General features: G+C 35.5%; 2 protein-coding genes, 3 long non-coding RNA genes and 1 other non-coding gene across 12 annotated transcripts; 4 read left to right on the forward strand and 2 right to left on the reverse strand.

Moving 5' to 3' along the window:
- Window positions 1-6,382: 6,382 nt before the first annotated feature.
- Window positions 6,383-6,489, reverse strand: LOC147928309 (small nucleolar RNA R71). Its single transcript, XR_015581127.1, has one exon. It is a non-coding gene; the product is annotated as a small nucleolar RNA R71 (small nucleolar RNA).
- Window positions 6,490-10,604: 4,115 nt separating this feature from the next.
- Window positions 10,605-14,078, forward strand: LOC104743729 (wall-associated receptor kinase-like 10). The gene is made up of 3 exons (XM_010464777.2): window positions 10,605-11,539; window positions 11,628-11,762; window positions 12,830-14,078. The coding sequence occupies exons 1-3, from the start codon at window positions 10,660-10,662 to the stop codon at window positions 13,921-13,923; spliced, it is 2,109 nt and encodes a 702-aa protein (XP_010463079.2). The 5' UTR covers window positions 10,605-10,659; the 3' UTR covers window positions 13,924-14,078.
- Window positions 14,079-20,750: 6,672 nt separating this feature from the next.
- On the forward strand, window positions 20,751-21,838 carry LOC104741856 (uncharacterized). Its single transcript, XR_760385.3, has 3 exons — window positions 20,751-21,064; window positions 21,327-21,431; window positions 21,603-21,838. It is a non-coding gene; the product is annotated as an uncharacterized LOC104741856 (long non-coding RNA).
- Window positions 21,839-42,455: 20,617 nt separating this feature from the next.
- Window positions 42,456-43,809, forward strand: LOC147928310 (uncharacterized). Of its 3 annotated transcripts, none has more exons than XR_015580776.1 (3): window positions 42,456-42,790; window positions 42,857-43,140; window positions 43,465-43,809. It is a non-coding gene; the product is annotated as an uncharacterized LOC147928310 (long non-coding RNA). The 3 variants fall into 3 exon arrangements; XR_015580778.1 differs by having other exon boundaries at window positions 42,465-42,790; window positions 43,073-43,140; XR_015580777.1 differs by having other exon boundaries at window positions 42,476-42,790; window positions 43,016-43,140.
- A 2,786-nt stretch (window positions 43,810-46,595) lies between these two features.
- Window positions 46,596-47,900, forward strand: LOC147928311 (uncharacterized). Its single transcript, XM_087486089.1, has 2 exons — window positions 46,596-47,266; window positions 47,564-47,900. The coding sequence occupies exons 1-2, from the start codon at window positions 46,596-46,598 to the stop codon at window positions 47,898-47,900; spliced, it is 1,008 nt and encodes a 335-aa protein (XP_087342215.1).
- A 1,974-nt stretch (window positions 47,901-49,874) lies between these two features.
- Window positions 49,875-54,823, reverse strand: LOC104741858 (uncharacterized). Of its 5 annotated transcripts, none has more exons than XR_760391.3 (10): window positions 54,672-54,823; window positions 54,517-54,566; window positions 54,360-54,418; window positions 54,194-54,275; window positions 53,503-53,706; window positions 53,309-53,366; window positions 53,104-53,166; window positions 52,485-52,532; window positions 51,639-52,029; window positions 49,875-51,521 (listed from the first exon to the last, which is right to left on the reverse strand). It is a non-coding gene; the product is annotated as an uncharacterized LOC104741858 (long non-coding RNA). The 5 variants fall into 5 exon arrangements; XR_760390.3 differs by having other exon boundaries at window positions 50,883-51,521; window positions 51,639-52,040; XR_015580779.1 differs by having other exon boundaries at window positions 51,304-51,521; window positions 51,639-52,066.
- Between the last annotated feature and the right edge of the window lie 6,972 nt (window positions 54,824-61,795).

Consider the following 61,795-nt stretch of genomic DNA (forward strand, 5'->3'; position numbering starts at 1 on the left):
GCAATCTCTACTTTACCAAAAAGAAAAAGTTGTTCTTAATCCTCTAAGATAAGTTCTCTTTATGAAATCGAATATGTTTTAAGATATCAACTTCTTGAAACAACCTTCCACTCATAAATCTGTATGAATATTCGCCAAAAAGCCTAGTGCTTTTTCTATCAGAGGTGTGCATGAGCTCATTCGACCGTCCTCATCACGAAATGTCATGGAGTATGTCCAGTCCAGCAAATTTTCATCATGCCAAGTCCCAGCCACTGAAGAAGAAAAATTCATCTCAGTCAATATTCTTGAGAATTTACTCCGGCTCTAGCAACAACAAGGATACACTCATCTCCATTTTGGGATCGTACTAATCGGTCTAACCTTACACGCTACCAGTTTTAGCGCACATAGCTTTGGTAGATTCAAGACTCAAATCATACCAACAAGCTTGCATCAGAACGGTTCAGACAACATTAAATGCATGAACTATTTTTTTTTCAACAACGCATGAACTGTTTCTATAACACTATTTCCAAATTTTAATGTTTCTCTACAAAATCCAAATCTACTGAAGATGATTAACTACAACTCGTTGGTGCACCAATGCAAGAAAAAAGTGTTGTAGCAACCTTACACCATCAAATTTTCTACAGAATCCAAGATCATGCTCTTGATCTTGTTTTACCCTCATCTGATGAAGCTCTGTATCTCGAAATTACAACTGCGTCTCAATCACCTAACTCCATTCAGATTCCTCAAAACATTTCTCATGAAGAACTACGAATGTGTCGTTGGTTACCATAATCATGGGTTACAAGCTACGAAAAAATGCATCAGGCGACTCAAACTTCTGTCCAGTCATCTGGAGTTAGCTTTCATTTCTAAAATGATGGTACAACTGAAATCAAGTTCGAGAAATTAAGATCATCATCATCATTCTGAAGGCAATTGTTCACCCAATTTGCCATCCAAATTGATGAACACAAATTTCATGGTCCAAAAAAGCGGCAGATTCCTCAACCACTCTCTTTTGGTCAAGACAGAACAATTGTTTATCCTTTTATGGATGAGAATGGCCATCAATATTTTGAGGTGTGTTCATGTATTGCATGTACTGTAACAGACTATGAATCTAACGATGAGACATATCAAAGAAGGCGAAAGAAGGAAGATCCTCTTTACAAAATATATCTCAGGGAGATCCCACTGTCGGCCCACTTGATGATGGAAAATATGACTTTCTTGTCCAATATTCAGAACGAATGATATGTATATATTTTACGCTCTTTTATCATTCATTTTTCATTCATTTTGCTATCTGAACTCATTGTTTTGCATTGTTTTTAGTCTCTTTTGTATAATATGCATATTTAGGTAGTCTTTGCATTGGTCTTGCATGCATCTTGCATATTGGAGTTATTTCAGGTGTTTAGGAGATGTGAAAACCATCAAAAGCAAACAGGGATCAGGAAAGCAGTCCAACAACTCGACTTGCAGTCATGGATGACCAGCAACTCGATCTGCGTTACCCAGCGACCCGACTTAGAAGTCCCTCCACCTAATTGATCGAGTCAAATGAAAATCCTCCGTTGGGATTCAGCTTCCGATGTCATCATCAAAGTTGTAGGAAATGAAGTTATCTTTCTAATGCTGGTTGTTCCAAGCCAATCAGAGACGTCCCAAGAGGTGATTCCTGAGCACACTCAAGACGTAATTCGATCAAGACGTCCCAAACACAATTGATCGAATGGGAGAAAGACAACCAGCAGAAGAACAAGTTTTGCGACTCGATCGAGCATCCAAGGTGGTCATAGATATTGCCGACTCGATCGGACGTCGTAGACGCATCTCGACCGACGCATCCAAGAGGCGTTCATGAACTGCTTATTTATCTTGTCGTTTTATGTTTTAGGGCTTCCTATGTTTTGTTATAAATAGACTTTTAAGCCTTTACTCAAAGGAGATTGCTTTTATCCTAGGGTTTATCTGTAGCCACCAAAAATATTTCTGATTTTGTAATCAAAATTTATCTTAATCTATTTAGTTTTTGCATTTGATTTCTTCTACAAAGTTGTTTATCTCATCTTTATCTATCTAATCATGCTTGTTTTAATGATGTATGGGTTTTTGATGATGACTGTTCTTGAGTAGTGAATTAGGGTTCTTGAGGATGGGATAGATTAGATGGAAAATCTTAGTATATAGGGTTTTTAAGCTTGGATTTATATGTTTCCCTTTTGGACTAGAATTTGATTTGCTAGTTTCTCTCTGATCAATTGGAAATAAGTCTTAGACATTTCAGCACCTACCAAGTGTTTGATGAAATGTCTGCACAAGCTAGTTCCAAAAACTTACATTCCTAGCATAAGAGATTAGATGTCTAGGGTGTCTGTTGACGTGAATGTACTTGTTTGTAATGCTTGCTTGATCATGTTTCTCTAGTGAGAGTTAGGTTTGGAAGTGATTGAGTCTGAGTAGCTTCTGTCAAGATATTGGATTAGATAAGCTATGATGTTCATTGTCTAGGGATAGCTTGATTGTGGTATGTTAAACACTCTATAGACTAAGTAACTCTGCCTACATCAAGTACCTCCATCCTTAGGACCTTTATCATCTAACTGTTTCTGCATCTTTAAGCTTGTCCATTATTATGTTGTAATAGCTTGCTTGTTAGTCTCTGCATGCTTAGCTCATTTATGCTCTCTCCTGTTACTGCATGTTAGCTTCTTGTTTTGCAAACTAGTTATATTCCTGCATCTTGTTCACTCTATGTTGTTAGATAAACACTCTCTTTGAATTTGCTAGACTTTTGTTATATTGATTGCATCTTGAGTGATTAGCAAAATTCCCATTTAGATTGACACCTTCGATATTACAACTGCATAAGGTTAATTGAGACCTACTAGGATAGAGTAAAAGCCTAGTATCAACGACATGACAAACCCAAACAAATCATGATGGTACATTTTAAAGATTTCCCTCCGCTAGAAGACTTCATCAAAGACAATATAGCATATAACCAGAAGATACTCTCAAGAGCTGTCAACTCTGCTGGTCTTGACCAGCTAAGTCAAGGAGAAAAAGTACTCAACTGGCAAACATAGAATGCCCTTGCCAATACATACTATTGATAACTCTAAATCATGAAGATGATCAGTTAACAGATGGCTACAGTAAATGAATGACCATTCTTCATCAATAAATGATGCATATGTCACAACAAATGGTGGTCAATATATCTCGATTCAGAAGCAAAGAAGCTGAGACAGTTAGTGATAACTCTCTAATTTACATGTTTTAGACACCCTTTTTGTCCATATTCTGCATTATATATACCCTAACATTAGCATTTTTAGGTCATTAATTGTAGGAATTTGCATTTAGGCCATTTAGGGTGCTGCATTCTTGCATTTGTGCATTTTGGATGAAAAGAGGTGCTTTAGAGCCTAAAATGAGAGAAAACAAGGTCAAACCCGAGCATGTACCCGAAGGAGCTATTGTGCAAGAAGAACAGTCCAAACCTCAACCCGATCAAAGAGGATCTAAGAGCAGGAAGAACAACCCGAAGACCTACCCGACTTGATCCTCGTGCACCGCATCGAGCAGACCCTCGGGCAGGACTGAGCAACTAGGTTAAAAGGGTTTTCATATATAAATCTCTCTCTTCTTCCTCTCGCCCTAGCACGCCGCATACACTCAGAATAGAGAGCGAGAGCTTCTGAGAGAGAGACTGAGTTATCAAACACTTTTTCCACTTTGTTAAGATTCGTTTTTGTTTATTTTGCTATTCTTTTTAGATTTCAATTTTGTACTCTACTACTCTTATCCTATTTTTAATACAATGCATTTTCATTCATTTGTGTTTTTGTGCTTTCGACTATGAGATATGAGTAGTGAAATAAAGTTTCTAGGGATGTGATAGACAAATATGAGTTCTTGATCGGTTAGGATGTCTTAGCTTGATTGTTTATTTAATATAAATTCCTTTCTAGATTGATGTTCTTAATGCTATTTTCAGACCGAGAGGTTGAGGATAAATCTAGGGTGTTTTGCCATCGAGAGATGTTGTTGAAATACTTGAATCAATTAATGCTAGAGATTTACTCACTTAGCCTAAGAGGTTAGATGTGTAATTAGTTTATTGACTATAATGAATTGGTTTGTAATGCCTGCTTGGTCATGTTTCTCCAACAAGAGTTGGGTAGGTGATAACTCTCTAATTTACATGTTTTAAGCATCTTTATTTGTCCATATTTTGCATTATATATACCCTAACCTTAGCATTTTTAGGTCATTTACTGTAAGAATTCGCTTTTAGGCTATTTCGGGTGTTGCATTCTTGCATTTGCACATTTTGGATAAAAATAGGTGCTTTAGAGCCTAAAATGGGGAGAAACAAGGCCAAATCCGAGCATGTACCCGAAGGAGCTATTGAGCAGGAAGAACAGTCCGAACCTCAACCCGATCGAAGAGGATCCAAGAACAGGAAGAACAACCCGAAGACCTATCCTAGGAGTAACCCGACCTCATCCTCGTGCACCTCATCGAGTAGACCCTCGGGCAGGACTTGGAAGCAAGGTTAAAAGGGTTTCCATATATAAACCCCCTCTTCTTCCTCTCGCCTTAGCACACCGCAGACACTCAGAACAGAGAGCGAGAACTTCTGAACGAGAGACTGAGCAACTAAAACTCTTTTTCCACTTTGTTAGGATTTATTTTACATTTCTTTTGCTATCCTTTTAGATTCGACTTTGTACTCTTTTACTTCTATCTTATTTTCAATACAATGCAATTTTCGTTTGTCTTTGTTTTTTATGTTTTCTGCAATGAGATCTGAGTAGTGAAACAAAGTTTCTAGGGATGACATAGACAATTATGTGTTCTTGATCGGTTAGGATGTCTTAGCTTGGTTGTTTATGTTATATAAGTTCATTTCTAGATTGGTGTTCTTAATGCTATCAATAGACCGAGAGGTTGAGATTAGATCTCGGGTGTTTTGCTATCGAGAGATGTAGTTGAAATGCTTGAATCAATCAATGCTAGAGATTTACTCACTTAGCCTAAGAGATTAGATGTGTAAGGAGTTTATTGACAATAATGAATCGGTTTGTATTGCCTGCTTGGTCATATTTCTCCAACGAGAGTTGGGTAAGGGAGTGATCAAGGTTGATTGTTTCTATCACGAGAGTGTTTTAACAAGATTTTAGAGATTCATTGTCTAGGGAATATTTTCTTGAGGCATGTAGGACATCCATACTGGTCAGAAACATTTAGGAGTCGATTACCCAATCCTTAAGAGCTTTCGCATCTTGATTGTTTACGTTTTTATTCGTAACTCGATCCCTTACCCGGACTGGTACTCGATCACCAGTTTCGTGTATACCTTCGAGCTGTTCATCCTTCTTCTTGTTTACCTGATCACTTCACCCGATCCTGTACTCGAATGCTTCCATCGAGTACTTAGGTCGTGTGGTTCTTGTTTTTTTAATTTCTTTTAACTGTTTTAGGATTGTTAGATCAAACCCATTTATTGCTTTGCTTGACTTGCATAGTTCTGATCATATCTCATCTGCTAGCAGAACAACCATTTGGATTGATAACCCTTTTTACTACAACTGCATAGGGAATTGATACCCTGGGTGAAAAACCTGTTATCAATTTGGCGTTGTTGCCATTTGGTTGACTTTAATTTGCTACGTTAAGATTTCAGCACTTGCTAGATCAAGTTCTATTATCTACTTTGGTTCGGAGCTGACTTGTTTACTTTTGTGTTTGATTGTTTTGCATTTCAGGAACAACCCGAGTACCCATCCGACCCGTCACTCGATCACTTGGATCGGGTTGACCTTCGTGTACTCACTGGGTCAACTGATTGTGCATGCAAACACGATCCAAGGGTAGCCAATACTTGAGTCCTTTCATCGAAAACATCGACAGACCAAAGTTACTCCGTCAACAACAAGTACATCAACCACAAACACCAACAATTGAGGAGATCATGAATAATCAGAATGGTCCACCAACTACTCAAGATAGGACCAACATAGGAGCAGAAGATGCTCCATCTATTCACACTCAGAGACATGGCATTGTGCCACCTGCTGTTCAAAACAACAACTTTGAGATAAAGAGTAGTCTCATCCAGATGATACAAAGCAACAAGTTTCATGGATTGCCAATGGAGGACCCATTGGACCATATGGATGAGTTTGATAGGCTCTGTAGCCTCACCAAGATAAACGGAGTTACTGAAGATGGATTCAAACTCTTGCTTTTCCCATTTTCTTTGGGGGATAAAGCACACATCTGGGAGAAATCACTCCCCAAGCAGTCCATCAGCACTTGGGAAGCATGCAAGAATGCGTTTTTAGCCAAATTCTTCTCCAACTCCAGAACCGCAAGGCTGTGAAATGACATATCCAGCTTTGTTTAGAAAATCAATGAGACGTTCAACAAAGCTTGGGAACGTTTCAAGGGATACACAAGCAGATGCCCTCATCATGGATTCAGCAATGCTTCATTGCTAAGTACTTTGTACCGAGGTGTAGTCCCTAAGATAAGGATGTTGCTAGACACCGCTAGTAATGGTAACTTCCTCAACACGGATGTTGATGAAGGTTGTGGGATCTAGTGGAGAACTTGGTTGAATCTGATGGACATTACAATGAGAAGTATGATCGCACTATGCGCTCTACTAGAGAGGATGATGCCAAGTACAAGAGAGACATGAAAGCCCTCAATGACAAGCTTGATAAGCTCCTCAACCAGCAACAACATGTACATGCCATCTCAGAGGAAGAACAGTTTCAACAACAAGATGGGGAGAGTGCTCAGCTAGAGGATGTGAACTACATCAACAACCAAGGAGGTTACAACAAAGAGTACAACAACTACAAACCAAACCCGAATCTGTCATATTGTAACCCGAATGTTGCAAATCCTCAAGACCAAATCTACCCATCCGCAGTCCAAGGGAACCAAGGCCAGCAAAAGCCTTTTGTCCAATACAATCAAGGCTACGCTCCTAAGCAGCAGTATTCTGACAATTACAACTAACCGATTGCACCACCTTGATTCCTACCACAGCAAGGCCCGCAGAACCAATCTCACGAAGCTGACCTACACGGACTAATTCAGCAGATGATACAAAATCAAGCATCGCCTGCTATGGACAATGCAAAACGGTTCACAGAGATGAGCAACAAGATCGACTCTGGGTATAATGACTTGAACGCCAAGTATGACTCCCTCAACACTAAGCTGAGATACCTAGAAGGCCACCACAACACCCAACCACCTCCGAAAATCAACCAGCTTCCGGGTAAAGCTGTTCAGAACCCAAAAGATTATGCCATTGCCCAAGCCATTTTTTTTATGATGATTTTGAGGACTACCTCATTGAGGAAAGTGATGTTCAAGATGAGGAGGATATGGATCACTATGGGATGAATGAGTATCAATACTACATATCCGAATATGAACCCGATCCGTCACCCGAGGAGGCTGATCGAGTTGATGATCAAGCACCGGCTCAAGAATCGCTAACCAATGCATCACTCAAAGCTGAACCCAATGGTGTACCCAAGGATGGTGATTGGATGATCCATCGACGTTCAGATGACAGATCAACCTCAACTGCCTGAAGCTGAGGAAGGAGAATTAGAGGAAAGGTTCAGAGCTGCTCTTGACATCCAATTAGAGGAGCTTGCAGAGCGTATGGCTAAGCGAAAAGCCCCACCTCCTAAGCTTTCGAGAGAAAATCATCAAGGAAACAGCTCAGCTGGAGATTGAGGTTAAGGAAGCTGTTAAGGAGATTGGGAATGCAATTCTGAGGAGTGGAGTGTGTTTAGATCCTAAACTACGAATTGAGGAAAAACTGGAGGATCCTGGCTCTTTCACTTTGCCATGTTCAATAGGCCTTAGGATTTTCAACAACTGCTTATGCGATTTGGGAGCTTCAGTCAGCATCATGCCACTATCAGTTGCCAACATGATGGGGTTCAACAGTTTTAAACCGAGTAGTTTGTACTTGGTTCTAGCTGATAAAACAATCAGACACCCCATTGGTATCCTGGAAAACTTGCCTCTCAGGATTGGATGAGTGGAAGTTCCTACTGATTTCATGATCCTTGATATGGATAAGGAACCAGACGATCCACTGATCCTAGGAAGACCATACTTGGCAACAGTAGGAGCAGTGATTGATGTGAAACAAGGGAAGATCAGAATTGAGCATGAAGAGCACTTCAAAATGGAATTTGGCATCAAGAAAGGAATTAAAAGGCCAACCATTGATGGTCAAGTCTTTTCCACCAAGACAAAGCAAAGAAGATTCAAGCAGCACAAGGAAGTCAACACTACATTTGCTGTGGAACCTGGACAAGAGCTGGAAAATTCATTAAATCAGTTTGCTACAGTGGAGATGATTCTAGAACCTCTCCCTCCTAAAACCCATGCTTGAAGAGCATGAAGAGTCAAACTTAGTGACTTAAAACAAGCTCACTTGGGAGGAAGTCCCAAAGGTATTCTTTATTTTCTTTTGGTTTGGTTTTATTCATTTTGTCTTATTTTCTACTTTTACATATATATAAAAAAAGGAGAAAAAGGAAAAAGGGAATTTTTGGGAACCCGAGGCTCAACCCGAACCCGTACCCGACGCGCCTGCTCGTGTTCCCACTCGGGTGGTGAGTGGAGTCCGAATTCCACAAAACCCTAGCCCACTCTCGGTGAAACCCTAGCGGCAGCCCTTCCTATTTAAGAAGACCAACCCCTTCCTTCCCAAGACAAAAAAAAATCAATAAGTGCTTTTAAACTTCCTTCTTCTTATTTCTTCTCTCTCTCTCAAACTCAAAGTGCTTTAAGATTTTCGGGAACTAACCCTATTGATCTCGAGTTTAGCTTTTTTTTCTTTTCAAGGATTTACCAATGGCACCAAAGATGAAGACCCCCGAGTGCTTTTAACCGCATCCTCCTACTTCCTTGCTAGAAGACTAACAAGATTTAAGTTTGGGGGTCTGATAACTCTCTAACTTATATGTTTTAATCATCCTTTTTTGTTCATATTTTGCATTATATATACCCTAACCTTAGCATTTTTAGGTCATTAACAGTAGGAATTCGCTTTTAGGCCATTTCGGGTGTTGCATTCTTGTATTTGCACATTTTGGATGAAAATAGGTGCTTTAGAGCCTAAAATGGGGAGAAACAAGGCCAAATCCGAGCATGTACCCGAAGGAGCTATTGAGCAGGAAGAACAGTCCGAACCTCAACCCGATTGAAGAGGATCCAAGAACAGGAAGAACAACCCGAAGACCTATCCGAGGAGTAACCCGACCTCATCCTCGTGCACCTCATCGAGCAGACCCTCGGGCAGGACTGGGAATCTAGGTTAAAAGGGTTTTCATATATAAACCCCCCTCTTCTTCCTCTCTCCCTAGCACGCCGTAGACACTCAGAACAGAGAGCGAGAGCTTGTGAACGAGAGACTGAGCGACTCAAACTCTTTTTCCACTTTGTTAGGATTTATTTTACATTTCTTTTGCTATCCTTTTAGATTTGACTTTGTACTCTTTTACTTCTATCCTATTTTCAATACAATGCAATTTTCGTTTGTCTTTGTTTTTATGTTTTCTGCAATGAGATCTGAGTAGTGAAACAAAGTTTCTAGGGACGGGATAGACAATTATGTGTTCTTGATCGGTTAGGATGTCTTAGCTTGGTTGTTTATCTTATATAAGTTCTTTTCTAGATTGGTGTTCTTAATGCTATCAATAGACCGAGAGATTGAGATTAGATCTAGGGTGTTTTGCTATCGAGAGATGTAGTTGAAATGCTTGAATCAATCAATGCTAGAGATTTACTCACTTAACCTAAGAGATTAGATGTGTAAAAAGTTTATTGACAATAATGAATCGGTTTGTATTGCCTAACGAGAGTTGGATAGGGGAGTGATCAACAAAGGGTCTATCAACATAAACTACGCAATATATACTACAAAGTACAGACTACAAACAATAAAAAGAGATATTAACTGAGTATGAAAGCATAGTTCTCTAATAAGTAACCATTACAACGTTATTAGTTTGATTAACAACGAAAGTAAGGAGAACTAATAAAGCGATGGATTAAGAAGAGATCGTTGGTTTTAATATAGATTTTGGCATTTAATGTTAAAAGTAAAAACAAATTATTTTCTAGATCATAACTTTTCGTGTTTATTAGTTGAGCGTATAAGCACATTGATGTCTGTAATTTATTCTCACTAGTTCCATTGACTTACAGTCTTACACCAAGTCCAGGGAATCAATTTAACAAGACACGTGATTCAGAGTAAATGATAAGAGACTTTTGAAATCTGCTGCACCTAAACATAACACACACTGTAATTAAGGACATGTTTCTTTCTAGGTCGTCGTAGCAATTTAAAACGCAAACGTGTGAAAAAAGTAAACCATGACATTAGGTTTTGAGGATGCTATCACCATACTCCCCGTAGTGTATTGTGTGGTATGTCGGGGGGAGGTTTGGGCCAATTTTCCACATATATTAAATTTCTATTTCATGGGATGATCTCACTGAAAAATCACCATATATTTAAGAAGAGTTGTAGAGAGTGGACAAGTGAAAACAAAATTACAAAGAAAACAAAAACCAAAAAAAAAAAAAGATAAAAAGTAAATGAAGTGTGTTCACTGGATTCGTTTGTGTGTTCTACTACTTGTCTTGAATACTAGTTCAGAAGAGCTCACCATTTCGAGCTCTTGTCCCACTCATTGTGGAAAGGTCTCGATACCGTACCCTTTTGGGATCGGAAAGGATTGCTACCTCAACCCCTCGTACGAAGTCCAATGCAACCAGTCTACCTCCGTCCCGTATCTGCCTAGTATAAAGAAAGAAGTGGTGCAAATCGACCATCCGAGACCAGTAAATATTTACGGGTCGTCCTTTCCGCATGGAACACTCCGCATCAAAACGGAAATAACTTCTGTGGGGTGTTCTGGGGCGAATGGACAAAACTTGAAAGAGCTTCTGAATTTCACGGGAACCCCCTTTTCCATCAGCGAAAATAACACACTCGTGTCTTTTGGGTGCAACAGCAAGGCTACACTAACGAATATTGATCCCAGAATTGTTGGATGCGTCTCCATTTGTGATATAGATCATGACCTAATACTACAAATTTACTCAAAAACAAGCTGCTCTGGCTATAGATGCTGCAATGCAAGTACACCTGCAGACGTCGGTCGAGTAATTGGCGTGAAAATAGAGAGCAACGACGGTAACGAAACAAGACAAGAGTGCAGTGTAGCGTTCTTAACCGATGAATATGGCCAACCCTCACTGTGGCCCAACAGAACTGATGCGAAAAAGCTTCACGCTGGGAAATATGCTACAATTGAGCTAAAGTGGCAAGTTATTACGTCTAATCTTTCGTTTGAAGAATCCTTGGGGTGCCGCCAAAACCGTTACGACTTTTACTCTAACCCTTGCTACTGCGAGTGGGTAGCCAGTGATAAGCTGCTCTACGTAGGATGTGCTTGTATGAATGGTTACGAGGGTAATCCTTACCTTCTAAACGACTGCAAAGTTAAATTAAAAGCATATCATATTATTTATTAATTTCATGAATTTTCATTTTCATCTAGATGTTGATGAGTGTAAACAGCTCAAAGATGATGGACGTCCCGGCCTTTGTACTAAAAGCGGCGAAATTTGTCAGAACATTCCGGGTGCCTATCGATGTGTGCCCAAGAAGAGTAAAACATTAGCAATCTATATAGGTAAATCTAGTAACTTTATTTAAATTTTTCTCCTTAAATAAAGATCACTTTTTAAAAAAATTTGTTGTCACATCTTCACTTCTAAAACTAATAATTTTACTATTCAGCAAATATAAATTTTGTTCAACTTACTTTTCATGAAAAAAGAATTAGTTACACTTCTGCCTCATGTTTTCCAACCTTTTTTACTTCAACGTATAGTTTATAATTTTTTTCATTGTTCCCATAGAACAAACTGCATTTTCTGCTTTCACCTTTAAATTCTAAACCCTCAAAACAAATCAAATTCAATTTCTAACATTTTAAAAATATTTTCTTTAATATATCTTAATCTTTTCCATGAGAAACTAGCCAAAGTTTTTTTATAAATTTTATTGCCCAATAACTGTAGAAAAGGTTTTAAACATCTTGAACGCTTGACTATTTTTGTTAAGTTAATATTTACAGATTCCCTGCTAAGTTACTAAGTTTTATATAATAAGATAGTTAATGATGATTGACTAATTTGTTAACCAAAAAAGAAGGGAAGATCATACACTTAACCGTAGATTAAATTTAAATTAAAAAAAAAACTAGTACTGGAAAAAATAAAAAATTCAACACATTACGATATGATACTACAACTGAAAATTAAAATGTAAAATATTATATATATATATAGATATTGGGATACATTACACAATATGACACTGTATCTTGGTTTAAAAGAGTAAAACATGACTTGATCATTGTAAAATGCTCTGATTTAAAAGAAATTTGTACATTGTTTCTTGACTGGGTGATAGTTGGTTTAAATAAAAACATGTTTTAAAAATAAGTTTTGTTGGGTTAAAGTAGTGAATTTCATAAATTAATAACATTGTAATTTATTGATGATGTGGGAGTGAATGTACGTATTCGTTTGTTTGTTTTTTTTTTTTTTTTTTTCTGGTTAAGAAACAAAACTGTTTTCCGAAATTAGTTTTTGGTAACATATATCTTCATTAAAATTTTATCTTGAATAATTAATACATTTCATTTAATCACTAAAACTGTAAGACAATTGACGAAATTGATAACACTTGCAGGGGTCAGCATAGGTTTGACAGTGTTAGTGGTGGGCGTTGGAATATGGCTATACATCGTTATTAAGAAGTATAGAAAGACCAACCGCATGAAAAAGTTCTTTAAGCGAAATGGAGGTCTTCTGTTGCAGCAACAATTGGCCTCAAGAGAAGGCTACGTAGAGAAAGCAATTGTATTCAGCTCTAAAGAATTGGAGAAAGCTACAGAGAACTTCAGTTTAGACAGAGTGCTTGGTCATGGTGGGCAAGGAACAGTGTTCAAAGGGATGCTTGCTGATGGTAGGATCGTAGCGGTAAAGAAATCTAAGCTCGTGGATCAAGATAAGCTCGAAGAGTTCATAAACGAAGTTTGCTTACTCTCTCAGATCAACCACCGCAACATCGTGAATATATTAGGATGCTGTCTTGAAACAGAGGTGCCCCTGCTTGTTTACGAGTTCATTCCCAACGGAAACCTTTTCCAACTTCTTCATGAAGAGGATGATCACGCATTAATCACGTGGGAGTTACGTGTGCGAATTGCCATAGACACCGCGGGAGCTCTCTCCTACCTTCACTCGGCTGCGGCATCTCCGATTTATCACAGAGACATAAAATCTGCAAACATACTGTTAGATGAGAATTACCGAGCCAAGGTTTCGGATTTTGGAACTTCACGGTCTATAAGCGTTGATCAAACTCACCTGACAACTGCGGTTATAGGTACTCCAGGATATGTTGATCCCGAGTACTATCAATCCAGCCAGTTTACGGACAAGAGCGACGTCTACAGTTTTGGAGTTGTGCTTGTTGAGCTCATCACTGGCGAAAAACCTGTTTCTTTCCAGCGGTTTGGGGAAAACAGAACATTGGCCGCTTACTTCAATCTTGCCGTAAGAGAGAATAGAGTTTTCGACATTATAGATTCTCGAATAAGAAATGACTGTAAGCTGGGACAAGTCATGGTTATCGCAAACCTCGCAAAAAGGTGTCTGAATCTTAGCGGAAGGAAGAGACCAACCATGACTGACGTTTGGTTGCAATTAAAGAGTTCCAGACATGGAGATCTACAAACAGAGGTTGAGGTTAACACTAGCGATGATGATGATGACAATTAGCGTAGTGATCACTTTCCATTGTAATAAATTTCGGTAAGTAAAACATATTGTGTAGTTTTGACGTGGCATCATCTACACAAACTACTTATGCGATGCAGCTTATATTGAATTTTGTATACTCTTATGATTATGATGACTGTGCTTAAAGTTTGCAACTTTTCTTCCCCCATAGCCATTATATTCTATTTATCATTTTAAGATTCAGGAAACTGAAAAGGTCTACCTTTCAAAATTATTTCATTTGGCCAGTAGATGATTGAAAACCAAGAGCTATTGATATGTATGGAAACTGAGATACAAAACTGAGTCACAAACTAAGACATGGATTCTTCAAAATAAAACTTTTTTATTAGACAATCTGTTTAGTAAACTTACAAGTTTCACCCAATCAATTATCTAATCTATCATGTTTATGGATCTATACACAATCCAAGAACCTCTCAAGACAAACCCCTTAGTCCCCTTAAGAGTTATGATTTCCTACAAGAAACCACATAACTTTAATGTCTAAGAATTCTATTGCTCTTTTTGTGCTACCCTCTACAAAAGCTTAGCCCCCTATTTATACACAATAGGTCGTGGCCATACGTACAAGCCTAAATTCCTATTCTAATCCTAATAGGAATTGCCAGATCTCTTTGCAAATTTCCTTTTCTCTTATGGAATAGGAAAGTCTTATTCATATTTTCTTTTCTACTAAACAGGAAACTCTTCATGATTCTAGACTCTTCTCCAAGCTTCTAGTCTTCATAACCTTCATGGTTTGAATAATAACCGCCTTAGCTGATTTCCTTATTTCAGCTCCACGTTATCTGCTACATTGAACTACTTCTTGTAGTACTCTGAACTAGTGCAGCGACTGCAGTAACATCTTCATCTTCATCTTTGCCTTTTATAAATGTCGGGTCAGAAGAGAGATTTCAAGAAATGGTTAGCGGGGATTCGACTTCCCCTGGGGGTAGGGTACTACGAAAGTCTTCATCGACGTTGCTTTTTGACCGGAAGGCCAAGAGCACCTATATTCCTATATAAAAATATAAAAAGTGGCGGATGAAAAAATCCACAGCTCCGTGTTTCAGAATACGGTTAACCAACATGTTAACTAATCGATTACGATAGCCTAGTATACTGCGATGTGTGATTTGATCGAAATTTTTTTTTTACAGATTAAGGGTCTTAGGAATAAAAATTTGGATATTCGTAGACGAAGAATAAAAAAACTTTCTTTATATTTTTTCTTTTTCTTTTCATCTTGTTGTAAAAATCAGTTAAGAATACATCAATAATGATGACATATTGTGTGTGTTTACATCATCTGATCAGTTCCAGTTTATTGCAAATTAAATCTTGACTTTGGCATTGTTCTTCTTCTTTTAACAAGGAAGGTATATATCTCGAGTTTCACATACTCATGATGTTATCAAGTAAAGTGCCTTTATTTGTCTCACTGAAACATGATGTTATGATAGGGATATTTATAGAAACAGGCATTTGTTAAGCAAAATGTTAGAGATTAGGAACTTCTGACCATGCTTACAAGATTAGGCCTTTTAAATACTTGGTTTTGAAGATTTTGCCCTTGCTTATGTTTGACAAGAATAAAACTTGAACTTAGCTTCGACCAATGTAGCTCATATCTAACAACATCATTTATAAGGGATTGTGTAAAAAAATTGTTGTTTACAAAAATGGCAAGAGTTTTGAATCTGTAAAACTGGTTTTAAAGAAAAATTCATCGTTTAAAGTTCATAAAATTCCAACGCATAGCTTCATTCAATGAATCACCATCAAAAATCACAAGCACTGCAGACCAAGAATTCGATGCTGCATCATATGCACAAGCCTTACTACCTTATGCACTTGACGATTATATGGATTATGTTATCCACTTTGATCACTTCACATGCACCTGACATCGAATGCAATGGATTATAAAGTGAGTTACAAAAATCTGAAACATAATCACACCTCCAAAGTATATAACATGATTCAATCTAGAAATTAAATTGCACAATTGCAAGGGAAAATTAATGAGCGAAGAAGGGTTCTTAGAAGAATGGAATCAAAGAACTCAAAACCATTATGGAAAGAATAGGAACTAAACCCTAAGGACTACACCAAAGGCAACCCAAATGGAGAAACTAAAACACCCTTAAACTTCATATTGAAGGGAAATATGCAACCAACATTGAATAATGAACATATAATGAGTTAGTAAAACTAAACTCTAAAGCCAATTACAAGTATCAATCTAAGGGAACACATTAAGGTGTACTGGAGAAACTAAACTAAACCCTAAAGCCAATTCAGGTGTCAACCCAAGGGAATCACATTAAGCGTACTGAAAAAAGAAAACTAAACCTTAAAGCCAATTACAAGTGTCAACCCAAAGGAAATTCATTAACACGCTATGTAGAAAGAAATCTTAACCTAAGGACCAGAAGATGAGGGAGCCCAATGGATAAGGTAAAAGACAAGCCAATGAGATATAAGATTCATTACCAAGAAGAAGTACCTATAACTCCAAAATCAGCTTCACTAACTGCGTAAGCAGTGAATTTAGCAAACTTCATCTCTTAAAGTTCAAAGATTTCTACAAGGAGCATGACCAATAGTCCGGACTAAAGGTCCTAATTTCATAAGAAATTCTAGAATAAAATGCCTTATCCTGTAATTAATCATATTATGATATTGATAAGGAAATTTTGCATCCTAACACACTTTTTAAACATTTAATAGCCCAATAGCACATTTTTTGTCCACAATACACTTTTTGCCTCACTTTTGCACTGTTCACTTAATTTCTATACAATTTTACCCCTCATCTAGTTCTAAATAGATTCTACTTTCTAACTAAAATTGTTTCAATAAAAGAATCTCCTCTTTCCAATAGTAACTAAAAATAATTGATCTTGCCGCTTTATTCCTTTCATGTGTCTAGTTCTCCAAATAAGATGTGGGCATCCATATATAAAGGTTTTCTTTTGTGTGGATAAGGGAGACAGGAAGGAATAGAGTTTTGTTTAGCCGAACATGGCGGCTATGGTATTTATTCTCCTTTTATGTTTTTTGGTTTTTTTCCGTGGATTGCATTATTTGTTTTGTTTCTTTTCTGTGGATTGCAATTCTGTGATTTATAAACCAACAACTGTTTTTGGTTACAAGTTGGACATTGTATTTTCCTATGCGGTGAGTGGACTTGTTTTGAGGATGGCGTTTGGAGGTTTAAGGTGGATAAGTTTCTCGTTTCGAGGGTCGTACCCCTCTCCAAAACTATTACGTTAGCTGAACTTGAGGATGCTGTAATACTCGATTTCGGCGTTGTTTCGAAGAAGGCTTGTTTCAGCTTTTGTCCTCCTAACAGCATGCTTTTCACGACGGGTGAGAGATCTCCTCCTGTACTGGTTACTACCGATGTTGGCTTAGACTACTTCAAGCAATTGTTTCGGGAGAACAGTCATCTAAATATGTTTGTCAACTTCAAAGAATCTAAAAACAGAGTTAGAAACACAGATGATTTAAATACAGGGGATAGAGATTCTGATGTTTCTGGTCGTGGCAATCCTCTCTCCGGTAATTCGTCTGATTGTAGTTTTGGAACAAGCGATGATGAGTTGGCACCATTAATTGATGCGCTCTTGATAGCCAACTGGATGATGTCGTCGTCGCTGGTCTTTCTGAAATGGAGAAAATTTTTAAGATTGGAGCAATGTTTTGAAACCCAACCCGGAAAACAAACCAAACAACCTTCCGGGTCACCGGGTTGACCCGGTCCAACCGCGGATCAATAATTTACTGAATTTTACAATATATAAAATATTATGCATATATATGTTACATTGGTTTTACGAATATCCAAACAAAATTTTGCATATCTTTTGAACAATAATTATAATTTTTCATTCTTTATCATTTTAAATGCAAATAAAAATATAGTATGACTAATAAAAAGATATTTTCAGGCGAATAATTTTTTTTCAAAATAAATGTGACCGAACAAAAAAAAAGAAACCACTCTTAAAAATAATATTTTGTCCCATATGGAAAAGGTTAGAGAAGGAAGTACTCAATTTCTTCTTTATATAAATAATATTTTGTCCCTACATTAATTTCTCTATACTTACTTGTTCAAGTTATCAAAAACGAAGGTGAGTGCGGGACCATGGTTTAGATAAGCCATTAGATATGTGCTTTGTGTGATTTTTTTTGACTGATTGCTTGTGTGATTTTTGTGAGTGGTTTTCGTTGTGGTTGTGGCCTATTGAGGTCAGTTTTGGCATCACGTACATTGTAGGGACGGTTGGAGCCACGAGAAGTCTAGAGAGATCATGTTCGGCAATGTTCCGCGTGATTGCATTGATCGGTGCCAGGACGGTGCCGGTTAATGCAGCTAGGGATTTGGTGGAGACGCGAGGTTGCATCGATCGTTACAAGGGATGCGTCGGTCAATGCAAAGATGTTGCATCAATCAATGCAAGGTGTGCGTCGGTCGACGCAAAGGTTCAACGTTGATCGTGATGAGGAGTGTCAGTCGACACTAATGTTAGTTGTCTGGTTTTCTTGTATTTGTGCATTGCTTGTGTTTGTCTTTTTTCTGGTGTGTATAGCCCAATAGATGAAAAGATCGCAACCTTGAATATTTCTGGTAATACTCACGCATCTCGTTGTTTTTGTGGTGCAAGTAAAACAAAAGTGAAACGTGGATTATGGCGATGATGAGGTTGATAATCTAGGGACTCGGTTGTTGTGTTGTGGTTATGTTATTATTGTTTGAACCTGGTTAGAAGCTTACTAGGACTCGGTTGTTGTGTTGTGGTTATGTTATTATAGTTTTAAAAAAACGGGTTGGGTTATTTCACTCTCCCATAATATTGCATCATTGCATTCACATTTACCGCAAGTGCAAACAGGGATATCAATATAGTTTTTATATTCCTCCATAATGTCAGCAACGCAGTGTAATAGGTGGTGACATCCATAGGACCTTGTTGTAAAGTACTTAACCATTGTTCTATTTTAATGACCCTAGGCCATCTTGCCTAAAACGGGACATATGATCAATCTGAATCGTAGAAGCAATAACCATATAAAGTAAACTCTGACCTTTTAGCTTCGAAACAGAGCTTATTAACCATGTAATCACCATATCATTGCAACATGACCAAGAACCTGCATCTGATGATCATCAGGAGGTTGAGGTATGGTATAATAAATAAAACCGAGCTTGTTTCTCACATTAAGAGCCATGTGTACAAAACGACGCCGCCAAGAATGGAACTCCGAGTCAGTATTGAGCCGATTTGAAAGCAAAACCATCCTTGCGTGGTTTGATGAGTGAAGAAAATAAGGACTCTCGTATTGATCAGCCGGTCAACGAGACTCCAATGTTGAATTAGGTATCACCGAGTAATTTGATGAAATCTAAGCCATATCTCAGGTTAAAATCAGAATTGATAGTGAAAGATTGAGCTAGGATAACACAAATCAAAGAGAACCATCACCAATGGAGGTCAACAAAAAGAAGAAACAAAGAACAAGAAGAGCACAAACTCGAATGAAAGAAGCTCAATCACACTGATGTAAAAGCTGGAAAATGAAATCAAAGATCAGCAGAGTGATAGAGGCACTCATAGCTGAAGAATTGAGCTAACAAACAAGCTTAAAGACGAAATTGAATGTGAATCAATGGTGGAAGCAAGCTTCATCTCTAAGCTCTCATACCATATCAAGATTACAGTTGAGATAGACAAAACAAAAAACTAATTTTCATTAATTAGCTAAAGATTACATAGTTTGTTTATATACAATCGTATAAACCTCTGAACCAAACATCTAATATCTAAACCAACAACTATACCGGTTATAACAACCCGATTATCTAAGTAATAACATCCTAATAGAGGTTAACACTAGCAATGATGATGATGAAGATTAGCGTAGTGATCACTTTCCATTGTAATAAATTTGGGTAAGTAAAACATACAATATTGTGTAGTTTTGACGTGACATCATGTACACATACTACTTATGCGATGCGGCTTATATTGTATATTGTATAAATCTTATGATTTTTTTTTTTTGGTTGGCCAAAACTCTTATTATTATGATGACTATACTTAATGTTTGCAACTTGTCAGATAATGATCCTCGCTGAGTTTGGAGATCTTTGTCTTTTGGTGTTTTGTCTTTTCCCTTCAACGTCTTCTCGGCGATCTTCCGTTCATGGAAGATTAATCACTTGAAGTTAAACTCCCTAGAAGGAGGTTCCAATGCGTCTCCCAAGACATCTCCTGATCCGTAGATTTGCCCTATAGTAAACGTGTTCCAGTTGATGTCATCGTTGTAGGGTCCACCAAAATAGACATGGAACCTAATCATAGATGACGTGAGGGACGGGGCGTTACAAAAATATAACCCACAATCGGTGAAATTTTTTTGAAGACTGCACAATATCCGAAGCAGAAGACTCCACTGGACCGGATATAACAAGTTTGACCTCGAGCAGAATATGGTAATGATCTTGGATTTTGTTCAAAGTCCTAATTTGCATAGAGGATAACCGCCTCGAAAATAGTGGGATACATGTCAAGGCATAAAAATGCATAAACCCCAAAATCTAAAAATTGTGATGATGAGACATTAAAAAATTAAGGAATATGAATTAAACGTACACGTCTGCATTTAAAGCTTAGATCATCTTTATTGGGACTTCTTAGTCCAACTTCTTAGATTTTGTGTAGTTAAAATTAAATCAAAAATAGGAATATTGCTAAGATGAACTTCTTAACTAAGAGGTTTAAGAGTCCGTAAGAGGCAGTGACGTGTTCGATATCTATTGGGTGAGAAAAAAATTATTTGTTTTGCTTCTTTCTCTTCCTCCTCTCTCTCTTATGCGGCGCTTTCTCTCTTTCTCAACTCTCTGTATCGACTCTTTCTTATTGAGAATCTGAGTAGAATCAAGCTGCTTTAGCCAGATTCTTATAAACCCTAATCCAATTCCCTAATTCTCCGTTTCTCCCTCAATGTTCTGTTTTGCGGTTAAAAACGCATCTTTACTGAGAACTCGAATTGGCTCCTTTTCAATCCAACCAAATTCGGTCCAACCTCCTTGATTTGTCTGCTCAGTCCAGTTTCTTGAACGGTTTAATCTTTATCCTTGTTTTCTGCTTCTATTGGTTAAATTTAGAGTTTTGATTGCTTAGTTTATGTCATTGAGCAAAAGGGTCATTGAGTAATCTCGAGAATTGGTAAATTTAGATTGGATTTAATATGAATTTGAGGGTTTTTTATAATTTGGAATGTTATGGTTGGTGAAATTTAAAGACATGTATGCTAATGTTTAGAGAGAGTTTGTTTTTCTTGTCCTGTAACTTCAATTTGATTGTGGTTGTCTTCAATTTTAGCTTTCGTAGTGAATGTGATATAGCCATTCACTAACTAATGAAGCAAAGAGATTGTTGTTGTCTTGCATCTGTGACCCATATCTCGTTGTCTTCTTCGAACCAAAGGTACTTCCCTTACTTACACATCATGATGTTTTTGTTTTGCCTCTGCAAATTCATCTGCTCACATTTGATAGCTTTGAGTTTAACTTTGACTTCTCTGTGAAAGCTTTGTGTTGAGTAAATTGGCAAAACAGAGTTAGTAAAGATTTTGAGTTCTTCTTCTTTCATTTGCAGGCTGCATATTGTAAGCGTGAAGAAAGGAAACTTGAGGCAGCTTGAAGGAGACAAGACACAAAATCTTTGTTTCTGAATGTGTTTATCAACACTTAAACACCAAATTTTTGTCCTGAATGTGATTTGATTTGAATGACACAAAATCTCTGTCCTGAATGTGATTTGAATGATAGTTTTGAATCTCTTTGCTTATAGTCATGAATCTCTATTGTTTGTCAATGAATCTATGTTTTGCATTTGACAAGTTTTTGATGTGAATATGAGCTCTTCAAAAAGAATTCTTAAGAACCCCTCATATGTTCTACCATTGGAGAAAGATTTCTTAATAACCTCCCCATTGGTTTTTAAACATTGACAAATCCAAAATATAATAAAAAAAAAATTGGTTTCATTGGTTCTTAGTAGTTTACCGATAAAGATGGTCTTAGGTCTTCCAAACTAAACAACTCACAGGACTTGGATCGAAAATGCTGGGCCCAGAACCCTCTCTGACGTCCTTATATTTTTTTGTTAAAAGCCCATTTCCAGAAGACGAACACGTGTCACCTGCGATACCAAAGCGATCGAGTTTAATAATACCGAAGCAATCCAGTTCGCCGAGCTCCACAAGAGCTTAGAGCTCTGGAAAACTATGAAATCCCTAAGAGCTCGGGAGATCGAGGTGAATGACGAAGGAGCCTGCAGAATCAAAACGGACACAGTAATGGAGAATCATAAAATTAAATGGCCTCACTAATTCCTTGTTTTTGTATGAATAAAAGATCTTGTACACGGTGTACAGTACACCTAGAAAATACATACAAGTTCACAATTACATTCTTGCACTACTATATATACTTGTTATTTTCCACTATTTTTGAGGGGTCAAACCGCACATTCTTTTACTAAACTACTTGATTTATGGCATATTGTAAAACTGTGTATGTTACTTGTTGTGTTGTTTTGAAAGAGAAATATAAATCCAAACATGTTTAAAAAGAAAATTCATAAAAAGTTAACCTTCAAATATTTTTTGTTACATTTGTTTTTGTTATATATTTTTTAAATTGGTAACGAATTTTTTTTTGGTTGAGTGTGATTTACGCAATTAATTACAATTTGTGAGGTGAATTTATTTTTGATCATTTTGACCAGCCTTACATACGGAGACTAAGTTTAAATTGGTTTATTTTTTGTTAAATTTAGCTAACACCACAAAAAAAAAACCATATGAACGGTTGTCGTAAAAAAAAAAACAATATAAGGTATTCACCTTTTTGCTTTTAGACTCATATTCATCCAAAAATATTTTAGTTCAAAAAATGAACGGTCTCTTAGTTTTTATTTTCGTTTTTGCTACGTCTTTTGTGTTAAATGAAGCGAAAGATTGCAACCACAATATGTTAGAAATTCAAAACAAACTCGGTCCTGGTCGTATTTTAAAAGTTAGCTGCAATGACTCACCTAGTCGTACGTTTCACTGGTTAAAATTCAATGAGAAATACTTATTCCCAGCAGCGGGAAATGGAGTTCGCATATGGTATTGTACGTTAATTCACTGGCCTACAAAGGAAAAGTATAGTTATGAACTAACGGCAGAATTAGGACCAAAAGACCCTCCATGTAAACTTGGATTCCGCTCATGGATTGCCAAAGTTGATGGGATTTACTATGAGAAAAATAAAAGTAAACCACAGATACGTTTAAAGGGATGGACTAAAGATGGCGAGTATCCAAAAAATTAATTGCTTTTCCTTTGTTAACATGAACTACTTATTTTAAAATTTGATTTTTTGCTTATTTTTAGCTAAGTTACTATTCTCGTTTGGTATTAAAATATATTGCAAATTACCATGAAAAATTATAAGTTTATTTGATATATAATATATATATTATATGTAACTAAATAATGATTCGTCTGATGTGCGGGTTTAAAGTTTTGTAAATAAATTTAAATTTAATAAAATTATATTAAAATTTATTGTACATTATTTATATTTTATAAATATTCTTTTTGCTATAATACACTGATTTATATCTATATACAAATCTTTTATGTATACCATTAAAAGTGTATTTTTTTTACACCTATATATAATGTATGTTACAAATATATTATTTACCAACACCTAAAAAATATCTATATGACAAATTAAACCAACTAGAATATGTCTATTTACTTTTATTTTTGGACGGTTTCTTTAATCACTAAAATTGTTGGCTCAAAAAACATTTTGAATAAAACATAAATTACATCACAATAGTATATGACTAATCATGGAGAGAACCTCGGTTCTGTCATTCTCCCTTATAGAGAGAACCTTACGTCCAACCTCCTCCACCATGGAGAGAACCTTCGCTCTGCCTTCTTCCTTTGGGGAGATAACCTTGCGTCTAACCTCCCCCACATTCCTCTCTTGCGGAGATAACCTTGCGTCCAACCTCCTCCACCATAAAGAGAACCTCGGCTCTGTCCTCCTTCTGTATGGAGAGAACATGTTCACATCTTTTACCTATTTCAAAGTGGCTTGCTCCGGTAACCAATGAAACTAAAAACCATTTTCCAATATCACAAAATCTTTTGATAGTAACTAATGTTAAATTTCCCAATGTATTCATGGAAGTTTCTTTGACACACCATGATGTAGCCTCTGTCTCCAAGCTCCTATAGATCTATCAACAATGATTTATGTTTTTCCAATTTATTTATGTTTGTTGTAGGCTTGTGTTTGATTAGCCTATTTTATCTAACCATTAGGTTGATGACCTTCTCCTCTTTATCTCTTTTTGAGAGTGAGCGAATGGTAACAATTATGTTTGCACAAAAAAAAGTCTATGACCAACCAATCAAAGTTGAGAAATTAGAAGAAAATTAATTTGACATAATAAATAAAATAATAAAAAATTATAAGCATGGTAATATATGAATCTCAAATAATTCGAAGATAAATATATAAATTAAATAAAACAATCTAAAACTACTGCAAGAAATTTTAAAATACAGTATTAGAAAAAGAAGATGTTGGATTGTTTCTACCGAAGCCGGTTTTCACACATGGACAGCTTTATGTTGTCTTCTCTCGAGTCAAAACCAGAAAAGACTTGAAAGTGTTAATTACAAATAAAGATGAAAAATGCCAGAATAAAACACTTAAATGTTGTTTTCAAAGAGGTATTTGAGACTGTATAATTATGGTTTGTAATTGGATAATTGTTTTGGATATTTAAAATGAACTTTATTTTCTCTCTTAAAATAAAGTAATTTTAAAGATCTTTAACACTACCTCTATTTTATAGTCAGATATAGACTTTCATATTGGAGTAAACTATTTTCTAATTTTGACTTATTCTATTTTAATTATAAAATAATAGATAAATACATTGTAAATGGTCTAAGTACATATTATTAAAAAATTTCACATGATTATATTTTATTCAGTTACAACAATGTTATTTGAAAACATATAATTGTTAGTTGTATCATAAAGTGTATATATTAATTATAAACTCTTAGATACATTTTAATTATAGTTTTACATCATATCTATTGATTACAAACTTTACCTTTAATCTGTAATTATATATAATAATAAATATTAAAAATATTTAATATTCAGACAAAAGGTGAGACACTAAAACGATTAAGACTCAATGTTTAATCGTGACTGTTTGTATTCTTACTAATCTGGAATCCCCTTTTCGTTTTCGATAACATAGAAGAATCAGGAAAAACCCTAATTTGAGAAAATCATGAGATTCGGTAAAATTGCTGATCTTCTTCCCGGAAGAACTAATTGGCGTATACATGCCAAGGTCTTACATTCTTGGAGTATCAACGAGTTCTTCACAAAAAAAGTACTGCTTCTTGTGGATATAGAGATTAGCGTCGTTAATTGAACATCATTTTTACTTAAATTTCAATTTTTAACAGCTATTATACATACGACTTCTTACACAATTGTTATTAAACTGTGAATGACAACACAATCAAAGCTACTTTTTTACCAAACACACTCACTAAACTCCGAAAATATATCGACGATGGTGACTGGTATGTTATTAGAAATTTCAAAGTAATCAATCATACCCTAAATGAGAGGAATACTCATCATCCTTATCAAATAAAATTCACGGACGATACCACTATGACGCTGGTCCAACAATGGAGTCCAAAGAATTACTTTCGATTCGAGGATTTGGATGATATATATCGTGGAAGAATTAATCATCCCATCTCTTTCGGTAAGTGTTTCATTAATTACTTTAATATTGATATGGTACAATCCGTGAATATAGTTAATTCTAATTTTGTGTTCGGGAATCTAGAATCTATATAGGATTTGTTGTAACTTTGTGTATTGGTCCCTCCCTTAGAAAAGTATGTATAAAACGTTTAGCAAATATAGATTTGCAACATTTTGGAAAGCTAAATTCTGTCTTTTTCTCAAATTAGATGTATGTGGGTGTATAGTAAATGTCGAAGATAAAGAAGAGATGAGAGTGCCAATAATAGTACTGAAGTTGTCTCACGTTGTTGAATGGCAGGTAAAAGACTTTTACTCTACCTTTAGGACAGTTACGTTTATAGGTGACTCTGTTAAGAATTTTTATTAATTTGATAAACATGTAGGAATGAAACTGTGAAGTGTCGTCTCAAAGATAGCTACGCTTCTGAATTCATGTCTAAATGGCAATCAAGTGGGTGCCATCTCATATACAAATCCGAACATGTGTTCTGTGTAATACGGTTTGTGAAGGTCGGAGAATATGAAGACATGTAACATAAAATAGTTATGATATAAACATCATAAGGTAACCAATATATTCACTTTAAACTGCAAATGTTTATAGGTGCACCATGTATCGAAAACACATTGGCCTCTTCGAAGATCTTTATAAAATCAGAGTTCGAAGGACTGGAGCATCACCAGTATGTAAGATTTGATTATGTAAAAATAACTTTATACACTTTATATATGATTATGTATGATGTTAAAATAATTTTGTTTCATACACTTTATATATTTTCAGGACTGAGTTTGCCTGAGGTTATTACATAAACCATGTGATGGAGGATGAAGGTGAGAGATCGGGGACTCAGTCATAAAGAATGGACTCAGAAATGAAGATACGGTGGCTTAATGAACTTTTTGTATATGCAGACTTTAGAATAGATTTGAATGTTTGTAGTACCAAATACAATGGTCTAAACGAAAGTACATTTATGGGTTGCTTAAAATATTATTTTAATGATCTAAACGAAATTACATATTATTTTGTCCGAAATTAGTATATCAAGGTAATTAAAATTGACCGTAACAATTGTATTTGGCTCATTTAAAAATTTGTTACAGTCAGTTGGGGCTTAAATTTGAAAATGGACTTTAACATTTCAATTAAACTTTGAAAATGGACTTTAAAATTTCAATTTATGTTTCGAAATGTAGAGTAATACTATAAACATTTTATTAGCTATTCATTTTATTATTATAAAAAGTGAAAAAAAAAATATGAAACTTTCCCAAAATAAATATTTTTTGTCTGAACATATGAACTACTATAAAAATAAAAAAGATTAAACATGTTTTAAAAATATAATAAAAATTTGACTCAACATTTTAAGGAACAAAATTAGTTTTTTATTTATTTCTATTCAGTTCCTGCCCGCACATTGGAATTAATCAGTTCCTGCCCATACAGTTAACTGTTCTCTATTTAAGATTCAGATATATACTTTCACATTGGATAAAATCATTTTCTAATTTAGTCTTATTTCTATATTATAAAAGAAGAAATAGAGAAATATATTGTAGATGGTCTAAGACCATCTCCAATGTATATCTCTATTTTTTTCTCTAAAATAGAGTAACTCTAAAATAGAGCATTGTTGGAGCAAATGTTGCTCTATAATAGAGTTTTGACTCTAAAATAGAATGGGATTGGAGATGTCCTAAGAACATATTATTTAAAATTCTCACATGGTTATATTTTATTTAGTTTTAACAATTTCGTTTGGAAATATATAATTGTTAGCTGTATCATAAAGTGTAAATATTAACTATAAACTCCAAACACATTTAATTATAATTTTACATCATATCTATTAACTACAAACTTTGCCTTTAATATGTAATTATATATATAATAATAATTATTAAAAAATATTTAATAGTGTAACACCCGCAAACCAATTTGAGCGTTTTGGGTGAGGGTGTCGATCGACACCACTGATTTTCTGGTTCGACCAAATTGAGTTTTTAATCGATTTGGTTCGGGTTGGTTTTAGGAAACCATTGAACCGGGGTATTTAAGTGGGTTTCGACGCAAGAAGGGTTTTGGGAAGTTTATTTTGTCGCCTCTTTGTTGTTTTTGAGAGAAAAGAGAGAAAAGCATTGTTCTTGAGCTTTTGAGAGAGATTGGTGAGTTTCCTTGCTGTTCTTGAGAGATTCAAGGCTGGGAAGGAGTTAGAAGCTTGCTAGGAGGGTTGGATGCGTTGCTGTTGGTCTGAATCTTCCTGAAAAGAGGTGAGTGCATGACCATGGCTAATCTAAGCACTTGATTCCCTTGTTCTTGCTTGTTTGTTGTTGTTTTGTGTGTTTTCTTGTTGGGAATTGGATTATACAGGTTCCTAATGCTGTTTCCGGCATGGGTTTTGAGTATTGGATGGTTTGGAGGAGATAGGGAAGCGAGATTCGACTCTCGGCTTCGTGCGGATCGCAGTTGCAGATGGAGTGTCGATCGACACCAGCAAAATGGGCATCGATCGACACTGTGGGGTAGTGTCGGTCGACACTAGGCTGGTGTCGGTCGACACCTCCCTTCCAGTGAGACGAAGTTCATTTTTCTGGTTTGTGTGTTTTGTTTGTTGATTGTTTGGAACATTGGAATCATTGTTGCTTGTGTGTATAGCCCAATAGATGGGAGGATTGCCTCACTGAGTGTTTATCAAATACTCATGCATCTCAATATGTGTTTGTGGTGCAGGTAAAGGCAAAGTGTGATCGTGGAATCAAGGCAATGAAGAGGAGGATGTTCCAGGGGCTCGATTGGTTGCTGTCTGACGTTTTTAGGTTGCTAGAGTTGGGTCTTTAGAACCTGCTAGGTTGCCGGTTCCTTGTTTCTTGTTGTTTGACATTGGAATGGTTATGTTTGGATATTGGTTATTTATTATTATTGGATATTGGTATTTGTTATTCCACTGTTGTTTGTGATTGTGGTTAGGTGGCTAGTGGGTATGGGACCACTAGTTGTAGTTATTTATTATTATTATTATATTATTATGATTTATTATTTAAAAAAAAAACGGGTTAGGTCGTTTCAGTTTGGTATCAGAGCCCTTACTGTTCTAGGTTTGGGTTCACTAGATTTCTGTTGTGATGTTTAGGATTGCATGTCTTGATAGATTATGTGAGTTAGTCAATTGTGTGTTCCATGGAGTCCTAGAACATCCTCTTCGAGCCTACAGTGTGATTCCACGGTGAGTTTACATTTTTGTGTTATGTTAATTTTGTGCTTAGCCTTCTGTTCATGGTAGTGCAGATGGTTAAAGAGGATGCTGTTGCTGGTCGTGGTCGTGGACGCGGAAGTGGTCGCGGACGCGGACGTGGTCGTGATAGAGGGAGAGCCCCAGTGGTTAGTGGGACCGATGAACAGAGTGTGAGAGCAGAGGGTGTTGGCGAGTCACAGGGTGTCCAGGGGGATTCCGTGAGTGTGGCCGGAGGGGGCGGTGTTGATGCTCCAGTAGCCGGTGATGTTAGGGCCCCAGGTGCGGGTGTCCTAGCGGGTGGAGTCTCGAGTGTCGACCTTGCGGCTTTGCTGGCACAATTGATTGAGCGGTTGCCACCAGTGGCACCAGCTCAGGCTCGGGTAGTGCCACCAGTGGTGGCGGAGAAGCGGCAGCCAGTGGCTGCGGATGTGGGGGTCCATTCTTGTTATATCAGCATGCTGACTGAGATGAGTCGTATTCGTACTAAGCGGTTTTTGGGAGGTACAGATCCTACCGCTGCGAAGGCGTGGAGGACGAGTGTGGAACACAACTTCCATACTCTGAGGTGTCCAGAGGAGTCTTGGGTAGACATTGGGGTCCATCATTTGACTGGTGATGCTCAGTTGTGGTGGAGTTCTGTGGCAGCCAGGAGAGTGCAGAGGGAGATGAATTGGGCTGACTTCGTCTTGGAGTTCAACCGGAAGTATTTCCCTAGAGAGGCACTGGATAGGTTGGAAGTGCAGTTCCTTCAGCTAGCTCAGGGGACTCGGTCAGTGCCGGAGCTTGACTTGGAGTTCTGCCGACTTGTGAGGTATGGGGGTCGGGGTATGGAGTCTGAGGAGGCTCAAATCAGGAGCTTTTTGAGGGCCCTACGTAACGATTTGAGGGTTCACTGTAGAGGGCGGAGCTATGCTACGAGTGCGGAGCTGGTTGAGACTGCAACAGGGATTGAGGAGGATATCCGGGCACAGTCAGTGGCGGCTAGCCCAGTAGTCCAGACTAGCAAGGCACAACATCAGGGAGGTTCTAGCAAGGGCGGCAAGGCGGCGCAAGGAACCTAGAGGCAACACAGAGGTCGGGTGGTCTGACTTGCTTCGGGTGTGGAGGCAAGGATCACAAGGTTGCTAACTGTCTAAAGAGGAGTGCTCAGGCGGCAGCAGATCGTGTGTGCTATCATTGCAGGGAGGCAGGGCACATCAGGCCCTATTGTCCCAAGTTGCAGCCGGTAGCGGTGGCGGTGATAACATCATTATTTTACCCATTTTAGCTATAGTTTTAGTATGCATTTAGGATGAGTTTGATATGATTTCAAGGCTTTAATGTCTATTATCAAGTATTTTAGGTTTCAAAAAGGTTTTATAGGTTTGTTAGCAAAAAGGACCAAAAGGCAAGGAAAATACGTTTTAGAAAAGTTTCAGAGCTTTACAGTACGAACAACGTTTGAAGAACTTCCAGAAATCACATTTCGACGTACTTGGTGTCTATGGAAAGATGAGAGATTCATCTTTCTTCTAGAACTGTAATCAAGTCAATCCATTCATTCATCCGAAAGTTATGCCAAATTTACTGAGACGTACCTTAAACCGACCTAGGAAGAACCATCAAGCCAATGGGATTTTATTGAAGGCCTGACCAGCTACCACCACAGCGGCCCAGTCCAAGTCTTCACCACCATTCTAGAAGCTGCCTACGCCCCCCTTGCCATGCACTTATTAAGAGAAGACGTTTTTACCCTTACAAAACCCTAAACCTAGACAGAACCCTGTAAATACTCTTCTAAGCCCTAGGGTTTAGTGTGTGCCTTCAAAGTGCAATCATTGGAGCAGCCAAGAGACACGACCAGAGGAGCAGCCGACGTCCAGATCTCTCCCTCGTCCCTCTCTTTGAAGCTTTGAAGTTCACCAAACTCTTTCTATTCTATTTTCTTTGTTACTTTGTTTCTAAAGGAAGAAGATCCTACAACTTTGTTTGACAATCATTGAAGTAATATATAAACCCTTTCTCTCTTTTTATTCTTTTATGTTTATGAATTATTTAAACCTTGCTTTGATGATTCCCTTAAACATGCTAGAGTAGTTTTCTAGTTGGGTTTAAAGGGATAAATCAAAGGGGGGGGGGGAGATGATCTTAGTTTAGGTGGCAATTTTTAGGGTTTGTTAGATTTAAATCTGTTTATTCTATACTTTAATTCTAAGTCTTTGCTTAATGCTTTAAGTTAGCCTCATGAACTAACTATGATCTAAAGTGTGTGTGCTTTGCCAAAAGCTTGCATGTGTGCTTGACCTAGCTTAGATGTGTGGGGAGACATAGGAAGCACATACCCCTTACCTATGGAATTCCATGGATTAGAATCGAACCTGTTTTAAAAGCTTTGATCTATGCGTCGTTGCCTGCGACAGTTGAGTAACGAATTGTAGTGATCTTAGACGGTTAGATTGAGAACTTTAAGTTAACGGTTCATTAGCGTTTCGTAGTCCGAGTTTTAGATAAGCAAACTAACCCTAAACTTTCCTAGATAGATAGATCATTGAACCCCTGCGATTCTCCTTGATGCCCAACGCTTCTATTATTATTTTTACCTGCACTTTTATTTACGTTTATTTGCTTGCTACAACCATTACAACCAAAACCCCCATTTTATTGAGTCCTAGCCTTACATCTCTTCCGACAGATTCTCTAAACATCAACTCTCTCTCTGTGGGATCGATCCTTAAATACTACTACCGATTAGCTGTGCACTGTCAGCAGTTGTGTGGTCTTTTTAAGGTAAAAGATTTGAAGTGAAAAACCACACATATCAAAGCTTTTTGGCGCCGTTTCCGGGGAGAGATTGTTGTTTACAAGAGTCTAGGAACTAGAGTAACGTCTAGGACACCTTGCTGTTTAATTTTTCTTTTTGTTTTTCATTGTTTCAGGAGACCTTGAGGATGAACCTCGACGCTCTCCCAGGAGATTTTGAGAATCTCACAATATCCGAGCTTATGTCACGCTACCGAGCCACGGACGGAGACCCATCCGGTCCGCAAGCCCACTCGCTGTAAGGTACAAGCATTGGTCACTCTCGGCCAAGCATTGTACCAACACTTAGGCGACCTTGTCGCAGTTCTTAAACTCGACCATCTGGAGGCCGAGCACCTATGGGACCAGCTTACTGCCAAGCTGACCATTCTTACACGCCGTACCATACGGACGTGCCATGCTTTGCCACGGACCATTACCTTGATCCGCAAGAAGTCATGCAAGTCGATGCCAATGAAAACTTTTTCTATGACAATCGAAAACCAATCACTTCAAGGAGCTCGCACACTGAAGACAAGCTCATGAAGATGTTAGAAGAACTTATATCAAGTCAAGAGGAGGCTGATAAAGTTCTAAATGAAAAACTGGATAAGATGAGTATTGAGTTTGGAGCTAAACTCGAGAGTATCACCAAGGACGTAACACGCTTGGAGGAACAAATTAATGTTGTCAACAATCAAGTCTTAAACAACACGGAGTATATTGATGATGACCGAACCAAGATTATCAACATGGGCTACACCATTGACACCATCGAGAGCCGCCTAGAGTGGAAAATAGAAGCCTTATTCAACAAATCCGGCGAATGCAATAATTGGAGTGAAGATCAATTATATCAACCTACTCATACTGAAGAAGGATATGGAGCCTCATTTGAGTATCCAAACGATCCTAACAAGTCCAAGGAATGGACTAGAGAAGAGAAGCCCAAGGAGAACCCTTATGAAGATTTGCCAATGGAGAATAATAATCCTATGATCTATCATCTGCTAAATAAGATGGAGAAGAGAAGCTCAAAGACTTCTACTGTTGCATGACATATCAGATCCCTAGTGAAGATGTTACCGAAAACCACATTTTTCGACAATATCAACACCAAGAGGAAGCTTTCTACAGAGGTAACCCTAGAGCCCGACCATCTCCAGCACCATTTGAAGTTTATGAAGATTGGGAAGCTGTCCCAAGTCACCGCCCAGGTCGTTTGCAAAGGCCTTTTCCAAGGAGGCCCGATACTGATTTAAATCGCCCCTATCCACGCCGAGAGCCTGATTATATTTGATTCCCTCATCAAGTTTTTGAAGACAATTTTCATATGTCTACTCAACAAAGAGCTGAAGAAGAGAAGATGCTAGACCTAATAAGTCAATCAGCTGATCTTCAAGATGAGACTATGAAGATGCTGCATGAGAAGCTTGATAAAATCGATTTTGATCTTTCAAGGAAGGTGGATGACATTACTGTTAGAGTTAGAAGCATAGAGGATCATAGATCTAAAGATGCTAAAGCCATGGAGAAGAAGCTCCATTGTATTGAGGAAGAACAAGAGAGACATCTCAAGAGTGCTCAAGATAATGCTATCAACATTAAAGACTTGGCCAATGAAGTTTCGGATTTAACAAAGGACCATGAGTCCAAGTGTGGAGTTTTATTCAACAAGAATATAGACACAAGGAGGCGTGTGCAGAAGCTTGAGAACCGAGAATATGAAGCTGAGAGGAAGATGTTTGGTCTTTGTTTTGAACAAAAACGTTTTGGAGAAGCTATGTCCGAAAAGTTTGCATTCACGAAGGAGAGCCATAAGGAGTTTGAAGCTGAACAAAAGGAGATGAACCAATATCTTGCTGATAAGATTGAGGATCTAAACTCATGTGTTTCTGGACAGAAGAAGGAAGGAGCTCGATCCGATGAGGAAGAAGAGGAGGAAAAAGAAACCCTATTCGAAAAAGGAAAACATTCTAATTTCCTTTTTGAAAAAGGAAAACTTTCTTTCACTTCAACACAAGAGAATTTCGTGGAGAACAAGCAAAAAGGTTCCATGGAGACCGAAACCTGCAACCTCAACTCACTCGACACCTCTCAAAAAGGAGAAGACGAATTAACACCCCATGTCGCTTGTAACACCATCATAACCTTCAAAGGAGTCCAACCTTTGCAAGAACTTGAAGAAGGGGAGATTTATGAAGAAGAAGATGAGCCATTCAAGGGAACAAAGTTCCAATATGAACCACGTTGTCTCACCCTCTTGAACAACCGTTGGTACCCACGCATGATAAGCCTAAGAGATCTAGGCGATTTCAACCAAGCTGTAGGAAGACTTCCCCAAGGTACCACTTTTGAAAAAGCTTGTTCTATTTATCATATTGACCGATTCTTTCTTGAGAATTGTGAGTCAAGGAAAGAGATGAAGGAGCTATATGATCAAGCCTTACACTACCCACGACCGTTCAACACACTGCACAAAGTGGAGAGCCCTGGCCGATTTCTCATCACTTGTTCTATCAATGGTGTTACATTCAAAGATGCATTATGTGATTCCGGTTCATGTATCAACATCATGTCAACCGATGCTGCTAAGAAGATAGGCTTGAGACACTTACAACCCTCAGGCATACGCATAGGACTCGCCAACTCCTCATTCACGATACCCAAAGGAATGGTCCAAGACATTCATGTGAGAGTTGGAATCTGCAATGTTCCAACTGACTTTCAAGTCATCAATGCTGAGAAACGAAGGTTTACACCACTTATCCTTGGAGGCGCATTCCTAGCCACAGCTGGAACCGTCATGGACTGGCCTAACCGAAGAATGACTCTCACAAACATCAATGGAGACATTTTCTATGAAGCTAAACCATTCAACCCATCTTCTCGATGGTGTAGAGAAGAAGACTATGAAAGAGAGCCACGTGATGCCTACATTGGAGAAAGATCCAAGAGAGCTTGTCTAAGGACAACTCACTCTCCTCACCCTGCTTGAGAAAGCAACCAACGTCGAGCCAACGACGTTAAACAAGTGCGCTTCTTGGGAGGCAACCCATGTCTAGTAAGTTTTTATTTTTAGGATTTATTTTCTTTTACTATTGATATTTTTGCATTTTAGTTTCAGGTTTTTATAAAAAAAATACAAAAAAATAGAAAACAGAAAAGCCAAAAAAAGAAGAAAAGAAAGAATAAGTACCATGGATTGCCAATGCACACTATGATTAGTGGCAAACACCACCTACTGACCGGCCATGTTCAACCTGACCGATGCAAGCCGAAGGCGACGGATCATCACAATCCTCATGTGATTGATGCCGAGAGTCCCCACTAGCCATACCAGCCATAGCCGATGCCATGTCCAGCACCGTGTACCGCATCCCATGTACCGCGTACCGCACCACCGTACATGCTGCTATGTCCGCGTCCGTTCACCCGTGTACCGCGAGACAATTCTGAACCACCACCATCCTTACCACCTACCATCACCATTCTTTTACTTAGGTATGTTTTTGTTATTTTTGTTTTATCATTATTATTGATGGTTTTAGGTTTTTATTTCAAGGAGGATGCATTTAGAGAATTATCAAACAGAATTCGAATGAACTTAGCCTAGTTCAAACTCGATGTCAAGCAACCAAAGGAAGTACACACGGTCAGTCACCACATTTTCATACCACAGCCGACCTCTAGACAAGTTTTGGGCAACCATAAAAAAACGTCTAAGAGTCGACACAACATCATTCCATCAAGGTGAATTTGTTCTTAAACCCTACACTTTTCCTTATGATTTTTAATCCTCATCTCTTTCTTTTTTCCCACCGATGACAGTGTGATTTAAGTCTGGGGGGAAGGATGTTCCATCCTATACTAATGCTACTTTCTATTTTGTTGACTTGTAACCTTTTTCCACTTTTTACATCAATAATTTTGATATTTTATCGAGTCACATTTTTCTTTTATTGAGTCAAAACTAGTAGGGGATTATGATCTTATTCTAAAGCTTTATTTGATTTGGATTAAATCACTCTTATGACTCTTGATTATGCTTGACAATAGAACCAAAGTTTGGAAAGACTGTGAGCCGACTCAACAATCCCCAAGTCCCTTTTCGATGGATATTTAGATGATCTAATGTTGTCTCTAACTTTTATAGGACCTAAAACCGGACTTAATTTTCAAGCCCTGGGAATTGGTATACATTGGACTAGATCTCTACATTCAAGCCACACAAGACATTGCACTTCTTCAAGAGTATGTTCCCCTCTCTCTTCCCTTCAATACTATAAAAAAAAAAAGAGAGAGAATAAAAGATGAGATGATTTTGATCAGTTTAGAGAGGTAGGTAAATTACCTGTGACCTCATTATTCTACTCTTGAGTCAAATGATCACACAAAGCCTGGAAGCGAGGGGTAGGTAAATTACCGATGACCCTAGTATTCGCCTACACCTTTGATTAAAACAAAAAAAGAAGTGAGAAAAGGGAGAGGAAAGGAATCATATGAAGAAAGTCTTGGCTTGAAGAGAGTCTGCAAGCCATTGATTGATTTTCCCTTGGTAAGATTTCACTTCTTATTATTGCTTAATCAATGTAAAGAGATGACAATGGAGATTCTGGAAACTCTAAAGAATTGTGGGATCAAGGAGAGTTGATGATTCTCATGGTGGATTACAAATGGAAGTTCCTAATGTCAAGGCGAAGAAGAGTGCAAAGACAATATCCCCAAAGATAAGTGAATTCCCATTTTTCAAAACCTCTTTTCCATGATTTAGTTTGATTATTTGCTTGAGGACAAGCAAAGACTAAGTCTGGGGGAGTTGATAACATCATTATTTTACCCATTTTAGCTATAGTTTTAGTATGCATTTAGGATGAGTTTGATATGATTTCAAGGCTTTAATGTCTATTATCAAATATTTTAGGTTTCAAGAAGGTTTTACAGGTTTTTTAGCAAAAAGGACCAAAAGGCAAGGAAAATACGTTTTAGGAAAGTTTCAGAGCTTTACAGTACGGATAAAGTTTGAAGAACTTCCAGAACTCACATTTCTCGTAGAAGTGTAATCAAGTCAATCCATTCATTCATCCGGAAGTTATGCCAAATTTACCGAGACGTACCTTAAACCGACCTAGGAAGAACCATCAAGCCAATGGGATTTTATTGAAGGCCTGACCAGCTACCACCACAGCGGCCCAGTCCAAGTCTTCACCACCATTCTAGAAGCTGCCTACGCCCCCCTTGCCATGCACTTATTAAGAGAAGACGTTTTTACCCTTACAAAACCCTAAACCTAGACAGAACCCTGTAAATACTCTTCTAAGCCCTAGGGTTTAGTGTGTGCCTTCAAAGTGCAATCATTGGAGCAGCCAAGAGACACGACCAGAGGAGCAGCCGACGTCCAGATCTCTCCCTCGTCCCTCTCTTTGAAGCTTTGAAGTTCACCAAACTCTTTCTATTCTATTTTCTTTGTTACTTTGTTTCTAAAGGAAGAAGATCCTACAACTTTGTTTGACAATCATTGAAGTAATATATAAACCCTTTCTCTCTTTTTATTCTTTTATGTTTATGAATTATTTAAACCTTGCTTTGATGATTCCCTTAAACATGCTAGAGTAGTTTTCTAGTTGGGTTTAAAGGGATAAATCAAAGGGGGGGGGGGGGGGAGATGATCTTAGTTTAGGTGGCAATTTTTAGGGTTTGTTAGATTTAAATCTGTTTATTCTATGCTTTGATTCTAAGTCTTTGCTTAATGCTTTAAGTTAGCCTCATGAACTAACTATGATCTAAAGTGTGTGTGCTTTGCCAAAAGCTTGCGTGTGTGCTTGACCTAGCTTAGATGTGTGAGGAGACATAGGAAGCACATACCCCTTACCTATGGAATTCCATGGATTAGAATCAAACCTGTTTTAAAAGATTTGATCTATGCGTCGTTGCCTGCGACAGTTGAGTAACGAATTGTAGTGATCTTAGACGGTTAGCTTGAGAACTTTAAGTTAACGGCTCATTAGCATTTCGTAGTCCGAGTTTTAGATAGACAAACTAATCCTAAACTTTCCTAGATAGATAGATCATTGAACCCCTACGATTCCCCTTGATGTCCAACGCTTCTTTTATTATTTTTACCTGCACTTTTATTTACGTTTATTTGCTTGCTACAACCATTACAACCAAAACCCCCATTTTATTGAGTCCTAGCCTTACATCTCTTCCGACGGATTCTCTAAACATCAACTCTCTCTCTGTGGGATCGATCCTTAAATACTGCTACCGATTAGCTGAGCACTTTCAGCAGTTGTGTGGTCTTTTTAAGGTAAAAGATTTGAAGTGAAAAACCACACACATCAGGCGGCATTGTAGCAGGTGCAGCTGGGAGGGCAGCCGGTGGCACGGATTGAGCAGGCGCCACGGGTGTACACTACTGTTGAGACTGGTGGGAGCAGTGCCGGAGCGATCACAGATATAATTTCTGGTACTTTACCTTCGTGAATTCTTAGTAAGTTCAGATTTTATGTTTTCCTGTGATAAAGTGTTAGGTTCTCAACACATGAGGTTTGTGTAGGGACCTTGTTGGTGGGAGGGTTTAAGTCCCACGTTATGTTTTATTATGGAGCTTCTCATAGCTTCATTACCCCGGAGTGTGCAGAGAATGCGGGTATCGTAGGAGATCCCGAAGAGCGTACAAGAGTTGTCAGAGTTGCTGGAGACAAGTTTCTGAGGGTCATTGGTAGAGCGAGGGGTATCGATATTCAGATCGCGGGAGAGTTTTGGCCAGTGGATTTGCTTATGAGCCCTGTGGAGTTGTATGACGTGATTTTGGGGATGGAATGGCTGCATCGGCATAAGACTCTTGATTATGCTTGACAACATAAGAGTGACTCGCATACCAAAGGGGTGTCGGTCGACACCACTGATTTTCTGGTTCGACCAAATTGAGTTTTTAATCGATTTGGTTCGGGTTGGTTTTAGGAAACCATTGAACCGGGGTATTTAAGTGAGTTTCGGCGCAAGAAGGGTTTTGGGAAGTTTATTTTGTCGCCGCTTTGTTGTTTTTGAGAGAAAAGAGAGAAAAGCATTGTTCTTGAGCTTTTGAGAGAGATTGGTGAGTTTCCTTGTTGTTCTTGAGAGATCCAAGGCTGGGAAGGAGTTAGAAGCTTTCTAGGAGGGTTGGATTCGTTGCTGTTGGTATGAATCTTCCTGCAAAGAGGTGAGTGCATGACCATGGTTAATCTAAGCCCTTGATTCCCTTGTTCTTGCTTGTTTGTTGTTTTTTTGTGTGTTTTCTTGCTGGGGATTGGATTATACAGGTTCCTAATGATGTTTCCGGCATGGGTTTTGAGTATTGGATGGTTTGGAGGAGATTGGGAAGCGAGATTCGACTCTCGGCTTCATGCGGATCGCAGTTGCAGGTGGAGTGTCGATTGACACCACTTGGTGTCGGTCGACACCAGCAAAATGGGCATCGATCGACACTGTGGGGTAGTGTCAGTCGACACCAATGCCAGTGTCGGTCGACACTAGGCTGGTGTCGGTCGACACTAGGCTGGTGTCGGTCGACACCTCTCTTCCGGTGAGACGAAGTTCGTTTTCCTGGTTTGTGTGTTTTGTTTGTTGATTGTTTGGAACATTGGAATCACTATTGCTTTTGTGTATAGCCTAGTAGATGGGAGGATTGCCTCACTGAGTGTTTATCAAATACTCATGCATCTCAATATGTGTTTGTGGTGCAGGTAAAGACAAAGTGTGATCGTGGAATCAACGCAATGAAGAGGATGATGTTCTAGGGACTCGATTGGTTACTGTCTGACGTTGTTAGGTTGCTAAAGTTGGGTCTTTAGAACTTGCTAGGTTACCGGTTCCTTGTTTCTTGTTGTTTGACATTGGAATAGTTATGTTTGGATATTGGTTATTTATTATTATTGGATATTTATTGGATATTGGTATTTGTTATTCCGCTGTTTTTGTGATTGTGGTTAGGTGGCTAGTGAGTATGGGACCACCAGTTGTAGTTATTTATTATTATTATTATATTATTATTATTTATTATTTAAAAAACGGGTTAGGTCGTTTCAAATAGTCAAATAAAGGGTGACACACTAAAACGTTTAAGACGCAACGTTTAATCGAGACATTTTGTATTCTTACTAATCCGGAATCCCCTTTTCGTTTCCGATAACAGAGAAGAAACAAGAAAAAAACCCTAATTTGTGAAAATCATGAGAATCGATTATATTTCTGAACTTCATCCCGGAAGGACGAGTTGGTGTATCTACGCCAAGGTCTTAAATTCTTCGCCTCTTCTTCTTGTGGACGAAAAGGTTAGAGTATTTAATAGAACGATACTTCTACTTATATTTGCTATTTTAACAGTGCTTATATAATAGATTTCTTACACAGTTATTATCAAACTTTGAAGGGTGACACAATTGAGGTCGCCTTTATACCAACTACACTTGCCAAGCTCCGGAAGTATATTGACGAGGGTGAATGGTATGATATTAGGACTTTCAAAATCATCAATCCAACCCTAAGGGAGAAGAATACTCATCATCCTTATCAGATCAAGTTTACAGATGATTCAACCATGACTCTGCTCCAATCAATAAATTCCAAAAATTACTTCCGATTCGAAGATTTGGATGATATATATCATGCAAGAATCCATCATACCATCTCTTTCGGTATGTTTTTAAAAAAATAGTTTTAAATAATTTCAGTGAAACCCCATGAATATAGATAATTGCTATCTTTGTGTTGATAAATCTTGAGACTTTATAGGAATTTTGGAACTTTGTGTATTGGTCCCTCCCATAGAAAAGTACAAATTGAACCTTTTTACCAAAATAGTTATATGTGAATGTTAAATAGATTTGGAAACATTCATTCATCTCATTGGAAAGTAAATTTTATGACTTTTTGCCAAAATAGATGTTTGCGGATGTGTAGTAGCTGTGAAGGGCAAAAGAAATCATGGAGGTGGAAATGATTGTAATGAAGTTGTTTTCACGCTATTAAATGGCAGGTAAAACATATTTATTCCACCTATCATGATACTAAGATTTATAAGTTTAGCTCTTTTATAAAATGTATCGACTATCTTCATCTGTAGGAATGAAACTATTAAGTGTCGTGCAATAAACAACTATGCTACCCGTTTCATGTCTTTATGGGAGTCATCTGGATGTCATCTCACATATCAAACCGAACCGGTGTTTTGTGAACTGCGTTTCTGGAAGGTTGGAGAGTATGAAGATATGTACTATTAATAACACTTGCTAGATTGAACAAATGCTAAACACTATGGGGTATACTCATTCACAAAACTTTAATAACACTTTAAACAACCCTAGGTGAACCGTGTACTGTAAACACATTGGCCTCCTCCAAGATCTTTATAAAACCGGAGTTTGGAGGACTTGAGCATCACAAGGCTATGTAAGTTTTGAATTTACATTAATATCAAGTAGTGTATGATGGTAGGGTTAAACTTATGATTGTGTTTCATATATTTTCAGCTTGGAATTTGCTGGACATTATTACATAAATCATATAGTGGAGCATGAAGGGGAAACTTCAGGAACTTAAACTAAAGGCACGGTAGCTTAAAAACTTCTTTTGTATATGTAAACTTTAGTATAATTTTGAATGTTTGTATGACCCAGTACTAGAAACCCTTTTATCGGTTTTTTTTTTATATTACACTAGGTAATAGTCCGCATTATGTGCGAGATAGATCGATTTAAATAAAATAATTATAAGATAAATTATTATCAAAGAACCAATATCTGTTTATGTAAAACATAATATGGAACTAAAGTTTTTTTTTGTTTTATTCAAATCTGCGTTTCTTTCGTGTAAAAGTTACGTCTCACCCGTAAAAATTTTGAACGTAAAAAGAGTATTGATATATTTATTAAAACATGTCTTTTGTGTGGTTTAAAAATCAAATTCATATATTTTTATGTTTTATCGTATAATCATAAAAATTTGCATGTTTCTTATGGAACTATAACAAAATATATTTATTGATTTAAGAGTAATTTAATATTTATGTTAGTAATAATCAGATTCTAAAATAGAATTTCTAAAAAGTAATCTAATTTATTAATTTAATATTTTAATTAGGTTATTTAAATCTCTTGAGTTGATGAGTTTGTTAATATCTTATTATATAAAATTGGGTTTTGCAAGTTACCCACTAACAAAATTTTGACATGTGTCAAGTTATGAATATCAGATTTTGACATGTGTAAAAATTAATATTTAATAGGAGCAATTTGATTACAAAAAAAATAAAATATTTTTATTTAAATTATTAATAATGTAAAAAGATAATTATCCAAAATTACAGAATTTATAAAAAAAATACAAAGCTTTTCAAAAATAATTATAAAAAGAATATATATATATATATATTTTTCATAAAATTCGAAATTATAATATTATTTATTTATTTTTACTTTTAAGTTATTAATTCTACAAAAAAATATAGAAAAAGATATTAAAAAAAGAGAAATACCCTATAATAACAAGATTCTATGTTTTTCTTAAAAAACTAGCACATATTCTCGACTTTTAAAAAACTAGCATTTTTATTTTATTAATATTTCTTTAAGGTAATTATTAAATTTATAAAAAAAGGAAAAATTATTTTCACGAGCTTCTTCTTCTTCTTCTTCTTCACGAGCTTCTTCTTCACCAATCGAATTTGGGATTAACGACGAATATGTCAGATCTGGAGAAGCTGTAAAATTGGTGAATCAAGTTCAGATTTGTAAGCAGAGAACCAAGATTTTGGATTTCTCTACGCATATCTGCTCTCGAATCGGAGTCATCAGATCTCCGAGAACTTGTCACCAAGAAAGATAAATAAATTGCCGAGCTGCAATCTCATGTTGATTCTCTCTCCATTGCGTTTCAAATGCTTTCTCTCGCCGATGGTGAAAAGGTCAGACCCGGTTTTGACTTTTTTTTAATCCGATGTGTTTTTTGATTTGACTATCTTGTTCTTCAGAAAATTGCAGGAGAGTTTGATAATAGTGAATGCTTCAGTTTCTAATACAATGAAGAGACTTCAGAGTGATGTCACTAAGATGATTTGAATTCAATTTCAAATTTGACTTGGGTCTCTTTGTTTCAAATTTTGGGAATGAGTTTTGTGAATTGTGTGCAGCTTGAGAGTTTTACGAAGACATTTATGATGATGACCAATATGTTTGGATTTATCTAGGGGTTTTATAACAGGCAGACCCAATTTATCTACGGATTTATTGGCAAGCACAACACAAAACATTTGAGGTATTTTAGTGAAATCTTGTGTCAATCTACTAACATGGATGGTTAATATTGTGTGCTTTTATCAAATTTTCATGTGATGACACTCCATTAATAGTTGTCAAGAAAAGAGAGAGACAAGCTAGTGTTCCTGGTAGAGATTAGTTTGCTTATTGCTTTGGAATTTCTTTCATAGGTTAATATCATAGAGTTTCTCACAGAAATATTATTGAATAAGCCTTTGTCAAAAATTTAGGAAGCATAATTGAACTTTTAGGAAGAGACCCGTAAATATTAAGAAGACTTTCCTAAACGGATTTTATGACGTCTCCTTATAATTTTGGGCAGGTATATGGTAATGATGAATGGTCTTACGGGTATTGTGTACAAGGAACTGTACACATATCGTGAGAAAATTGTTCTTGGGAAGACAGATTGCACACCCTTCATGGTAAATCAGATCTTGCGTGAGCTCAGCATGGAATGGCCAAGACAAACTTATGCCGTGTCAGCTTGTATTTGACTAACTCTTATGTCGTGTGTGTCTCTACTCTAGAAGACACATACTTATGTTCTTAATTACTTATACATTTTGTTAACATATTTGAAAGAAAAAAGTTACACTACCTGTAAGATCAATGCTTTTAGCCACATAGATGATGGTTTCAAATATTTAAGACAACCTTCATAAAATTCAAGGACGTCTTCCTAACCATTATGGAATCCTTCCTAAACTTTGAGAAATATGTATAAATCTCTTTATTTATCTTTTGTTCCAGTATATCACAAATTACTCCATTAGTAAGGGGTAATGTATCACAAATCTCTTCTTTTTTTTTTCTCAATGAAAGCCTTCCTGAAATTAGAGAAATCCTTACTAAATATGTAAGAATCATTCCTATTTTTCAAGAAGTCTTTCATGAATTTGAATTAATGTTTTTACAATCTCTTGTAAGTTGTTTTGGCCAATTTTTTTTTAAAATTTTCATGAAAGTCTTCTTGAATTTAAAGATATCTTTCATGAATATTATTGAATATTTCCTGAAACATTATATACGAAGATATAAAGGGCTAATATTATTGAATCCATCCAAGAATATAAGTATCCAAGAATATAAGTGAATCTTTCCTTCTTATAACTACAAAGGGCTAAGGTCGATCGGAGTTTGATCCGTTGAAGGTAAATTTTTTTAAACTACAATTTTTTCCTACTTTTTCATTTTTCTGTCGGGAATAGGTAAGGTTAATATGTTGACCAAAAAATATATTAATATATGCATCTTCTTTTCTTAATATTGTATTTTAAATGTTATTTTAATATTTTTAGATTAGATTATTTTATTTAATTTATATTTTAATTTCTTCTTTGAATTATTTGCGATTTATATATTACCGTGCTTATAATTTTATATTGTTTCTTTAATTATGCCAAATTAATTTTCTTATAATTTCTCAATCTTGATTGGTTGATCATAAACCGTTTTTTTGGCAAACATCATTGTTACCATTATTCATTCAATCCCAAAAGGAGATAGCGAATAGAAACTCATCAACCTAATAGATGGATAAAATACGCTAATTAACCAACAACTTACAACAAACATAGACAGATAGATTGAAAAAACATAAATCGTTCTTGATAGATTCATAGGAGCTTAAAGTCTGTGACATTCTGGTTTCCGGATAAGTTTAAAAGAATTGATTTTGCCACATATGTCATCAAAATGCACTTCTTTTTTCGGTTAAGGATCCTGAGAGAATTTCATAGTGGGTGGCCTTCCTGGAAGTGATTGTCGGAACTGTGCGAGTGAAGACAAAACACAGAAAAAGTTCATTTATTGATTTGTAGGATCGGTAAACAAGTTTTAAAAACCTCCCAGACATAACAAACCGACCATCAAATATGGTTGGGTTCACGGGTCGGGAATAGATGTAGAGCCCACTTAGGAAGGTGGGCTTATAGACTGAAAGTGGACATGGGCTCACTAAGCAAGGTGGTGGTTGAGGTGTTACAGAAACAGATGCTACATCATGGTTTGTCAAAGACACTTGCATGAATACATTGGAAATTTTAACATTAGTTACTATCAAAAGATTTTGTGATGTTAGAAAAAAGCTTTTACTTTCATTGGTTGTATGAGCAAACCATTTTGAGATAGCAAAAAGACGTGAATATTTTCTCTCCACACAGAAGGAGTGCAGAGCCGAGATTTTCTCTATGGTAGAGAAGGTTGGACACAAGGTTATCTCCCCAAAGGAGGAAAGCAGAGCCAAGGTTCTCTCCATGGTGGAGGAGGTTGGACGCAAGGTTCTCTCCATAAGGGATGAGGGCAGAGCTGAAGTTTTCTCCATGGTGAGCATACATTATTGTGATGATACATCATTGGTTAGTATATTATGTAGTATATTTTTTCTTCAAAATGTTTTTTGAGCCAATAATTTAAGTAATTAAATAACTATGCAGAAGTGAAGTAAAATAGTTGGTTTAATGTGTTCATATAGATATTTTCTAGATGGTGATAAAGAATATATTTGCAAAATAGAGTATACTTTTTTAATATATTTGTAAAAATACACTTTTAATAGTAACATACATAAAAGATTTGTTAAATAAAAATAACATAACAAAAATAAAATTTATAAATAACATACAACAAATTTTAATATATTTTTGTTAAATTAAATTTAATTTATAAAACTTTAAACCCACACATTGGGCGGATTCTCATCTAGTTTTTTATTTAAATGACGGAGTATTACAAAAAAAAAAACCATTATGAAAAAATAATGAAACTCCAAAATCTAGACATAATCGCATAAAAATATATTTCACCCGTGAAATATGTTAACATGTGGAGAAAGTATATATAAAATGTTACAATTTATTGCAATATGTGTTTTTTGTGTGTTTTAAAGATCAAATTTATATTTATAGTTTGTCGAATAATTATAACAATTTTGCATAATCTAATAATTATTGATTTTAAATATCTCATGATTTTTTGGGTAATAAGTTTATTTATAATGATAAGAGTTATGTCTTAATACTTTTAATAGCAAACATAAGTATATACAATTAGAACGTATATTCTTTTTCAGTTATCAATATTTTCATTTTTGATCAATAATCACACTAAATATTGAGTTTAATTAGTTTATATACTAAGATATATATAAATAATCACATATCACGATATCCACTCATCTGTTGTCATTTCTATATTTATGTATAAATATATATAAATCTATATTTATTGTAAATGAAATTTTCTGTTAATGAGTTGGAGATAATTCAAGAGTAATATATTCCTCCTTATAATCAATTATAATAACTATTGAAAACCTGTTGTTAAATTACTATGGTAATAATACTAACAAAAAAAAACATTTCGTTTTATGTTAATAAGTTATATATATCTTCTTTACTTTTATTAATTGATATGTTTTTATAACCTTTTAAAAAGTATTTTACATAAACAATGGCGACTAAAGGCGATTTTAGGGTTTCGAATAGTGAGCAAGATGCAACTATGGAGGATATTGATGAGAAGGACCGCCCACCAGGTGATCCGCTGGATGCTCTGGGGACTTGGGTCCAGAAAGTGGTGGGAACAAATGTTGGTAGGAGGCTGGTACCAGAGGTGGTGGTTGATGCGGCGTTTGTGGCGGAGAGTGTGTCGTTAGCGTTCCCGGATGGAGAGGATGGTGAACCAGTGGTCACTATAGGGAAGGAGGTGTTGGATGCTATGAATAGCTTGTGGCGGAACTGTATGATTGCCAAGGTACTCGGTCGAAATGTCCCGATCTCGATGCTTGGCCGACGGCTGCGAGAGTTATGGAAGCCGGCTGGTACACTGAATATTGTGGATCTGCCTAGACACTTTTACATGGTGCAGTTTGGAAACGAGGAAGAGTACCTCGCAGCTTTGACTGGTGGGCCTTGGAGAGTCTTTGGGAGCTATGTTCTAGTGCAAGCTTGGTCGTTGGAGTTTGATCCGTTGAAAGATAAGATTGCCACAACACCGGTGTGGTTGATGTTGGCGAATCTACCGTTTAATTTTTATCATAATGAGATCCTAGTGAGGATGACTAGAGGCCTGGGGAATCCTATTAGGGTTGATCGAACAACCTTGAATGTGGAGAGAGCAAGGTTCGCTAGAGTTTTGTGGAGGTTAATTTGAAACGATCACTTAAAGGCACTATCATGGTAAATGGTGAATGTTACTTTGTGGCTTATGAGGGGTTATTGGAGATCTGTGCAGGATGTGGTTTGTATGGACATCTAATTCACTCGTGTCCCAGTAGAGTCCATGATCGGGAAGTGACTCCCATGGACATCTAATTCTCTCTCCTATGTCGTCAGTAGTGGTAGGTAGAGCGACGGAAAATGCACCTGCCCAAGCGGGGGATGGGTTTATTGAGGTGAGACACCGGGGGAAGACGTCAGAACCCTCACGGTAAACCAACCCGTTGGCGGTTATGGGGGAAACGTGAATAAAGGAAACCACCACCGTGATTCTCGGAGAGAGAATAATCCCGCAAATATCGCAGTCTCGAATAGTTTTGGTAGGTTAGCTGTTGATTTGGCAACCCCGGTAGAAAAGGAAAGAAGAATCATTCATGGAGCGAATAAGGAGAATGTTGATTATTCAAATCAGATTCAGGAAGGAAAGAGTGGTACTCAAGCGAGAAAAGTGGTTTTTGGGGCCACTCTGGACAATGGAGCTATTGGGCCTCATCAGGGAAGTTTAGGACAGAGGAAGCCCAACGTAAGGGGCAGATGAAGCACACGTTGCGGCCCAAAATGACTAAGGTTAATCGGCCTGTTAAGGGATTAATTTTTGGTCCAACAAAAGGTGAAACAGAGTTTACGGTGAATGGCAAGCGACCCCAAGTTGAAAAGGAGGCTCTAGAGAGTCCTGGTGGTGGTTTTGCTCGGATTCAGTCCAGTAGTACGGAGTTGATCCGGGAGAATGAATTGGGGGAGGATTCTGAGCAGTCAGGGAGTAGCGGTGATCATGCGATGGTGGACCTTGGCTGTAAAGCGATGGTTCGACGACGGATGGTGGGTTGCAATAACAAGTTGCCCCAGTGGTTCTTACTTTGTTGGAGGTAATCATCATGAATTGTATATTCTGGAATTGCCGGGGGCAAATATACCCAACTTTCGAGGGTTGATTCGTTATCTGTTGAAGAAGTTCAGTACGGATATTCTTGCTTTATTTGAAACTCACGCAGGAGGTGAGGGAGCAAGTCGTATTTGTCAGGTCTAGGGTTTGATCACTTGTTTCGGGTGGATGTTGAAGGCCAAAGTGGAGGGGGGGGGGGGGGGTTGTGGCTCTTACGGAGGTCGAATGTGGGTAATGTTGTGATTATGGAGGCGTAGGATCAGTACATTTATGTTAAGTGGGAAAATGGTTTGGATGTTTTGAACGTTATTGTAGTTTATGCGACCCCTTCAGTTAATCGGAGGAGTGGATTATGGGATAAGCTTCATCAGGTTATACAAGGTATTGATGGACCATTGGTGGTGGGTGGAGACTTCAATACTATTGTTCGTATTGATGAGAGAACTCGAGGGAATGGGAGATTATCCGCAGATTCATTAGCATTCGAAGAATGGATTAATGAAGAATCCTTAATTGACATGGGTTAGAGCAGTAACAATTTTACTTGGCAGAGAGGTCGGGAACATAGGTTTTTTGTTGCCAAAAGGTTAGATCGTGTACTATGTTGTGCTCAAGCTCGGTTGAAGTGGCTAGAGGCGTCGGTCACTCATCTCCCCTTTTTGGCATCTGATCATACGCCCCTGCGTCTTCAAGTGAGCTTGAAGTATGTCGGGATCCCCGTCGACGTCCTTTCAGATTTGAGGCTGCTTGGTTGGTGCATACTGGTTTTAAGGAGCTTTTAGTGTCGTCTTGGAGAAGTGACATGACAACTCCGGTGGCATTGAATTCCCTGCGGGTTGCTTTGAAAAAGTGGAATAAAGAAGTTTTTGGGGATGTGAATAGACGAAAGGAAGAGTTGTTGGGTGAGGTTCAGCGAGTGCAGGATGAGTTAGATCAGCACCAATTTGATGGGTTGCTACAAAGAGAGGATGCTCTTATTAAAGAACTGGATCAGATACTAGAGCATGAGAAGACTCTCTAATTGAGTATTTATAATATAATAGTAGTGCAGGAGACAGTGCACTCTATGAAGCGAAAGAAAGGGAGAAAGGGGTGAATGTTACTTAAGTTGTATTTGGAGAAAACTTATGACCATATTCGATGAGATTTCCTGGAGGATATACTTTTAGCTGCTGGTTTGTCAGATGTGTGGATTCGCTGGGTTCTTATGTTTGAGTTTTCAAGTTGAAATTCAATATATAGATTTTGGAGTTTACCGTATCATCCTGATTTTATGTTTAATCTATAGATATAAATTTATACAATTTTATAAGTTCATGTAGAAAAAGTAAACTATTTTCTCTTTAATTTTTGTTTGTAAAAAACTCATTATTTTTTCGGTTCCATGTTCTAACGGAATACATAACTTCCAAAACAAAATACCCACTCCTAGTATGAATACAAGTTTCTTTGAATATCTAACTTATATCTGGTGGTATCAGTTCAACCTCAAGTTATACGTTTAATCATATGGAACCAAGGATTAAACAAACGATTAAAATTTGAAAGTCTTATCTACATCCTCATAACCAATCATAAAAATTGATAGTATATCTTTAATTTGGTATATTATATTTACCACACTAACTATTTCGAAACGCAAAATGATATATCATTCTTTTTCCAACCAAAAATGCCAGAACGGTGTTCATGACCATACATATTTTATAATCTAACACAACAAAGCTAAAAAATTATATTTTATGTATGTTCATGACCATACAAAAAAATACAAAAACTATGTTTTTCAACAAAACTAACATCGAAATTCAAGTTGTGCGTTTAGCACAAACAAACAACAACAACAACCAAAATTGAATGGTAAAAATGGAATAGATGTATACCGAAAGGCTACAACTGAATTTTGACATCAATCAAAAAGAAAAGTGTGATTAAAACAAAAGGCATAGAACAGAATAAAGAAATACACATTGCATTCTAACTAAATACACCAATCATTCGATAGAGTTCCAAGCGCAAAGACTAAGAGACCAAAAGATAGGCACTAGTGTTGTAAAAAGATCAAGGCAGAGAGTACAACAAGTGGTAAAAACTAACATAATAATCATACAAGTGTATGATGCAAATTTTGAGAATGTCAGTTAACATGTTTGTACCGATCACCAAGGATTGAGAACATAACACGAAACAAATCCATTCATGATTTAACAAAAATACTGTCATAATCTGCACGAGTCTCAACTATGTTCATCTATTTCGTAAAACAAGAGAATTTATGACATTTTCAGTTAGTGTATAGATATAGTAAACACTCAAGCCAAGGGGTATAAATTATAGAATCTAACACAATATTCATTAGAGTATAATGCGGAATTCCATAATCTGGTTTCACATGCTTACAACAATCACCAAGGGTTTAGAGCATAACGCAAAACAAAGACATTCGAGATTAATATTATTACCATAGTTCAGTTAGTGTATAGATATAATAAATGCAGAATTCCAGTTTCACATGCTTAGAACAACTACCAAGGGTTTAGAGCATAATGCAAAACAAAGACATTCGAGATTCAATAATATTATTACCATAATGTGCAGTACTATCACAGACATTTAAAAATAAGTAACTACAGTAGATCCCAAGATGCATCTATTTCATTAAATGAAAAAAGTTATTTATACATACAAACACCAAAACAGAGATATTAAGTATTTTCAACACAGAAGATAATGTTTCCAAAGCCAAAGTAAAATCAACCTTTACTCAGTGGATGATGCAAAATCCTAGGATGTCATTCACATGTTTAAAACAATCACCAAAGTTTTAGAGCACAAGGAAAGAAAATACTTTCAAGGTTCAAGGAACACAAACACAATCTACATAAGTTAATCTAGGAGAGACTCTACATCCACTATATAGAATAAGAGAGCTTATGATACACAAGCACTGAAACATAGAGAATAGTAAATCAAAATACACAATGTGTTCATCTAGAAACGCTAGCAATTTTTATGATTTTCAAACTGAAAATAATAACTAGTCTCTCGAATTGGAATCTGTTCCCAACTGCGTCATCATTAAGGGTTGGTTGATAAAAGCACCATAAACTACCACTTTGGAGTTCAGGATGATGTATGTGTCTTTCACTTGTGATTTTCATATACTAATTACAAACAAGTTTGGAAAGCACTTAAACAAAAATAAAAAGGTTTGAAAGCATATATACCTATCAAAAGTCTTGACAATCTGAACACCGTAACTTGAGAAGCACATACCTGAAAGGAAAAGAAAAAAGAATTTGTTAGTCTTCATTTTATGTGAATGTATATACTTACCTCGTTGGGCTAAACTTCTTTAAGCTGTACGTTGGTCCAATTTCTGGTCATTTTTACCATCAAACAAGTCACAATCTTGTCTTAAGATTTCTTTAGTCCGCTCAATCCAACATATCGCAACTCATTTCCTTACATGCATGCCCTACCCTTCCAATGTCTTTTGACTCCTTTGTCTTATGGTTTTTCCAAGCCAATGGTACCAATCAGAGCTCTTTGGTTCTTTTATGTCTTTGTCTTAGGAATCATTAAGCCGCAAGGTCAGTAATTCATGTCTTATGGTTTTTATCAGCCGAGGGTACCAAACTTTGAGAACTCTTTGGTTCTATGTCTTTTGTCTTAAGACTTATTTAGCCTACAAAACGCAACCTCTTTTCCAATTCCCAACATGCATGCACTACCAAGCCAACAGTTCACGATTTTGCTCGGGACAATGTCCCCAAAATAGAATCTGGCAGAACACTATTAGATTAATGTCTGTCAATGATCTGTTTTGGGTTTAAAAAGAAAACAAAAACAAACATCAAAACTTAAAAGCCCCAAAACTAAGAATCCGCATACCAAGTAACCAAAACCAAAAACGGATCTGAGTTTATTTAAGTAAAAAACCAAAGGAGTAACCAAGAACACAAAAACAAAAACCAAGAATCCGCAGACCAAGTAACCAAGAACAAAAAAAACAAAACAAAAATTCTTGATTCTAAAATCAGAGTGATACAAAAGTCAATTGCTTAAATAAAATAAAAACAATAAATCCGAACAGAAGTGGACTGATCAATTGTACCCCATTTGATTTCAGTCGTCAAAATCTTGAAAACACAAAAAAAATAACAAAAAGGAAGGAATTTACCTTGTTCATGTGCACACAAAAAAACAAGTAAGAAAAGGAGCAGGAACAACTGGTACCTTAGTGCTCATCTCTCATCTTGACTCCTCCACTTGCGGTCTCAAAACCTGCAAGAACATGATAAATAAATCAAAAATGAAAAAAGAGACAAATCCTAGTGACTGAAAAATGCTTTTCCTTCAAACAGAGAGCTAAGCTTGTTAGCCCCATTACGTGCTTTACAAATCATTGTATCATGATTCAAAGAACCTGATTTAGTGTCATCTCTATATTCAGAATTATGATCATACACAATGGACAAGTTCATCTCTATAAAATATTAACTATCTTGGTGATGATGATACAACGCAAGCAAAGCCATATAATAATCCCTGCTAAAGAATAGAATTCTCACTAAGTGAAAAAACAGTTCAATAAGCTCCGTAGTAGTACAGAATCAAATCAATTGGCACAAAAAAAAAAATGACACATTAATAAATATTGTGAAGATAATAGCCCCAGCCCCAAGATCAGGCAAATAAGAACGTTTAGCTACTTTATTTGTATCCTGGGATCTCTTTCGGAGTCATATAATGAAGTTTTAAATAGGAAAATGTAGGAGAACAATGACAATTAACTAATACACATTCTAAACCAAGCAAAGCTTAAGAGACTAGTCATAACCAATGGTGATATTACCTGCTCAAAATATGGAACTGCCTCTGTCGCTGATTTATTGTTGAATGAAATGATGGCATTAACCTTTCAGAAGAGATATAACATATTTGTCACACTTGCTTAGAATTAAGACAAATAAAAAGGTAACCTAACCTTTGGTATCTTGGTGATCTAATCTTTGCTGATTTTACTGATATTGAAAATTTTAGCTCACAAGTAACCTAACCTTTGGTATCTTCTCAGCAAAATAACTTCCGGTCAAAACTTGTAACAGTGCACCATTACTGTATAAAAAGTTCACAGTAGTAAGCATTCAGGACATAGAAAATTCATAGGGTTGAGCAAAAAAAAAAAAAAAATCACATATAGAATAAGCGAACACATTGAATTGAGGAGAGAAGAGAAAAAGTTTTTTCCCACCTGTGACCAACTGAGAAAAGAGGAAGGTCAGCTAGATCTTGAGGCTTCAAATTTGAAGTTGGAATTCCAGATGAGACAATCGTGTCCAAGCAGGAATTGAACCTCTCATAAACCTGCTTAGCAGCTTGTTCATGATCAAATGTAACATTGTACGGCACTGATACTATTAAATACCCTTCCTTTGCCAGTAGCTACTTGAGGTAACTACAAATCATACAGACACAAATGAACATTTTTTGAGTTTTAGAACCAATCATTTACACATGTATGAAACCAACACAAGCAATTTTCCAAATACTTGGAAAGAAATAAGCTGATCCAGTCACAAGAGAGATGAGACCATGACTAAATACCCCCACTACCAAATTCCCAGACTAGCCGATGTGGACTATACTAATTAGATAACAAAATGTTTGCCGATGATAGATGTATGACCAAATCGCATGAGCTCATCGTCACCATATCAATGTGATATGCAAAAACACAGTCCTGTGTTCAAAGTTAAAAATCAAATTAAGCCACCTATACGTTGAGGAATGTCAAAGATTAACAAAAAGAAGTTACTTCGATCTCATATGCACTTCATGACCAAAACTCAGCAAATCCATGGAATTATAGAAAGCCATAATCTACAATTACAAAAGCTTTATTCATCATCATCCTAAGCGAGGATCAGAGGAAGAAATCTAACCATGAGGAGGAAGAAGAAACCAAGCCGCCGATTAAATAGTTTCGTGCCGAATCAAACCAAACAGAACAAACAAACCCTAGATCTGTACAACATAAGAACAATTAGTCAATTTGAAAACCCTAAAAATAAAAATAAAAAACACGAAGAGAGGATCAGAGGAATGAACCTTAATTACCAAATAATCACGACGGAGAAGAATCCCAGCCGAATAAACTAGTCGTGTGCCTGAATTAACCGAACAGATATGTACAACACAAGAACGATTAGAAAATTCAGAAACCCTAAAAAAACACACACGCAGAGGATCGGAGGAAGAACCTTACCAAATCACCATGAGGAAAAAGAAGCCCAGTCGATTGTAATGGTTTCATCCCTGAATCATATAAAAATCAAATCCCAAAATCAATATAAGAACGATTACACAAAAAATTTATACAAATCCTGAAAACAAATTAGCGATACAGATTGAAATACATACTAATCATAAGATTACTCAACGTGAATCTCCTCAGCAGTCGTCGAATCGAAGCATTCTTCATGCGAAAACCACGAAGCGAGAAAAAAAATTGGGAGAAAAAGAAAAATAAAAGCATTTCTTTAACCCTGATATCGATATGTATGTATGTATGTATGTATATCGCCGACATAACGCGTTTCTTTAACGGTTATTTTTGTACATGGATCGACCGTTGATTCATCATATATTTTAATCTAACGATTCTGCATTTTTCGCGATCAAAAATGATATAGTATTTCTTTTCAATAGTTGGCAATATAAACAAACAACAAACACAAAAGCAAAAGCATTTTATCTTAAATGGGTTCATGGTTATCTCGATAGGTTAGATGGATAATAATTATATAAAGAAGGCCCAAGAAGATCCATTAGTTTTAAAATCATAATTTAAACATCTTTCTTTCCTATTTAAAACCTGTATGTAAAGATAATTATGCCTGAAATCATTTTAAATCAATTGTCTTTCATATGTGCCTATTTTAGAGACTTTTCGCATAAAAGGTACATAGACATTACTAATTAGTACTAAACTTAGATTATTAAACAATAACTTTTGAAGTTGAAACTAAATTACGGCTTTATGAAAATAATTTTAAAAAACAAAATAGGGCCTCAGTTGTATTTCGCTTTAGGCCTCATTTTAGTCTCTATGTTTCTTATATATATGTAACTAGTTTATAAAGAAAAATAATTTTTTGAAGTAGTTGCAGAAAAAAAAAAATCATTGCACTTTACAACTTTCATATTGACTACGCAAATGTGTGATCATAATTAAATATAATTCATTGTCTCTGTTTCGAAATTAAGTGACAAAAAAAATCGTGCAGCAAAAAAAAAGTTGAGGTTTACGTCGGTGGCTTCTCAACCTTCAATGAGCTTCAGATCTTCTAAATCTCCAAGAGAATATCAATATTAGTCTTCTTGGTGCAAGTTATACATTGGTGCTGAGGTATTTTACGAAAAATTCTTAGATTCATCCTCAACCAATCAAATTACAGCAATATATCATGCCATATCATATTTTAAAAATAAATAAAAATTAAAATAAAAGATAAAACATTGTATTATTTCAAAGAGATTAATTAATCTAAAAACAACGTAGTTTTGCTAACGTGTGGAAATATCATGTAACTTAAAAGTTTGACTAGGGAGTTTCCCGCACACTTGTGCGGGGCAAAACTTTTTTAAAACAATTATTGTCTAAACTTTTTTATGATCAAATATAACACTAATTCAATTCTTTTATACGCGTGTATGGGCAGATATATTTTTAAATAATAGCTCAACTAATTTAACAAACCAAAAAGTAAATTAATTATAAGACTAAAAAGAATTCCAACAAAAATGTAAATAGAAAATAATTAACCAAAAGAGCAGCTGTAATTTAATCTTCAATAATAAGGAACGGAAATAATTTTTCTAATATAAACATAAAGTAATATAGTTAGGGGAGTTACCCGCGAGCATTCGTGACCAAATGTAATTAACAAAAATAATTTAAAATATTTGTAGGTTAGCATCGGATAACTTACCATTCGTGGACATTATATTAGGGTATGACTTCAATAAAAATAGGTTAAAATTCATACTAAAATCAGTTAAAAATATTAATATTTTAAAATTATAACTACAATTAGAAATTCAATTCATGAAAACAGTAAAGCATATCAATAGCATCTCACCATAGATAAACAATCAAAATCACATAATAGTAAATCCGATTCATTAGAATCCAATGTTGTGACTGAGCGCCTCTATATTGATAACAATTTTATAAATAGAAATTTTCTCGAAACAAATATTTATAGTAGATTATAGTATTTATTTTTCATTTTTCTAAAATGGTAAATGGGATATGAATATTTGATTTCTAATTTTTTTTTCTAATTTTTGTTTAAAAAAATAGAATTTGTGTTTATTTTCAATAGTTTTTTTCTAATTTGTTTTCTTTGATCCTCCTCCTAATTATAATTGTCAGGATCTTCTATCTTATTTAGAGTCTTTGCTCATCTTTTTAGTGATGGAGTATCTAGCCGAAAAACATAGTTTTTTACAGGATATTTGTAGCAACCTTATGAGATTTTTTTGGGATTATAGAAGATTGTACCATATCTTCAACTTAAATAGATATTTGTAGTATATCATCTTTAGTTTTTTAGTTCCTTCCATTGAAGTCAAACTTTTATAATTATCTATAGAAACTTAATATTTTCAAAAATAGAAATTTTTCTCGAAACAAATATTTACAATATTTCGGTTTCTTGAGTTAATATGAAATTTGGCAACCAAAGGCATCGATAGTTCTACTATTTTCTGATTTGCTTTCTTCCCAACTGGAAATGTAGATTGTATACATTCAATAAGCCTCCACACATTTGTTAATAGAGACATTTAAAAATTCCCTTGGGATGTAATCATCACTTTCCACTTTGGAAATGTAGAAAAGTATATAAAGCTTGATCGGCTGATAGTTCCATATTTTAGTTTGGTTACGTATTTTACTTATTACTGATTTATTTGAAATATTTTCAAAACATGGGTATGAAGATGATATGCTATACGGTCAACTTAATTATAAGTCAACCGAGTAAATAATTTTTGATCGGAAAAGAAAAACGTCAAGTCTGGTTTAGTGGGTAACTATATTTCCGGAGTATAGCAAGTGTATTTGGTAAAAAGGTAGCTTCGATTGTGTTATCCTTCACAGTTTAATAACAATTGTGTAAGAAGTCGTATATATAAGAACTGTTAAAAATTGAAATTTAAGTAAAAATGATGTTCAATTAACGATGCTAATCTCTATATCCACAAGAAGCAGTACTTTTTTTTGTGAAGAACTCGTTGATACTCCAAGAATGTAAGACCTTGGCATGTATACGCCAATTAGTTCTTCCGGGAAGAAGATCAGCAATTTTACCGAATCTCATGATTTTCTCAAATTAGGGTTTTTCCTGTTTCTTCTCTGTTATCGAAAACGAAAAGGGGATTCCAGATTAGTAAGAATACAAACAGTCACGATTAAACATTGCGTCTTAATCGTTTTAGTGTCTCAACTTTTGTAAGACTATTAAATATTTTTAATATTTTATTATTATATTTATAATTACAGATTAAAGGTAAAGTTTGTAGTTAATAGATATGATGTAAAATTATATATACACTTTATGATACAGCTAACAATTATATGTTTTCAAACAACATTGTTGAAACCAAATAAAATATAATTATGTGTAAATTTTAAATAATATTTTAGACCATCTACAATGTATTTATCTATTATTTTATAATATAGAATAAGTCTAAATTAAAAACTGGTATTCTCTAATGTGAAAGTCTATATCTGACTATAAAATAGAGATAGTGTTAAAGATACTGAAAATCACTTTATTTAAGAGAATAAATATAATTGAAGTCTAAATATCCAAAACAATTATCCAACTATAAACCATAATTATACAGTCTCAAATACTTCTTTGAAAACAACATTAAGTGTTTTATTCTGGTATTTCCCATCTTTATCTGTAATTAACACTTTTAAGTCTTTTTTGGTTGTGACTCGAGAGAATGCAACATAAAGCTGTCCATGTGTGAAAACCAATTTCGGTAGAAACAATCCAACATGTTCTAGCGTCTGACCTTGACTTTTGTTTATAATAATTGCAAACGCCACGGTAACAGGAAACTGTCATCGCCTCATACGAAAGGGAAACTTTGCATCAAGTGGACTAACATCCATCCTAGGGATAAGTACTCTATCACCAACCTTTTTTCCTATCACGATTCTTGCTTCGATTACATGATTGGCCATCTGAGTAATAATTAACCTCGTATCGTTACACAAACCTCCCTTAGGATCTATATTCCTTAGAAACATGACAGGTGCTCCTATTTTCAACGTTAAAACATGGCTTGGCAATCTAGAAACTTGTATATTGTTTAGGAATTCATGAATGTAGATCATATTATCATGAGCACTTGTATCTGACGTTTCAATACTATCAGAGCTAAGATATCGTCTCTCCTCACCTGTAAATCATATACATAAAAATAAGGTTTTAGTCTCTTCCTATTAGTTGATTTTCATTTAATGTTTTTCTATTTTTTTTTCTATTTTTTTTGCTTTCTAATTGTATAATTGCTTTAAACAATATTTAATACCCAATTAATACAATACATTAAACTCACACATTAAAATAAAATTATAACTGAAAATAAAATAAATTATGCATTAATCATATTCCACCACTCAATTTTATACAAACAATAAATTATTATTGTAACTCCATAATTGCAAATGTAACTGCAATCAATTCTTATCATATAAATAAACATTCTGTTAGTTTCTCATTTTCACATTCTCTCATTCTCTTCCACTTCTCTCATTCTCTTCCACAATACCTCAAATCATTTTTTATTTTTTCGTTTTTGATTTAATTTCATATTTTTGTTGTATAGGTTACAAAAAACAAATGAAATATCATTGTAAATTTTTAATGATAATTTTTTTATTTTAGAAACTACATGATATATATTTTACATTTTCTTATTTTTAAAGATTCATCTCTATTATCTAATTTGGGTTATCATCTTATAAGTAATCATTCTCTCCCCCTCTTCCATTAATATCAAATGTTATATCTCATATGTGTTGTAAGAGTTTCATTCTATATTTTAATTTAGAAAGTATTATATGTATTTAATATTGTTTTCAATTTTAATTTTATTTATATAAAAAGAAAAAATTTCTTTTATATTTCTTACCTTTCTAATCTATTCATAATTGTTTAATTGCTTTAAACAATATTTAAGACCCAATTAATACAATACATTTAACTCACACATTAAAATAAAATTATAATTGAAAATAAAATAAATTATGCATTAAACATATTCTACCACTCAATTTTATTCAAACACAATAATTCTAAGTGCAATTTCCATCAATTCTTATCATATAAATAAGCATTCTCTCATCCTCTCATATTGCCATTCTTTTAGTTTCTCATTTCACATTCTCTCATTATCTTCCACTTCTCTCATTCTCTTCCACAATACCTCATATTATTTTTTGTTTTTTTTTGGTTTGTTTTTGATTTCTTATTTTTGTTGTATGGGTTACAAAAAAACAAATGAAATATCATTGTAAATTTTTAATGCTAAAGTTTAATTTTAGAGACTACATGATATATATTTTACATTTTTCTCAATTTAAGATTCATCTCCATTATCTAATTTGGATTATCATCTTATAAGTAATCATTCTCTCCTCCTCTCCCACCAATATCAAATGTTGTTATATCTCATATGTGTTGTAAGAGTTTCATTCTATATTGTAATTTAGAAAGTATTATATATATTTAACATTGTTTTCAATTTTTATTTTATTTATATAAAAATAAAATATTTCTTTATATTTCTTGTCTTTCTAATCTATTCATATTTATTTCTTAAATTTCCATAGTTAAATTTAAATTCACATATGTTTGTTTTAACAGAAAAATCAAGTTTATTTGAGAATTAGATGTTCCTATTTCTTTTAAACGATCAATGTATAATATTTTATACTTTTGAATCAAATTATGGATCCACCAACACTCACTTTTAAATTAAATGGGTTTTAGTTTTAGAAGCTGGAAAAGTATAAAAGTTTGTTTGTAACTCCCATAATAATATCATAATCATAGTAGTGTTCTCAATGAATTTAGTATAATATAATAAAACATGTTAAAAATGTATTAGTATGCATTTAATTGCACTTTTTTAACTCTCAAATAGTTATTTTTGATACATCGATTTCTATATTATCTATTATAAGAAAGAAATATATCTCACTATAACCCTCATAGCCTCATATTTCAAATCTCACATAATTTTATAAATTATACAATATCATTATTTTCCCTTGATTTAACCAATGATATCTTAACTTAATAAAAGTTTCAATTTATTTGAATAGGATATACATGTAATATTTGATATATAGTTTAATTATCTTTTTCTATATGAAACATTATCATTTCATATAAATCAAAGTCGAGACACAATTAAAGACTTTAAGATAATAACCTAATAAAGTAGTTGCTGTTTTTTTTTGTTTTTTTATGGAAAATGTATTAGTCTAATAATCTATGGTTAGGCTCACTTAATTATATATGTATGAGACATTGCGAACTTACTATTTATTATTTTGATTTTTTTCTTAATTGAAACATTTTAAATCTCTTTAAACTATCACCATAAATAAATAAAAAATATTCATAACTTACACCAAAAAAAAAATTTATGAAAATATATATCACAATGATTTTGAAATATGACTACAACTACAAAAATATATGGCATGTAAGATACAATATGACTTAATTGCACTAAATATATTATCATCAAAAGAAAATTTGATTTCTTTGTTTTATTTAATTTCATATTACGTAGTCTTTAAATTTTGATGTACACCAAAAAAACAAAATATTAATAATATATTAATTTATATTATTTTTTCAAAATAGAAATAGCGATAACGTAAGAACTCACGCGTAGAGTGAGCTAATACCTAGTAAAAAAATAAAGATGGAATTTTAGATATATATTTAATATTAGTATTGTTTTTTAATTATTACTTCAATATCCATATTTCATATCCTATTTAATTTGCATATCTGGTAGCTTGCTAAGCATAAATTGATTTATCTTATCAACATCATCATTTCTTGGACTTAGAATAGCTCTTTCCCTAAAGAACGTTGGATCAGTTCTGCTTGCAAAATTTTCACCGTAGATTTCTTTTATTATTGCTTGAATAGGATTTCCACTTGTATTAATTAATAAATCATCCAGAATTTCTATCTCCACATCTCCACTATTTGTTTAGTTGATTTTGCCATCCCCGATATCAAGAAGCCACTTTGTAAAAGTGGCGAGAGCACTCGCATCCATACTATTACGTGCCTTGCGAAGTCTCAAATTTTCAGTAAGTTTAAGAACCTTACAACTATTCCAAAGAACAAATGAGGTGATAGATGCTAAAATTGTCGCTACTCTTCCTCCTTCTGTAATAAAAGGTAGAATCTGTCTAAAATCACCTCCTA

This window comes from Camelina sativa, chromosome 14 (genome assembly GCF_030686135.1).
Source record: "Camelina sativa cultivar CO46 ecotype springtype chromosome 14, ASM3068613v1".
Lineage (NCBI taxonomy): Eukaryota > Viridiplantae > Streptophyta > Magnoliopsida > Brassicales > Brassicaceae > Camelina > Camelina sativa.

Coding starts and splice junctions, on each gene's coding strand:
- LOC147928311 (XM_087486089.1), top strand. CDS start 46,596: ATGGCGACTAAAGGCGATTTTAGGGTTTCGAATAGTGAGCAAGATGCA. Junction 47,267..47,563: donor TTGAATGTGGAGAGAGCAAG/GTTCGCTAGAGT, acceptor GGAAGACGTCAG/AACCCTCACGGTAAACCAAC.
- LOC104743729 (XM_010464777.2), top strand. CDS start 10,660: ATGAAGTGTGTTCACTGGATTCGTTTGTGTGTTCTACTACTTGTCTTG. Junction 11,540..11,627: donor TTGTATGAATGGTTACGAGG/GTAATCCTTACC, acceptor ATTTTCATCTAG/ATGTTGATGAGTGTAAACAG. Junction 11,763..12,829: donor AACATTAGCAATCTATATAG/GTAAATCTAGTA, acceptor TAACACTTGCAG/GGGTCAGCATAGGTTTGACA.